At 34.5% G+C, this 61,118-nt stretch overlaps 1 protein-coding gene across 1 annotated transcript; it reads right to left on the reverse strand.

The window, feature by feature from the left end:
- Positions 1-30,245: 30,245 nt before the first annotated feature.
- LOC136036660 (choline O-acetyltransferase-like) lies at positions 30,246-57,426 on the reverse strand. The gene is made up of 4 exons (XM_065718962.1): positions 57,269-57,426; positions 54,814-54,949; positions 46,502-46,699; positions 30,246-31,162 (listed from the first exon to the last, which is right to left on the reverse strand). The coding sequence occupies exons 1-4, from the start codon at positions 57,424-57,426 to the stop codon at positions 30,935-30,937; spliced, it is 720 nt and encodes a 239-aa protein (XP_065575034.1). The 3' UTR covers positions 30,246-30,934.
- Positions 57,427-61,118: the final 3,692 nt, after the last annotated feature.

Consider the following 61,118-nt stretch of genomic DNA (forward strand, 5'->3'; position numbering starts at 1 on the left):
CTGAAGGAGAGAAAGTTGTTAGTATGATTCCAAACAATGCACGAATTTGACTTGGAGTTGACGTTTCGCACGCGTCATTGATGCAGTTATCCCAGTGTTGGTAATTCTCCAATAAATTCAGAGCTTGGCATGCACTACGGTAAGTGTCATGTATAGTACCGTTTACAGTTCTCAAATACTCAAAGGACGTCGGACCAGGTACATTCACCAAAAGCAGGCGTAGAAAGAAGCATTCATGTTGATTGGGGTGAACGGTTTAGACTCTTCCTATCACGGTATCTTTGAAGAAGGTAGGTTGGCCGTCCACTGATTTAACCTGTTGTCGACGTTCAAATATTTTATTTTTAGTATTCCACGCGTAATACGAGAGCACTTCAGTATACGGCAGTTTTTTGCAAAAGAATCATTTTGGCATAACGAAAAGAAAGCAGTTAACGTTGTATCCGGTGGATTCAAGGCTCTTTGTTGCACGTTGGGTTCCGAAAAATAAACACGTTGACCATTCTGTAAATGTACCGCTAAGTGAACAACAGCTGGACTTCGTTCATGTATCAGAAATGAAAGAATTCGCCAAACAGCTTCATTACTGCTTATGGATCTTCCAACCTGATATTGTACGATTTCATCGATATCACTGATTTTGAACTGCAAGCCAAAAACTGCCATGTTCCTGCCTTTGTTGACGTATTTACATATGTATTTGATTGCCTGTACGGAGTTACAGTATTCAACGTTTATCTGTGCATTAAATGTTTTTGATAAAAAAGGGTAATATGGAACAACCCACTGATTATCTACTTCGCTGGTGGTACCATTACGCTTCTTTATTATTGCTGTTTTACTGCCATCTTCAGTAGATCTTCTTCTATATTGTGGATAACCATCATTGCAAGTAATTGTGTTGGGTACTAAAAGTCGAGGATCTTGCTTTGTGCACCTTCCTTTGGCCATGCATGGTGATTTTTCGTTCAGTGCACCGCAAGGTCCATGTATCATATTTTTTACCACAATACAATATAAGCCCTTATCGAAATTTTCATCAGGTATTTCAGCGGATATCACATCATCAATTTCATTAGAACTAATTTTATCATGTAGCCAGATTAGTATATGTGCGTGTGGCAATCCTCGTTTTTGCCATTCCACTGAGTACATCCAGCATCGCACTGACCCAAACACTTTAAGTTTTACTATGTAGTTTATCAGTGATTTCAACTTTTGCCGGAAGACACGGGCCGTAATGTTACGTCTATGAACCGCCGATTGTCCTTGAAGTAAAAGCTGCTGTATCTCGTCCCAAGATTGATTACATGTAAGTGTAATAAATAAATATGGACGACCATAGAGACGAACATACGCAATAGCATCTTGAGCATATTCATGCATCTGACGGGGACTGCCAGCATATGACGAAGGTAAAATCGTTAATCTTCCAGCGTTTGTGGTATTATCGTCATTTACAACTGCATCTCGCAAATGAATGTATTGTTCAGAGCGGAGCTTGATCTGATTCAGACGGATAAATAGCAAACGTTCTGATTCAATTTTTGCATACATATCAACGATGTATTGGTGAAACAATTGACGGCATTTTAAAATATAATTGTCTTCATCCTGCAGAATCATTAGTCTATAAGAATAATAATGCATTGCGCAGCATTTCTTGTCCGTTTGTTTGTTAGAGGATGGATCGTGCAATTTATTATTAAAGTGATAGCCGTTTGCTCCATCCCAAAAAATGATAGGATATTGTAGGGCATCGTAGCATCGATGAGTTTCAGCAATTCTTACCAACTGAGCGTTTCACTTATGAAGAATAATATCTCGAGGTATAAACTGATCACCGACCATAACGATATCCACTTCGTCGATAGTTGGAGCATTGTATCTACGCACATGTTGGCCAGGAGGTGTTTTGTCAGCGGAAATAACAATTTTATGCCTATCAGTAGGCATCCAAATCGATGGCTGTTTTGAACAGACGCACTAAATTATTATTTTCGTGGAAAAGATGTTGCAATTGGGAAACGATAGTCCTTTCAACGTCAGGAGAAATTTCGCAACGTGCATTCAATTCAGAATTTCTATCACTGATGAAGTACAGTAATAAAAATTTATGATTCTCGCCTGAGAATGGTAGAAGGGACCCTGCTTTATGATAAATTTGCCCTTTTACTTTGAAAGTAGACATAAATTGATCTGGATTTTCGATTTGGGCACCAAACGACGTCATTTGGAAACTTGAGTTATATTTTCTGATCTGTGATAAAAAAAAACTCTTGATTCTGACGTAGTTCAAGTAGGCAAAGTCTTCCTTGGCTCTGGTGGTGCAGCCAGTAGAGGAAGTTTAACTTTTCCTGAGGCGCAACACATTCTAATTGTTTCACCATTAAATTTCAAGGCCTTGCAATAGGGACAAATTTTAGACATAGTCCCTATTTGAACACATTTACGCAAGCTATAAACATCGACTGGGCTTAGCCTGAATGCCAGGCGAAAATTTTCAGGTTGCTCTTGTGATTTCTCGGCACGCTTTCTTTTGGTGATTTCTCTTTGAGACGCAAGCCTGTTTTCAAGCTTCTGTTGTGATTCCTCTGCACGCTTTCTTTTGGTGATTTCTCTTTGAGACGCAAGCCTGTCATCATGCTGTTGTTGTGGTTCCTCGGCAGGCGAGGAGTATAACTTGAGTTATATTTTCTGATCTGTGATAAATAAAAAACTCTTGATTCTGACGTAGTTCCAGTAGGCAAAGTCTTCATTGGCTCTGGTGGTGCAGCCAGTAGAGGAAGTTCAACTTTTCCTGAGGCGCAACACATTCCAATTGTTTCACCATTAAATTTCAAGGCCTTGCAATAGGGACAAATTTTAGACATAGTCCCTATTTGAACACATTTACTCAAGCTATAAACATCGACTGGGCTTAGCCTGAATGCCAGGCGAAAATTTTCAGGCTGCTCTTGTGATTTCTCGGCACGCTTTCTTTTGGTGATTTCTCTTTGAGACGCAAGCCTGTCATCATGCTGTTGTTGTGGTTCCTCGGCAGGCTTTCTTTTCATACTTTCTCTATTAGCCGCAAGCCTGTTTTCATGCTGTTCTTGTGATTCCTCGGTACGCTTTCTTTTCTTACTTTCTCTATCAGCCGCAAATCTTTTGGCATAGGCTCTTTGAGCAGCTTCCTTGGCTGTTGCCATTGTAAGTTCTTCAGTCATTTTACAATTAAAAATTTCTCCTTGAACGATCTTCTTAAATACTTATAATGACGTCATATACTAAGCCTCGTCATAACAAACATGACGACAACTAACTTCATGATGACATGCAGCTCAATCCTTATAATGACGTCGGTCGACAGACACACAAACAAACAACTTATTTTTATATATATAGATGTAAGCACTGGTCAAAGTTTGTAACTTTTAGCCCCTCCCCCGGGGACTTTGAGGGAGTAAATAGCCCCCAAAGACATATTTATTAGGTTTTTCAACTATGCTGAACAAGATGGCTATCTCAGAATTTTTAACCGTTGAATTTGGGAAAACATGAGTGTGGGAGGGTGTGTAGGCTCCCTCCAATATTTTTGGTCCCTTAAAAGGGCACTATAACTGATAATTTCCGTTAGAATGAGCCCTCTCGCAACATTATAGGACCACTGGGTAGATATGATCACCCTTGAAAAAAAAAAAAAACACGCACCCATGATCAGTCTTCAGGCAAAAAAATACCAAATTCCACATTTGTGTAGATAGGAGCTTAAAAATTCTACAGTAAAATTTTCTGATACGCTGAATGCGATGGTGTGATTTTCATTAAGATTCTATGACTTTTAGGGGGTATTTTCCCCTTTTTCCCAAAAGAGGGCAAATTTTCTCAGGCTTTTAACTTTTGATAGGTAGAACTAAATTTGATGAAACTTCTATATTTTAAATTAGCTTAAAAATACAATTCTTGTGATTTATCTATTAGTATCAAGATTCCATTTTTTAAAGTTTCGTTTGCTATTGAGCCGGATTGCTCCTTACTGCAGTTCGTTATTACGAACTGTTTTATATTTTTTTGTTCTTCGTCTTCATATTTTGCCAATGACTGACAAAATCCTCGTTTTCTAACCTATTTGATTATATTTTTCATTTATTATGTCCTTCTCTTTATTGGTTTCATACGTCATGTATAGCGAGTGTGATCTTAGCATGTATTTACGTCAGGTCTATTGGGTGAAATTACTTAAGAGCTCTAGCGCGTAGGTACGAACAAAAATATGAACAGTAAAAGAAGGCACGTGTTTGGAACCTGACCAAGCTGAAATTTTAAAGGTAAACTGCTGGACCGAAAGCGGGATACCAATGCATAATATTTAGTTCTTTTGAGTGACTTTGAGGTAAGGGGGCTAAAGTTGGCTTGGTAAGCCCTTTGAATTGGGAACATTTTAGTTGTGACTATAAATGGTTAGCCTCTGAATATTTAATTTTTTTTATGATATTTTTAAAGAAAATTACCTTTATTTATTTATTTACTTTTTTGAACATTAACTTTTGTCGTGCATCCTTGATTCCTGTTTGGAAGAAATGTTCATAGTATTTTATTCAGCAATTATGTAGAACATAAAATTTGCCTGAAAGATATGCACAACTTAATATAGGGAAATATACGTTAAAAAAAAGTATACATTGTCCCACCCCTCCTAGTCAAAGAAACAAAAATGTCTAGATGTCAAAATTTTACGCAAAGATTAATATAGTCGTACAGATTCCAATACTGGTGGTTGGGGAGACCTTGGGATCCTCCAAGATATTTCCTGGCGCCCTCATTCCGTGTTTTAATTTCTGTTATTTATACTTTTTTATATGTTTTTCAACTTTCTCAATTAATGGCACCCTTGTCATATCCCCCTCCCCCAAGATTTTGCTCTAGATCTGCCTTTAGGTTGTGATAAAGGTTTCAGTTTAGACAGTGACTATGTCGAACTATTGTTATTCTTTTTACTTACTTTTATTTTAGAGCCAATCTGGTGGATTTTACCTTTTCTTTGACTGGTTTAAAGTTTCATATAGGATGTTTCATAACCATTTAAGTTTTAAAAAAGTTTGGCTGTTTATCTCTGAAGAAATAAGGAATAATTAGCTTACGATATCACGTCAAAAATATAAACCGATGAAATTACAGCACCGTTTTTTACCATGGAATCACATACAGCATCCCTCATTTTCTCTTCGGCCTTGTCTTCGAATGTTTCAATTTTTCTGCGGTAATCCAAAGCGCTTTTTATTTTCAAACTAAATTTTGTTGGAAAGCAGAAGGACTCTGTATCAGAACTTTTCCCTATTATGGTGTAGTTGTTTGTTCACATTTTAGAAAACATTTCCTATGACGTAATTAACACTTGCATCTTCAGGGGGTCGTCGTTCAACTTAAGTCATTAAAGGAAGAAAGGAGTAGTGGCAACGGGTCTTGTTAAAACTAGAATCCTCTCACTACTGAGGTTCGAGGTTGAAGAGCTGATGCCAACAGAGGTATAGGATTTATTTTTGCAACTAATTAGTAGCTGGCTTTTGGGGAGTATTTTGTCAGTCAAGTTACAGTATAAGTCACCTATTAATATTGGGCACGTGACTGCAGATTTTGCATTTTCTAAATCGGCCTACACACCTAATTTTCAAGTCCTCATAAACTTTGCAATGAATTTCTCGTTACGATAGTTTTTCGAATGGGGAGGGGGGTACTTAGAGTCTCAAAAATGTATAATAGACAACTTTTTGAACTTGGGGTTATTAACTCCCACTGACCTGGGAAATGGATACAACGAACAGGGGCAACAGGTTCTAGCCTCTTTCAAAACTCCCAACAGCTCCTGTTTTATTCCAAAAACTATTTTTAATCTGAAATTTTAGGTTTTAGATATTGCAATGTTATTAAAAAAATGTTGACCAAGAGCATAATCAAACTTCTTACCTCAAAATTAGGAAAATCGAAGTTTTGTGTTAAGAAAACACACTCAGACGAACCCCTATTCTTGAACATTGAAATATAAAAGTCAAACTTCAGCATGGAGAGGTGCGGCTCCCCTTCTCAGGGTAAATACGCTGGGATGCATATTTACTTAAGTGAATTAGCGTAAATACGTAAATCCCAGCGTAAATAAATGTGTTACCTTGAATATAATTTTTAAACAAACATGCTTTTTTGGAAGATCACTGTTTTCTCAAATGAAAATAAAGAATAAAATAAAATTTGATCAGTTTAAAACAAAAAAATCAGATACCAACTTTTTTAACCTAGCTCTAAAGTTAGTCGGTGGGATTTAAAAGTAAGTATAATAATATTGTATTAGCAAATAAAACAACAACAACAAACAAAATATAACAAAAAGTGCTTTAAAACGAAGATTTACCCAAAGAGAAAAATTAGACTATTAATTATTAGAATAGTTCATTTTATCAGATTATTAGCCTATGCATTACTCAATTAATACAATCATTCTATTTTCTTCAGTATTTACTTGTAATGTTCAAGTTCTCGCAAAAATAGGAAACAGTGAATTAAGCAAACAAAGTTAGATAGCTAGCTATGAGTTCATTGCCATAACCTATTCTGCCTATGCCCAAACTTGCATCCCATAAAGTATTGAAAACAATAAAAAAAAAAATTACCGGTGTAACCCCAAAACAATAACTATTAATTGACAGTAGGGTCGTGCATAGGGGTGACATCTGATACTTTTTGGCTTTCGCAAATTTGCCATCAGGATAAACCCAAATGTCCAAACTCGACGATCTGTTTTAACAAGCAACAAAAATGTTATATCCGTAGCCCAGGTCACGAATTGTCACAAATATAGTCAAAATGTGTCACCGAAAACTACAAATTAAGTTAGACTGAAATATCATCGCAATAGCTAACGGTTTTGTCTTTTTGTTGGTTATAAATCCCTAATTAAATAGGATACCAGTGGAACAGTAAAAAAAGCTAACAATTTCATCAAGTACTCAGGAAACAAAATCTAAAAATAGCTGATTTTAATTTAGAGCGGCTAATCTCGTCCCTTACTGAAAAGATAAGTTGTTAATATTCAAATGACACAACATGAAAAAATTTTTAACATAACTATAACATGAACAATAAAAAGGATATACTCAATACAGCCTCAAAACTCAACGAGGTAAAAATAATTAAAATGGAAAACAGGTTAGTTAGATATTTAAGTTGCAAAGATTTTGGATTAAGTTATACAGTGCATTCCGATCGGAAGCCCACTCTTCATCACTTACTGTCCATTACAAAGCATCTTTTGTTCTCCCATGCATGGCATACTTCTTCCCCCGTTGCGCAGTCAAAGTTCCACCACACCTCTTCGAACTACATGCGACAAATCTCCCCTATGAATCGCAGGGGATATATGGTGGGAATTTTTTTAAGAGTGGGCAGCCCCTCGCTACTTACAACAAAATTCAATGCAATAACAATAAGAAATTCCTTGAAATGCATAGGATGAAAAACAACATCAAGTTTACACGAAAGTACAAGACAACGAGACAATACGAGACAAGTCAGGTTTTTGAAACACTAGGAAAATCACAAAAAAACCATTAGGCCGAAGAATAGCAAAAGCGTAGCTTATACTAGGCACATATGCAGGAATTTAATTGGCAGAAAAGGAACATATCATCATGATTATTTTAATTATATTTCAAGATTTATGTAATCAAACTATAATTTATGGGAAATCAGGGCTAAAAAGCAAAATTCCAGGATTGCACTTTAAAAGAACAGGTTTGCACTTTAAAGAAAAGGTTGCACTTTAAGCTGGACTCTAAGTGTCCTCATCAAGTTCAAAGCTTTCCCGAGGGTTAACGGGATTTTGCATGTAGAAAATTCAGTCAACGAACAGAAAAACATTATGTGACAAAATATGATGCTATGTGTTTTCGTTGGATAATTTCCTATTGTGCCATGATGCTTCTATTCCCTGCCTGATTGAAAAATGTACTAGAATACATTTTTTATTTATTTTTTTCTAAAGTTTTATTTTGTTCCTTAGGTTTGTTCGTAGACTGTATTCTGTGTTGCTATGGCCCGCAGGCATTCTTGCCATAAATCTTATCTTATATATAGATTAGAAGGAAATGTGAAACAATCCTTGCAAAACGAAATCGAAGCAATTACAGGGGCTATGAAATCCTAACGAAGCCTGTTATACAATGCCATGACTATTGACTCAGAACGGTAATTTGCTACTGAAACTCATCATTAAAAAGCAAACTTTAATAATTAATAGAAAGGCTAGAGACTTTCTCAAAAGTATAAAGCAAATCCTATTTTGAATGGGCTTTGTAGTGATCAAGCAAATCGGATCTTTGTTCTGGTGAAAAGTCAACTGGATGAAATGATCAGGTCATCGATCGTATATCCTCTGAAGCTTTTACAATAGTTGAAATATCTTGTGAATCTCTTTTTATAAGTTTTGGTGTCAAAAGGATTATCCAAAAACAACATGGTGATATGAAACTAGGAATTATCCAGAGCTTTATTACTGGAGTTTCTTATGTTTTTTATAAACACAAAAAAGATGAAACACAAAACATACAAGCAAATGTTCTGGTCTAATGATTCATCTCTGTAGCACGACAATGCATTGCAGCAAAGCTCTTTACCGCCAATTAATAGGTGACACTGCTACAAGGGAAAACCCCATTTGGGCTTAGTTATTTCGCAAGATCAAATATTACCCTACGGGTGCTGCAAAAAAGGTCAACTAATAGCAAAGAATATAGCATGAAAGGTGTTAGAATAACATCTCTAGAAGAATATTTTCCTAGGCATTTTGAGAACGATCCCAACGTTGAATTGTAAAAAAAATCGTATGTAGTATATAGAAAATAAACCATAATCGTAATAAATTGTAAGGATAAATTGTAAGTATGTAGAAGCTAATTTCTCTGTTTAGGAGGAGTGCTCCTAGTTAACAGCATTAGATTTTTAGTTAACGTTCATGTCAGAGTCTTTCCAAAATTACTAGATCAGGCGACACAAATTACACAATTTATAGTATCACATATTTTACTACAAAAAGATATTCAAGAAATCAAAATCCGTATTTTGTGAGGTGTCTTTGAGATTTTCAAAATTGCTTCAGCAGTATATAAACTAAAAATAAAAGTTATTCTGAGAAACTTAAGCTTAACTGTGCCTTGTTTTTATATAAGCTCAAGGAAGAAGTGAATGTAAATTTTAATACAGTAAAACATAAGAAAAGTAAGTATATCAAACAGTTCGTGGTAACGAACTGTAACTTGGCTAACAGGCGATGCGGCTCAATAGTAACCAAAAGTCTAAGTAACAGAGTATTTATATAAACAAAAATATTAATTAAATTAAATTTTTTTATTTACAAAATAACATAGATGTGGCATATTCCTGATGTTAATATTATGAGCTATAACATCTGTTATACATAAATTTAGTTTTCTGTAAAAAATTGTTTATAACAAAAGATTTCCAACCCCATCAATTTCTATTAAAAAGAGGCTTTAAACAGCTCTCTACGATATTCCAGTGTCCCGCTATCTGAGGAAAAGAGAAAAGAATAAAGATGCCGTATATGTAAAATATCGCAGCTGCTGCCACTTTTCTTGATTTTCAATCCAAATATATTTTCTTTGTTATTCAAGCCAACGGACAGTTGGTTTCCTATATAGGGGTATTAGAAAAGATGCTTTTAATAGTGTATTTTTTTTTTTGATATGACTCTACTTTTACGAGTTATGGGCTATTTTGTTTTCAACTATAGGACGTGATCGTCTCTTACCAGCTTGCTAGCTACTACTGCAACCTGGATTTACTGATTAAAATTTACGGAATTTCACCAACGCAAGTGTAGGGTACTCTTTTTCAATATTTTCTCACAATAATAATTTTTCATAATTTGAAAGCTTCGAATACTAATTTGGTAAAGTGTAGGTTTCATAATCGTAGGGTCTTGAGTTTGAGCCTAACATAAAACATTTGATGATTTATTTTACTATTGGCTAAAATTTGTTCTTAAGTATTACAAACAGGACTATGGTTTTTCTTCTTTGGAAGAGTCAGACGCGAGCCTCAAAGAATGAGGTAGCTAACTGAGTACAATATATGCAGCTGTTTGTTCTCCTAATGATTGTCTTTTATTATAAAAAGAAACAAAAAAGATTAAGTATATGCAGAATATGATGGTTTCAGCCACTTTTCTTGATTTTCAAGCCAATATATTTTCATTGTTACTCAAACCAAAGAACAGTAAAGGGGTTTTGGACTAGGAGGCTCTAATGGTATACTTTTTTTTTGATCTGACTTTTTTTGTGAGTTATGGGTTATTTTATTTTTTAGTATTGGACATGATCGTCTCTTACTAGGACATAAGCTACTGCTGCATCCCAGATTCTTATTTTTATATAACGCTATTTTCAGGAGTTTTGGGCTTTCACAATTTTTGACGTGATCGTCTCTTACTAGGTTGCTAGCTACAGCTGCAGCCAAGATTGCAAATAGGAATAAAACCTATGACTTTATCTTAGCTGAAATACCAAGAGAAGATCCTCAGTATGGCACTATAACCCAGACAAGTAACTTTCTAAAAGATGTTTGTATTATCTTAACTTTTAATTATTTTTTTAATTACTAATTACTTTTAATGTGCCATGCTTTGGTCTTTACTAGGTTTCAGCAATATCCGATGAAATTCATGTAGTCCCCATTCATAATGAACTCTATCGATCCTTTATGTATTCAATTATTATTGGCCATAGTTTTTTCTTAAGCTTTATTAATCAAATATTGAATCGTCATCTACATAGTGATTAGTTACAACACTTCAGTTATTATGGAGAATAGCTGGTTCTTTAATGTAATGTTAATTTAAAATATGCTGCCACTAAAACCAAGAAAACGTTGATAACAAACAGGAAAAAGTCTATGGCTTTTTCTTCTTTGGAATAGTTAGAGACGAACCTCAAGCAGCTAACTAAATTCAATATATGTAATGGTTTGTTCTCCAAATGATCGTCTTTTAATATAATAATCAAGTCTGATATATGCGAGGGTACATTCTTCGAATGATTGCCTTTTAATGTAATATTTTTTTACTATGGGGCATGATCATCTCTTACTTGGTTGCTAGCTATTGCTGCAACCTGGATGACTCTATTTTTAGGAGTTATGGGTTAGTATATTTCTTTGTATTGAAAATGATTGTCTTTAATTACTATGAAGTAGCATTCTTTCTTTACTATAAAGTATAGTTAAGTTACCTAAACAAGTTAGAATAGACAAGAGCTCCATCTTTATTATAATATAGAAAATGTACTTTTTCGTAAAAAAAATAGTTTTATTTTTAAAATCATTTTTTAATAGCAAAAGATTTCTAGTTTCCATCAATTTTCTAACGTCTAACTTTCTTAGACGAAACCATCTTACTGTTTAAGCTGTGTATTGTTAGACCCCCTATTTTTAGGAGTTATGGGTTAGTATATTTTTTTGTATTGAAAATTATTGTCTTTAATTACTATGAAGTAGCATCCTTTCTTTACTATAAAGAATAGTTAAGTTGCCTAAACAAGTTAGAATAGACAAGAGCTCCATCTTTATTATAATATAGAAAATGTACGTTTTCGTAAAAAAAATAGTTTTATTTTTAAAATCATTTTTTAATCACAAAAGATTTCTAGTTTCCATCAATTTTCTAACGTCTAACTTTCTTAGCCGAAACCATCTTACTGTTTAAGCTATGTATTGTTAGACTCCCTTATACTAAAATTATGACATCATAGCCCAAGTCATCAGATCGAATGTCATAATATATCGTTTTTCTATTTATGTCATATTTCTAATACAACTATGACGACATTCATTACTAGTATATGAATATGCAGTTCTTTTTAAAAAAAATTTATTTTGTTTTAAATGTTTTTTTTAATTACAAAAGCGCTCAGAGGTGACAAATTTCTGATGTTGTAAGAACATAAGCTATTACAGCGGTATAGAAAAATTCAGTTGTTTGTAAAAAAATTGATTACATTTTAAAAACATTTTTTTTTTAATTACAAAAATTATTCAACCCCATCAGTTTCCTTTAAAATGAACCCTTTAACAGATCTCTACGATGTTACAAGTGCCAATCTATCTAAGGGGAAAAAAGAAAAAACAAAAAGATATCGTATGCACAGAATAGCGTGGTTGCAGCCACTTTTCTTGATTTTTAAGCCAATATATTTTCACTGTTATTGAATGCAAGGGACCGTAAGTTTCCTATATCGGGTTTTAGACAAGACAGTCCAAAACCCTTATATAGTGTACCTTTTGTGTACCTAATCGTTTACCTTTTGTTTTGATCTGACTCTTTTTTTAGTTGTTATGGGTTATTGTAGTTTTTATTCAGGGACATCATCGTCTTTTATTAAGTTACTAGCTACCTCTGCAACCCGTATTTCTACAGCCATGATACCAATAAATTTTACATAATTCTAACTTATAATTAGCCATGCGGATATTTTACATGATCACTTAATATGGGCTATAGTTGATACTTCCATTGTTATGGGACGAAGTTCATTTTTGAATATAATTATAACTTAAGACCAAAACAACAAAATTAAGTCGATTCTTTATGTAATTTTTTTTTAATTACAAAAGCACATTGATGTGGCAAATTCCTGATGTTATAATCACATAAGCTACTACAGTGTTATAGAAAAATACAGTTTTTCGTCAAAAATGAATTTTATTTTAAAAATATTTTTTCTAATTACAAAAGATTTTTAACCCCATCGATTTCCTTTAAAATGAGCAATTAAAAAGCTTTCTATGATGTTCCAGTTCCCCGCTATCTGAAGAAGAAGAAAAAGATACCGTATACGCAAAATATCGTGGCAGCAGCCACTTTTCTTGATTTCCAAACCAGTATCTTTTCCTTTTTACTTAAGCCAGGAGACAGTAAGTTTCCTATATGGGGGCTCCGGATAAGGCAGCTCTAATAGTGTACTTCGTAATTTTTTTATCTGATTCTAATTTTAGACATTAAGTGTAATTTCACTTTTTGCTATGGGGTGGGATCGTCTCTCAATAAGTTGCTAGCTACTACTGCAACCCGGATAGATACATCAAAACAATCGAATTTGATACTAATGCACAATATGTAAAGTTTATCAAATTTCATGGTACTCATCAAAAGTTACGAGCCTGAGAAAATTGGTCCAATTTTTTAAATGGGAAAAATACCCCCAAAATATAAAGTGAACTTAATGAAAATCGTTCCATCATATTCAATATATCAGAGAACCCAACCGTAGAGGTTTCAAGCTCCTATGTAAAAAAAATGTAAGATTTTAAATTTTGTGCCAGAAGAAAAATCACAGATCCGTGTTTATTTTTTTTCCTAGGGGTGATCATATCGAACCTTTGATCGTAGAACATTGGGAGAGGGCTCATTCGATCGGAGCTCAAAAGTTTTAGTACCCTTTTAGGTGACAAAAAATGTTGGAGGGCATCTAGCCTTCACCCACACTCATTTTTCCCCATAACCACCTGCTCAAACTTTTGAGATAGTCACTTTGTTCATCATAATCAAAAAATCTTATAACCATGTCTTTGAGGATGATTTAACCGCCCTCCCCTCATAATCCCCGGGAAAGGGCTGCAAGCTATGAATTTTGCCCATTGTTTACATATTGTTACATTGTTTACATTGTTAGTATTGGTTATTAGGAAGTATACAGACGTTATCAGAGGGGGGTTTTCTGGTAAGGGGAGAGGGACGGGGGTGGGTGGTTACGTGGGAAGACCGTTACATAGAGGAATTTTTCATGTTGGAAGGGAATTTTCACAGAGGAGGAGCCGGATTTTCCAGTATTGTTCAAAAATGATCAAAAATTAAATGAGTCTTTAACAGAAACGAAAGTGCAAGAATTAAATTTTAAACAAAAAAATTATTACCTATGTGAGGGAGGGGGCCTCCTTGACAATACCTCACTTTTTATGATAAAGCTTTTGAAGTATTTTTAAAAGTTATTTATTATAATTAAATGGCCTTTGTGATTCAGGAGTGAATCTTAAAGAATAGGGACAAAATTCAATTTTTAGCGTATAAATTGAGGTATTAACTAGGGGGTGAACCCCCTAGCATATACCGATTCTATAGAGGCAACGCTATAGCATTGCCTAAAGCAAATTCTATACGGCTCCAATGTTCTATTATTATTAGTTGTTTTTCCCAGGGGCACTTAATATGGAGGGTGGTCGTGAAAACTTCAAAGGAGGATCATTCAATTTTAAATTGGATGTTCTAGTGCCTTCCTTAAGAGTCGAAAGAGATCGGAGGGCAACTACCTCCCTCACGCCCTTTTATCCCTAAATGGATCAGGTAAAAATGTTGAAATAGCCATTTTTAAATGATTAAAAGGTTAGATAACAAAAAAGCCTGTGTCAACACCACCCCCTAGGGTCTGGGACAAGCGTTGTGAGTTATGCCCTGGGGGCATATATGGTTCTTATGGAAGGGATGCTGGTATAAACTACAGAGATGGCTCATTTGATTGGAAATTGAAAGTTATTGTTCACACTTTAAGAGTCAAAAGGTATCCCAGGGCAACTAGCTCACCCCCACGCCATAAGGTATCAATGTTTTGTTATTTATTTTCTTTTTTCAAGAGGCACTTCATATGGAACGGGTGGTCATATAAACTTTCGAGGGGGCACATTCAATTGGAAACTGGAAGTTCTAGTCTCCGTTTTTAAGATTCAAAAGCGAGTGGAGGGTATCTAGCCCCTCCTCGCTTTTTTTCTCAAATATGTCCAATAAAAATTTTAGATAGAAATTTTGTCTATCTTTATCATTTTTAATCTAGTTCAAAAGTCAGATAACAAAAACTCCAAGGTCAACACAACAGGCCTGGACCCGGGGGCAGGAGTTTCAAATTATGCCCTGGGGATACATAAGATCATTATGCCCGGATATACTTTAAAGAGGGTTCATTTGATTGGAAATTAGAAATTCTAGATCATTTTTGAACAGTAAAAAAGATCGGAGGGAAACTAGGCCCCTTATCTCGTGCCCATTTTTCCTCAAACCCATCTGATAAAATTTGGCATAGACGCTTTGTAAAAAATTCTTGAAAAGTGGGATATAAGAACCTGGGGTCGATACAACCCCCCAGAACCCTGGGGCGTATGTTTTAAGTTTTGCCCTGGGGGTATAAAAGTTCTTATGTAAGGAGAGGTCGTATAAACTTCAGAAGTGGTTCATTGGATTGGAAATTGAAAGTTCTAGTTATCTTTTTATGAGTAATGAGTGACCAGAGGGTAACTAGCCCCCCCCCTTACAACACTCCCCTTTTCCCCAAATGAATCCGATCAAAATTTTGAGATATGTCGTTTTTTAAAAGTAGTTGAACGATCAGATAACAAAACTTCGGGGTCAACATAATCCCTTGCCAATATCGGAGAAAGGGTTTTTATCTTATGGCCTGGGGGCACACAGAGTTTCTTATGGAATAGGTGGTCGTGTAAACTTCGGAGGAAACTCAAATTATTAGAAATTGAAAGTTAAAATTTTGTTATTAAGAGTCAAAAGTGATCCACTGGCAACTAGCCCCCCCCCCCCCCCAAATACTCTTTCCCCCAATACTTCTGATCAAACTTTTTACATAGCCATTTTGTTCAAAATTGACCAAAGATCATACAACAAAATCTCCAGGGACAACACATCCCCCAGAACGCGGGGGCAAGTGTTGGAAATAATTGTGCCCCAGGGGCATATAAGGTTATATGGAAGGAATGGTCATATTAACTTTGAAGGGAGTTCATTCGATTGTAAATCGGAATTCTGGTGCCCTCATTAAGAGTCAAAAGTGATCGGATGGCAAATAGCCCCTCCCCCAAGCCTTTTTGCCCAAATGCCTGATATCAAAATTTTGATATAGCCATTTTGTTCAAAATACTTTAAAGATCAACTAACGAAAACTCCAAAGCTGACACAACCCCCCAGAGTCCAGGGGTAATTATTGTAAGTTATTCCCCAGGGGCATATAAGGTTTAATGTAAAGGGTGGTCGTATAAACTTCAGAGATGGCTCATTTGATTGGAAATATAAAGTTCTAGTTGTCTTTTAAAAGTCATCTAAAACGATTGGAGGGCATTCCCCCTATACCCTCTTTTCCAAAAATGTATCTGATTAAAATTTTTAGATAGTCATTAAGTTTGAAATGGTTCAAAGATCAAATGACAAACTACTCGGGTTCAACATATCCTACAGCAACATGGAGAAGGGTTTTAACCTATGCCCAAGGGGGGAAAGGTTCTTATGGAAGAGGTGGTCGTATGCACTTCAGAGGGGACTCGAATGATTAGAAATTGAAAGTTCTAGTTTCCATTTGTCATGTTATTTGTTAAAAAGAAAAAGTGGGCATGTTTGATTTTGGATCTCCTGGATGCGTTGCTAGCTTTGGACTAAGAATAGTGAAAACAGGGCCGCCGATGGAAGGTTATGTACAGCCATTTCCGTCCATCTTCTAGCATCAAACCCGACCTCTGAATATCTTCCCATTCACAGCACAAATGGGAGGATAACTCTATATACTGACGGTGAGTGGTGGTCTCTTACCCCCCCCCCCCTCCAGCCCCAGGGAAATGGCTCTGAGGCACGGAACTTGCCTATTGTTACTTTGATGCTCGGATTTTGTGATTTACGTGGCTACTGCGCGTTTACTGCGTGTAAGCCATTGTAAAGAATGCAAGTTGGTTATTGTTACTTTGATACCTTGTTTACTTTGATGTTTTCTTTACCTCGTTGTTTTGTTTTTTACTTTGATATTGCTAGTTTGATGCTAGTTTTGATACTTTGATGAAAGTTTGATGTTGAGAAAAACTTGATTTTGATATCAGGAATTTTGTAAAAACTTGAATTTTTTTGCAATCAAAATGAACAAAAATTAACTAAAAAAAAGATACTTTCCGAAAAAAAAGTTTTCAAAGAAAAGTAAAGGCCATATTAAACTTAAGATCAGCAGATACAAATACCTGTAAAAATTCAAGCTCATAACGACCAGAAATTACTATTACAGAATAAATAAAACCAAAAACAAAAAGAAATTAAATAAATAATCATGGCAAACAAACATAAAATAGATACTAACATAAATGAATAAATAGATCTTAAACGGGTGGAGCTTAAACTGAATATGCAAATCGAGCTTGAAACGAATAAAAGTCAGAACAAACAAAACAAGAGCTTGGGTATCGCCTCCTTCTCTCACTGTAAAAGTCTAAAGCGTTCTGCGTCATTGGCACTTTACCGAAAACGATTTATATTAGAAATATGTTCTTTTGTATTTATTAAATAAAAAAAAAAACAAGTTTTATTAACAGAAAGTAAGGAGCGACATTAAAACTTAAAACGAACAGAAATTACTTCGTATATGAAAGGAGATACTTCCTCATCAAAGTCCCGCTCTTCACGCTAAAGTTTGACTCTTTCTCTTAACTCTACTTTTTAAAACAGTCAAAAACTTTAGCGTAAAGAGCGGGGCGTTGATGAGGAAGCATTCCCTTTCATATACGAAGTAATTTCTGTTCGTTTTAAGTTTTAATGTCGCTCCTTTCTTTCAGAAAAAAAAACTTGTTTTTTTATTTAATTTCTGAACGTTTTTGAATCATTGCATATTTTAATTTTGACTCTCCGCAGATGAATAATTAAAACGAAATTTGCATATTTATTTTTTTTGCTAAATGGCTTTCTCATAGTTTTGATCGAATGATTTTGAAAAAAAGGTGCGGGGGAGGAGGCCTAGTTGCCCTCCGATTTTTGGTTACTTAAAAAGGCAACTAGAACTTTTAATTTTTTTACGAATGTTATTATTAGAAAAGTCATACGTAACTTACAAATTAGCTTACGTAGCGAACTTCTGTATTCTTGTGTTTTTATTACGTATACGAAGGGGTTCAACCCCTCGTCAGAACCTCGCTCTTTACACTAAAGCTTAAATTTTGTTCCAGTTTCTTATGACCCTGAATCACAAAAGCCGTAGAATAAATAGTTGAAATTACTAAAAATACTTTAGCGTAAAGAGCGAGGTATTAGGAGGAGGTGCGCCCATCCTATGCGTAATAATTTCTGTTCGTTTTAAGTTTTAATGCTTCTCCTTACTTTCAGTTGAAAAAACTTTTTCATATTTATTTTTGTCATTGTATTTTTTTAAATAATGCTAGAAAATCCTGAGCTCCCTTCATGAAAATTTTCTACCCCCGTGACAAATTCCTCCAAGGAAAGTTCCCCCAACATATTCACCTCTTATCAACCCCCCTCTCCAACCTAAAAAACCCTTGAAAACGTCTGTACACTATCAAATAACCATTACTATATGTAAGCACTGGTCAAAGTTTGTAACTTGTGGCCCCTCCCACGGGGACTGTGAGGGAGTAAGTCGTCCTCAAAGATATAGTTATAAGGTTTTTTAACAACGTTGAATGAAATGGCTATCTCAGAATTTTGATCTGGTGACTCTGGGAAAATAATTAGTGTGGAAGGGGGCCTAGTAAGAGGAGGCCAAAATTGGAGCCCTAGGGAGCTCCAATTTTTTGGTCACTTAAAAAGGGCACTAGAACTTTTCATTTCCCTGAGAATGAGCCCTCTCGCGAGATTCTAGGACCACTGGGTTGATACGATCACCCCTGGGAAAAAAACAAACAAACAAACAAATAAACACGCATCCGTGATCTGTCTTCTGGCAAAAAATACAAAATGCCACATTTTTGTAGATAGGAGCTTGAAACTTCTAGAATAGGATTCTCTGATACGCTGAATCTGATGGTGTAATTTTCGTTAAGATCCTATGACTTTTAGGGGTTGTTTCCCCCTATTTTCTAAGATAAGGTAAATTTTTTCTGGCTTGTACCTTTTGATAGGTAAGACTAAACTTGATTAAACTTATATATTTAAAATAAGCATTACAATGCAATTCTTCTGATGCATCTATTAATATCAAAATTCCATTTTTTAGAGTTTTGTTTACTATTGAGCCGGGTCACTCCTTACTACAGTTCGTTACCACGAACTGTTTGATAATTGAAATTAAACATTAAAATTACAGTAAAATTTTGAACTAATGAACTTTCTGTAACTAATATCATTATACATCAAAAATTCACTTTAATTTTATTAGTTCTTTCCAAGACAGTTTAAGAAAATATAGTTTCACTACCAGCAAGAATTTGAATACTGCCCCCTTCCTTAACTATAAAATCCAAAGTCTACTGCGTCATTGGCGCTTCACTGAAAATGAATTGTATTACAAATATTTTCTTTTCCAGTTATAACAGCATTGAAAATAAAAATAAAAATTACAGTGAAATAGAGTCTTGAACTGATAATCTTTCAACAATTAGTATCATTATATGATACTAATTGAATTTGTACTTTCCAAGACTGTTCAAGAGACATTTAGTCAAACAGTTCGTGGTAACGAACTGTAGAAGGAACGACCCGGCTCAATAGTAAACGAAACTCTAAAAAACGGAATTTTGATGCTAAAAGATACATAAAAAGAGTTGAATTTTCATGCTGATTCGAAATATGTAAGTTTCATCAAATGTAGTCTTTGTTATCAAAAGTTATGAGCCTGAGAAAATTTGCCTTATTTTTGAAAATAGGGGGGAAGCACCCCCTAAAAGTCATAGAATCTTAACAAAAATCACACCATCGCATTTAGCGTATCGAAAAACCCTACAGCAAAAATTGCAAGCTTCTATCTACAAAAATGTGGAATTTCGTATTTTTTGCCAAAAGACAAATGGCAAAGACAGGGGTCGATACGATGACCCCTTTTCCCCAGGGGTCATCGTATCGACCAAGTGGTCCTAGAATGTCGCAAAAGGGCTCATTCTAACGGAAATGAAAAGTTCTAGTGCCCTTTTTAAGTGACCAAAAAAATTGGAGGGCACCTAGGTCTCTTCCAATGCTCATTTTTTCCCCAAAGTCAACGGATCAAAATTTTGAGATAGCCATTTTGTTCCACATAGTCAAAAACCATAATAACTATGTCTTTTGGAATGACTTACTCCCCCACAATCCCTTGGAGAGGGGCTGCAAGTTACAAAATTTGACCAGTCTTTACGTATAGCAATGGTTATTGGGAAATGTACAGAGGTTTTCAGGGGGGATGTTCTTGGTTTGGGGGTGGGGTTGAGGGGAGGGGGTTATGTGGGAGGATCTATCCTTGGAGGAATATGTCATGGGGGAAAAAAATTTCAATGGAAAGGGCGCAGGATTTTCTAGCATTACTATAAGGTACAAACCCCCTCGTATACATAATAAAAATATAAAAATATAAAATTTTATTACGTAAGTTAATTCTAAGTCACGTATATATCAAACAGTTCGTGGTAACGAACTGTAGTAAGGAGTGACCCGGCTCAATAGTAAACGAAACTCTAAAAAACGGAATTTCAATACTAAGAGATATATCAAAAGAATCGGATTTTTATGCTGATTTTAAATATATAAGTTTCATCAAATTTAGTCTTTGTCATCAAAAGTTACGAGCCTGAGAAAATTTGCCTTATTTTGGAAAATAGGGGATAACACCCATAAAAGTCATAGGATCTTAACGAAAATCACACCATCGCATTCAGCGTATCAAAGAACCCTATAGAAAAATTTCAAGGTCCAATCTACAAAAATGTGGAATTTCGTATTTTTTGCCAGAAGACAAATCACGGGTGCGTGTTTATTTGTTTGTTTGTTTGTTTTTTTTGTTTTTTTTTTTGTTTTTTTTCCCAGGGGTCATCGTATTGACCAAGTGGTCCTAGAGTGTTGCAAGAGGGCTCATTCTAACGGAAATGAAAAGTTCTAGTGCCCTTTTTAAGTGACAAAAAAATTGGAGGGCACCTAGGCCCCCTCCCACGCTCATGTTTTTCCCAAAGTCAACGGATCAAAATTTTGAGTTAGCCATTTTGTTCCACATAGTAGAAAACCATAATAACTATGTCTTTGGGGATTACTTACCCCCATAGTCCCTGGGGGAGGGGCTGCAAGTTAAAAATTTTGACCAATGTTTACATACAGTAATGGTTACTGGGAAGTGTACCGACGTTATCAGGGGGATTTTTTGGTTTGGGTGTTTTGTTCAGGGGAGCGGGCTATATGGGGGGATTTTTCCTTGGGGGAATATTTCATCGGGGAAGAGAAATTCAGTGAAAAGGGCGCAGTATTTTCTAGCATTACTATTGAAAAAAACCAATGAAAATATAAACATGAAAAAGTTTTTTCAATTGAAAGTAAGGAGAAGCATTAAAACTTAAAACGAACAGAGATTATTACGCATATGAGGGGTTCTAAAAATACTTTAGCATAAAGAGCGAGGTATTTAGGAGGAGATAAATACTTCGCTCTTTATGCTAAAAAAATTTAAGTAATTTCAACTATTTATTCTACGGCCTTTCTGATTCAGTGGTCATTCTTAAAGAATTGGGACAAAACAAGATTTAGTGTGAAGAGCGAGGTATTAACGAGGGGACCAACCCCCTCATACATATAATCAAAAACATAAGAATATAAAAGTTTGTTACGTCAGTTAATTCTTAAGTTACGTATATTTTTTATTAGTAAAAACGTTCGTTAAAAATTAAAACATCTAGTTGACTTTTTAAGTAACCAAACAATTGGAGGGCAACTAGTCCTCCTTCCCCACCCCTTATTTCTCAAAACCGTCTGATCAAAACTAAGAGAAAGCCATTTAGCCAAAAAAAGAATTAATATGCAAATTTCATTTTAATAATTTATGTACGGAGAGCCAAAATCAGACATGCATTAATTCAAAAACTTTCAGAAATTAAATAAAAAAAACAAGTTTTTTGAAATAAAAGTAAGGAGCGACATTAAAACTGAAAACGAACAGAAATTACTCCGTATATGAAAGGGGCTTTTCCTCCTCTACACCCCGCTCCTTGCGCTAAAGTTTGATTCTTTCTCGCAACTCTACTTTTTAAAACAATAAAAAACTTTAGCGTAAGGAGCGGGGTGTAGAGGAGGAAAAGTCCCTTTCATGTACGGAGTACTTTCTGTTCGTTTTCAGTTTTAATGTCGCTCCTTACTTTCATTTCAAAAAACTTGTTTTTTTTTATTTAATTTTACTAATAAAAACGTTCGTTAAAAATTAAAAGTTCTAGTAACATTTTTAAGTAACCGAAAAATTGGAGGGCAACAAGGCCTCCTTCCCCACCCCTTATTTCTCAAAATCGTCTGATTAAAACTAAGAGAAAGCCATTTAGCCAAAAAAAAATTAATATACAAATTTCATTTTAATAATTTATGTGGGTGACCTAAAATCATACATGCATTAATTCAAAAACGTTCGGAAATTAAATAAAAAAAACCAGTTTTTTTTAACTGAAAGTAAGGAGCGACATTAAAACTTAAAACGAACAGAAATTACTCCGTATATGAAATGGGTTATCCCCTCCACAATCCCTCGCTCTTTACGCTAAAGTTTGACTCTTTGCCACAATTCTACTTTTTAAAACAATTAAAAGCTTTAGCGTAAAGAGCGAGGGATTGCGGAGGGGACAACCCATTTCATATACGGAGTAATTTCTGTTCGTTTTAAGTTTTAATGTCGCTCCTTACTTTCAGTTAAAAAAAACTAGTTTTTTTTTATTTATTTTTAGTAAAACGCCAATGACGCAGTAGTTTTTAGACTTATACAGTAAGGGAAGGAGACGATACACAAATTCTTGTTTGCATTGATTTTTGTTTGTTTCAAGCTCGATTTGCATATTCAATTTAAGTTCCACTCGTCTTAAGATTTATTTATTCATTTATATTGGTATTTATTGTATGTATATTTACATTGAATGTTTATCTAATTTATTTGTGTGTTTGGTTTTACTTATGCTTGAATAGCACAATATGTTTTTTGTTATAAGCTTTTATAGTACTTGTACTATAAAAGTACTTGTTGTATATTTTTCTCTATGGTTGCTTATTTAGTTTCTTTTCGTTTTGGGTTTCAACTATTCTTCAATAGTAAATTCTGGTCGTTTTGAGTTTAACTTTTAACAGGTATATGTATCTGCTGATCTTAAGTTTAGTATGACCTATACTTGTCATTAAACACTTTTCTTGGAATTTTTTTTTTCAATTAATCAAACAGTCCGTGGTAACGAAGTGTAGTAAGGAGCGACCCAGCTCAATAGTAACTGAAACTCTGAAAAATGGAATTTTGATACCAATAATTACATCCAAAGAATCGCATTTTAATGCTTATTTTAAATATATAAGTTTTATCAAGTTTGGTCTTAATCATCAAAAGCTAAGAGCCTAAGAAAATTTGCCTGATTTTAGAAAATAAGGGGAAACACCTCTTAAAAGTCATATAATCTTAACGAAAATCACACTATCACATTCAGCGTATCAGAAAACCCCACCCTGGAAGTTTCAAGCTCCTATCTACGTATTGTTTTTGCCAGAAGACCGATCACGGTTGCGTGTTATTTGTTTGTTTGTTTGATTTTTTTTTTTTCTTTTTCTTTTTCCCAGGAATGATCGTATTGACCCAGTGGTCCTAGAATATTGTACGAGGGCTCATTCTAACGGGAATTAAAAGTTCTAATGCCCTTTTTAAGTGACCAAAAAAATTGGAAGGCACCTAGGCCCCCTCCCACGCTCATGTTTTCCCCAAATTCAGCGGATCAAAATTCTGAGATAGCCACGTTATTAAAAAAACAATGAAAAAACAAATATGAAAAGTTTTTCAACTGATAGTAAGGAGCAAAATTAAAACTTAAAGCGAACAGAAATTATTACGCATATGGGGGGTTCATCTCTTCGTAATACTTCGCTCTTTACGCTAAAGTATTTCTAGTGATTTCAACTATTTATTCTTCGACCTTTGTGATTCAGGGGTAATTTTTAGGAATTGGGACAAAATTTAAGCTTTAGCGTAGAGAATGAGGTATTGAAGAGGGGGTGAACCCCCTCATATACGTAATAAAAACATACGAATATACAAGTTCGTTACGCAAGTTAATTCGTAAGTTACGTATATTTTTTACTAATGAAAACGTTCGTAAAAAATTAAAAGTTCTAGTTGCCTTTTTAAGTAATCAAAATTTTTGAGGGCAACTAGGCCTCCTCCTCCACTTTTTTTCAAATTCTTGTGATTAAAACTATGACAAACCTATTTAGCCAAACAAAATAACATACAAATTTTGATTAAATTTTTTATATGCGGGGAGCCAAAATCAAAAACATGCATTAATTCAAAAAGGTTCAGAAATTAAATTAAAAAAGAACAGTTTTTTTAACTGAAAGTAAGAAGTGATATTAAAACTTAAAATGAACTGAAATTACTCAGTATATGAAAGGGGATTCTCCTCCTAAACGCCCCGCTCTTTACGCTAAAGTTTTTTACTGTTTTAAAAAGTAGAGTTAAGAGAAAGAGTCAACTTTTACTACTTAATTTTAATTACTTATTTAATTATTCAATTTAATTATTTAAATACTATTTAATTACTTACAAGACACCGTAAGACAGTCAAAACAATGATGTCAAAACAAAGGCAAAATATTGTACCAGTTCACTAAACCACTTAGTGTGTGTTTGTTTCATGCTCGTTTTTGTGTACGTCAATCAATCAATCAATCAATCAATCAATTTATTAATACTAAAGAAAACTATTACAAAAGTAAATCAATTAATAGGCCCAAGAAGCTATGCTTGTAATGGGCCACAGAGAACAAAAAAAAAAAAAAAAAACACTTATAAAATATATACAAAAAAAAAAAAAAAAAAAAAAAAAAAAAAAAAAAAAAAAAAAAAAAAAAAAAACACTGGAACAAGACAAGATTTTAAAAGAAGAGAAGTGACATACAAATTGGGATAGAATTAAAAGAGAGACAAAAATTATTTAACTGGAAAGACCCGACGAAATAATGCATTTGCAGAAAGAAAAAGAGGGACATCCAAAGGGATGGAGTTCCACAATAGAATTGACTGATATACAGGAGACCTCTGAGCTGCTGTAGAGGATCGTTTTGGTAAAATAAATCGTCGAGAAGAATTACGCAAAGAAGAAAAGTACCTACCTGAGCCTGTCCTTGAGAAAAACTGCTGCAGGGTCGGTGGAAGAGTACCTAGAAAAGCAGAATGCGCTAAATAAAGAGTATTTTTACCTATAATATGATCCAGCGGAGCTATTCCAGTATCATTATAAAGATCAGAGGAAGGGTAAAGCCGAGGGAGAAGAAAAGTAGCCTTCACTGCCCTATTTTGGGCTCTTTGAAGTGAGCAGAGAAGAGATTTATTAGTATTGCCCCAGACAGAGCAGCAATAAGAAAGGTAAGGATGAATAAAAGCATGATAAAGAGAAACCATAATATCAGGAGGAAGAAATGAATTAATCCGGTGCAACATTGAAGACTGGCGGAGTATTAAGGAACGGGTGTGAGTTATATGCGGTTTAAAAGAAAGAAAACAGTCAAGATACACACCAAGTAGTTTCACCATAGTAGCTTGTGGTATAATATCATTCCCAAAAGTCAGGGTGATTGGCTCTCGTACGTCTCTCATGCGGTAAGGGGTCCTAAAGTTGACAATGGCACTCTTTCGGCTGTTAAGAGCCATACCATTTGACCAGCACCAATCCTTTATTTTATCAAGAAGACCTTGAGCTATAGAAGTGGCAGATGGCAGGTCCACCGCAGCAATGAAAAAATTACTGTCATCAGCAAAAAGAACAGGGTGAATATGGGGATGAATACCATCAACAAGATCATTAATGTAGATTAGAAACAAAAGTGGTCCAAGCACAGAGCCTTGTGGGACACCTTTCAATACAGGCAAAGTAGTGGAAGAAGTACGGTTAACCAAAACATACTGAGATCTATCTGAGAGGTAGGACCTAAACCAATCTAGTGGGACTCCATGCACACAAAATAAGGATAGTTTAGACAGAAGAACATTGTGCTCAACCATATCAAAGGCCTTTGAAAAGTCAAGAAATAGACCCAAAACACACAAGCCCTTGTCCAGATTAACACGCACAAACTCTGTAGCATCAGTAAGTGCATGTAAGGTAGAGAATGAGGGACGAAAACCATACTGATGGTTAGTGATGAGAGAATTTCCATCAGTCGAATTAGTACTAAATACAAATGAAGAGAGTCGACGATACACTACTTTTTCAACAACCTTTGAGATGACGGGAAGAAGAGAAATAGGTCTGTAGTTTGAAATTAGAGACGAATCACCTTTTTTATGCAAAGGTAGAACAGTAGCAACTTTAAATGAATGAGGGAAAATACCAGAAGAAAGAGAGAGGTTAGTTATGTGTGAAATCGGATGAGAAACAAACTGACTAATTTTTTTAAGGACATTATTACTCAAACCAAAACTACCAACTGAACGACTGCTAGGAAGTTGGGAAATAATACTAGAAATCTCAGTAGTACTACATGGGGAAAGGAAAAAAGACTTCTCTGCCAAGGGAAAACAACTTACTCTACTCGGGGGTGGAATTAGAACTGAAGGAAGTGTGGTGAAATACGAATTGAAGGCACTCGCTGAGGATTTTTTGTCTACAACAGAACCATCAGTATTTCTATAAAAACATGGAGATGAATGTTTGTGTTTCTTGCGAGAGAGAGCTTCATTAATTACAGTCCAAACCTTGCGCAAATTCCCCTTGCATTCATTAATTCGACGCGAAAAATACAGCTTTTTTGCTACACGAACTGAAGAAGTGAGCACATTTTTGTAATGTTTATATTTCAAAAGATCATCCTGTGTCTTACTTTTACATGCAGCCTTGAACAAAGACGCTGTATGTTGTATTTGTTTCGTAGAATGTGCATTTGTTTCAAGGTTGATTCGCATATTCAATTTAAGTTCCACCTGTCTTAAGATTTATTTATTCATTTATATTAGTATTTATTGTACGTTTGTTTGCATTGCTTGTTTATTTAATTTCTGTTTCTTTTTGGTTTTATTTATGCTTCAATAGCAAAACATTTTTTCGTATTCAGCTTAGTTTGCATAATGAATTTAAGAAATAATCGTTTTGATATTTATTTCATCCTTTTAAATTAGTACTAGTTGTAGATATTTTTACTATGATAGTTTATTTAATTTTTGTTTGTTTTGGGTTTCATTTATTCTTCAATAATAATTTCTGGTAGTTTTAAGCTAAAATTTTAACAGTTATTTGCATCTGCTGATCTTAAGGTTAATATGGCCTGTACTTTTCTTTAAAAACCACTTTTTCGGAAAGTTTTTTTTTTCAATTAATTATTTAAGAGACACCGTAAGACAGTCAAAATATTGATATGAATAAAGACAGAATGCTTCAACTATTAATATACATCTAAATATTGATTCAGTTCTCTCAACCACTTAATAGTAGGACGGTCTATCATAAAAGTGCCACAAGGTTTCTGTGTCTTTTTTCAAAACTTATCAAAAAAGTTTTTTCAACTGAAAATAAGGAGCAACATTAAAACTTAAAACGGACAGAAATTATTACATAAATGAGGCGGTTCGTTCCCTAGTCTATACCTTGCTCTTTACGCTAAAGTTCGAATTTTGTTCTATTTCTATAAAAATAACACCTGGATCACAAAGGCCTTTTAGTTAGAATAAATAGTTCAATCGAAAGTACTAAAAAAAAAAACTGTAGCGTAAAGTACGAGGTATTGACTAGGGGGCGAACGCACTCACATACGTAATAATTTCTTTTTGTTTTAAGTTTTAATGTTGCTTCTTACGTTCAGTTGAAAAACCTTGTTTTTTTATGTAATTTCCGATCGTTTTTCAAATAATGCTGAGAAAACCGGCATACAAAGTTCTCTTCCCCATGAAAAATTCCTCCACAGAAAAGATCCTCCCACGTAAATCCTGACCCCATCCTCCACCAGAAAAAATCTCCCCTGAAAACGTTTGTATTCTTACCAATAACCACTATTATGTGTAAACAATGGGCAAAGTTCATAGCTCGCAGCCCTTCCCCGGACACTTTGATGGATTATGTCATTCTCAAAGACATAACAATTAGATTTTTTTACTATACCGAATAAAATGGCTAACTCGAAATTTTTATCCAGTGACTTTGGGAAAATGAGTGAAGGAGGGGGCCTAGTTTTCCTCAATTATTTGGTCATTTAAAATGGGCTATAGGACTTTTAACTTCCATTTGAATGAGCCCTCTCACGATATTTTAGGATCACTGGGTCAATACAATCACCCATGGGAAAAAACAAACAAACACCCGTCCGTAGTCTTTCTTCTGGCAAAAATAACAAATTCCACATTTTTGCAGATGGCAGCTTGAAGCCTATACAGTACGGTTCTCTGATGATGTGATTTTCATTAAGATTCCATAGCTTTAAGCATTTTTGCAGATGGAAGCTTGAAGCCTTAAGTAAAAAAGCTAAAAAACTAAAAAAACTAAAAAAACTAAAAAAAGGTAAAAAACTAAAAAAAATAAAAAATAAAAAAAAACTAAAAAAAAGGAAAAAACTGAAAAATAAGCTAAAATAAAGGTAAAAACCAATAAAAAACTAAAAAGAAAAAAAGGAAAAAACTAATAAATGACGACACTCAAAGAGAAAGCGACCAGGACAAAAGGAATGTTCGATTAGCAATCAACAAAGCACCGGGACACAGGGAGTATAAATGACGACCAGGACATAAGTAAAAAAAAAAACTATCTATATATATAAAAATAAGTTGTCAAACTAAAAAAAGGCAAAAACTACAAAAAAAACTAAAAACTAATAAAAAAGCTAAAAAACTAAAAAAACTAAAAAAAAGGCAAAAACTACAAAAAAAACTAAAAACTAATAAAAAAATAAAAAAGCTAAAAAACTAAAAAAACTAAAAAAACTAAAAAAAGGTAAAAAACTAAAAAAACTAAAAACTAAAAAAAACTAAAAAAAAGGAAAAAACTGAAAAATAAGCTAAAATAAAGGTAAAAACCAATAAAAAACTAAAAAAAAAACTGAAAAAACTAAAAAAAGGCAAAAACTACAAAAAAACTAAAACTAATAAAAAAAGTAAAAAAGCTAAAAAACTAAAAAAACTAAAAAAACTAAAAAAAGGTAAAAAACTAAAAAAAATAAAAAATAAAAAAAAACTAAAAAAAAGGAAAAAACTGAAAAATAAGCTAACATAAAGGTAAAAACCAATAAAAACTAAAAAGAAAAAAAGGAAAAAACTAAAAAAAATTTTCATCTAAAAAACTAAAAAAAACTAAAAAAGGTAAAAACTAAAAGAACTAAAAAAGAAAAAAATAAATGACGACACTCAAAGAGAAAGCGACCAGGACAAAAGGAATGTTCGATTAGCAATCAACAAAGCACCGGGACATAGGGAGTATAAATGACGACCAGGACATAAGTAAAAAAAAAATTAACAAAACTAAAAAGAAGGTAAAAACTACAAAAAAACTAAAAACTAATAAAAAAACTAAAAAATCTAAAAATCTAAATAAACTAAAAAAGAAAAAAAAAGGAAAAAAATAAAGGAGAAAAACAAAACTAAAAAACGAATGTATATACAGACCGGTACACCGGGATACAAATGACGACCGGGACACAGGGAATATAAATGACGACCGGGACACAGGGACACAACTACAACGGGGACACCGGGGGAAACAGGGGGATATAAATGACGACCGGGACAAAGAAACTAAAAAGAAAAAAAAACTAAAAACTAATAAAAAAACTAAAAAATCTAAAAATCTAAATAAGCTAAAAAAGAAAAAAAAAGGAAAAAAATAAAGGAGAAAAACAAAACTAAAAAACGAATGTATATACAGACCGGGACACCGGCTCAAGGGCAATCATTAGAATCATGAGGTATAGATCTGAATACAGATTGTTTTCCCATGGACCATTATATGTTGCATGTTCAAGAGTCGGTAAACCTGACAATCTATTTATATGCAAAGACAATGGGACAGCAAAGAATGTTGTATATTCGCAAGTTTTACGTAGTTAAAACCATATATATATATATCTATCTATATTCACAGGTGGGACATAGGGACACAACTACAATGGCGCGTAACTATTATGGCGCGTAACGACTTACGCGCGCGGGGGGGGCTTGGGGGGGGCGCGAAGCGCCCCCACCAACTAGGTGTTGGGGTGGCGCGAAGCGCCACCCCAACAGCTAGTATATATATATATATATATATATATATATATATATATGAAATCAGCATAAGATTTCAACTCTTTTGATGTATCTATTGGTATCAAAATTCTATAATCAGAGTTTTGGATACTATTTAGCCGGGTCGCTCCTTACTTACATTTCTCTACCACGAACTGTTTGATATACTTTTCAAAGTAACTTCAACCCATACTGGCAGGAGCTTAAGAAATATGATGAAGTTAATTATTTGAGTTCCAGTAATTTATGTATTCGGCATGACATTTTACCAGCTGTTTTCATGCTAGAAAGCATTGATGCTATCTAAGGGAAATAGTGAAGGAAATTCATCCAATTTTTGTTGTTCATTATTTCTAACATCTACCCGAGAGCTATCATACTCCTTGCAACAAAGCGTCTTAAATTTGTTCATTTTTGTTCAAAATTATATATGACAATAAATCGTTCGATTTTCTTCACTTAGATTAGGAATTATTGACTCAAAAGAAGACTTTTTCGTACGGACTCCACTAAGGCACGTATTTGAAAAGGTGGGGGGCATCAAAGTTAAACCTTCTGAACTACCGATTTGTTATTATGTTGTTTTTTTTTCAAGAGATTTTGGTATGGTTCCACGTAGTTTGCTATAGTTTTTTCTTCAAATTTACGTCTCATATAGATTCTTCCTAGAATTAAATTCCTGCATAGATAGTAATCTTATCCCAATATGTAGCCTACTTGACTCTAGGATTGGCATGGCTGTATAATCACACTAAACTAGTTCTATTTGTAAAGTTTTGGGACAAAAGAAGCTGTTGAACACGATTCAGACTCTCGTCTAAGCTCTTTGCAAATGTTTTAGAGCTAGCACTTTCAAAAGATTTGAAAGACGAAATACAAAATTTAAAACTCTCCCTTTGGATGTTATATGAAACCCCATGTCCTTCAGGAACAACCGGGCCATATCCCATTACAGAGTTCAGTCTTGTCGTTATCTGAAAAATAAAAACGTTTTAGTGTTACCAGCACTGTATCTAATATTTAGCGTTAAAGGCTCAGGAGCATTAGATTTAGAGGCTGGTGACTCTTTTCCGCCTAATATACACCTCCAAGCATCAATTCTTCCGTTATACATAGCAGCAAACCAAGCCCCACGTGTAGCAGACTTTTGAGACACCAAACCTAATTGTGCAACAAATGGCACATTTTTGCCACGTGTAACAGCAAGGAATCCAGCGCATGGGGTGAACTACATTTGAAAGCACACATCGCATATATCAAACAATAATCTGCTGTTTATACGATTTTATTTAGCTCCATTAAAAAAAATAAAAAATTAGCTAGACTCAAATTTTCAAAAATTTTACTTTCAAACCTTCCATCTTGATAAAATAAAATCTTAAAACTGAAATTTTCCATGATTAATAATAGAAGCGCGAGGCAGTCACGACATATTTTGTGATTTTATGATTTGGAATGTTGAGATGCTATTTGAGAGGTGTGTAGTAGAAGTGAATGATGGAAGAAATACGTTTTTGGTAATTGTAGTATATCGGCCAGCATCATCTAGTCTTCAAGAGTTTTTAAGACAGTATAAGTCATTGCTAGATGCTATCAGCCAACAACACCATTCATTTTATGTAATTGGAGATTTTAATGTTGATTTAATGTGTCATAATGCTATGACATCTAATAAGGGATTGGCATTTTGAACATTTAATTGTTGCATGGTTTGTTACCTACTTGCTAACTACCGTCAAGTGTGATAACCATGCAACTCTTATTGATAACATTTTCATATCACAAAATTGCTTTGATACCCATATTATTTCAAATGATACGTCTGATCATTGTGTTGTTGTTTCTGACTTCTCTGGATTAGGAATGGAGCGTGAAAAGAGACCAAACAAAGGTTATAAGAGGGTAATTAACCAGAAAAAAATAGATGAGATGAAAATAAAAATAAGAGATATAGACTGGAGTGATCTGTTAGATATTGAAGACCCAAATCAGTCAATTGTTTTATTTTGTAGTAAGTTTAACCAAATATTTGACCAAGTATGTCCTTTGGTATTAAAAAAAAGTCAGGATTTACCTCGTAAGCCATGGGTTTCTCAAAGCTTGTTCAATAGTATAAAAATAATAAACTAGATTATATAAGGTGAAGATGCAGTATCGAAATGAAATTAGTATAGAAAACCTTAAAAAATATAAAAATCGGTTAACTTTTGTTCTCAGAGAGGCAGAAGCAAAATATTATCAAAAGACATTTTGGGAATGCGATTCACCACGTAAAACATGGAAAATAATAAATGAAAGAATAAATAATGTCAAAACAAGAAATATTCTAACCCATATTACAACTAATGAAGAAGTTAAAATAATAGATGAGAGAGTAATGACAGAAGCATTTGCTAACCATTTTAGGAAAATTGGAGGTGATCTGGTGGATCAAATTTCTGCTGGGACACATAATCATAGAAAATATATTCCAAATAAATTACATAAGACTATTTTTGTGTACCCTATCCAGTACTTGGAATGTCAACAAGCTGTTACTAGTTTGAAAAACAGATTTTCGATAGGATCTGACGGTATGTTGACTTCCCTGTTTAAAGAATTAGCTGAAGTACTTAGTCAGCCGCTTTTATTTATTTTTATTTCTTGCATGAAAATTTTTTTTTTTCCAGTTTGTCTTGAAGTAGCTAAGGTTTTACTTTTGTTCAAAAAAGGCGATTAAGATATTCCAAACAATTACAGGCCTATTACTATTTTATCACCTATTTCTAAAGTTTTTAAAAAAATAATTAAGAGTAGATTTACTTCATTTCTGGTAAAGAATAATTTTTTTCTCCCAATCAGTTTGGTATCTTGCGTGGTAGGTCAACAGAGCAAGCAGTAGCTGCTTTATATAATCTCTTATCAGATGCTATGGATGATAGTTATCTGGCGGCAACTATTTTTTTTTACATTAAAAAAGCTTTTGATACAATAGAACATGCAATTCTTTTTGATAAGTTGGAAAATGTTGGAATTCATGGAATAGCTCTTGATTTTTTGAGATCTTATTTATTAGAAATAAGTTTTACAGTCCAAGTTGGTGAGGAATCATCTCATATTTTTCCTTTAGAAAATATAGGGGTTCCACAAGGGTCTGTATTGGGGCCGTTACTTTTTTTCATATACATAAATGACCTTCCAAAATGCATGCCTTCGGACGATGAATTACCAATATTTTTGGCAGATGCCACAGCAATTAGTTTGAAGGCTGGCAACGAGGAGGACCTACGAACGGCCCTCGAAACTGTTGCTTTTAATGTAAATTCTTGGTTTCATGCTAACCGACTAATACCTAACCTAGAGAAATCGGAATTTGTGGTTTTTGGGAGAAATTTGAGAGCAGTGAAGCGTGTGTCATTTAAAACTATTAGTATTGGAACGTCCTCCATAAAAAGAGGGGATGTATTTAGATATTTAGGTATCTACATTGACTCAATTCTGTCTCTTAATTCTGTCTCAATTCTGTCAATCCTGTTTCCTTACCAAATAATGAGAAAATTATATTTTTCATTAGTGGAATGCTATTTTCAATATTGCCTGACCGTTTGGATGTTGACGTTCCCTTCACATTTACGAAGACTCCAAATTGTCCAAAACAAGGCAATAAGAATCCCAAACCTTTTTCTAACACACCCTAGGAAGACAAAAGAATTACCTGAAACTAAAAACATCTTTTTATCTTTCATCTTTAACATCATTTACAACAAATTTTTCACCTTAATATTGGCATATGGTTTTTAGAAATCCAATGTAGAGATAATTTTTTCAATAACATGAAACTCTTGGTTGAAAATAAACATAGCCATTTATCAGGTTAGGTTAGGTTTATTTCTTTTTCCTTTTATTAAAAATGAGAGATCAAGACTAAGTTTAAGATATCAACTTCCTGAGATTGCCAATAAATATAAACTACTTGATTTAATAAGTGAGTCACCATCACTCTATAAATATAAAAAGAAATTTAAAGGGATAGTTCTTTTTGCCTATGGTAGCGGGGACTGAACTTAAACTGATTTATTTATAAATTAGTTTATAAGTGACATCAGTGTCTCCATAAGTCTTTTTTTCAGCTTCTCCTCTCTCTATCTTTGTCTCTTTCTATGTACTCCATGTGAGTTATTGAGGTGTAATTCCTTCTCCTTTTTTCTCTCTCTCTTGTTAAAGGAGAAAAAAATGAGTTGCCTCCCTGTCTCCTTTGCATAAGATTTATGTATATCCTTTTTTGTTTAATAAAGTCAATTCAAGTCATAGAAACACTAGTACTGCTATTCCTACTATCTCACTGCATCACCAAACCACTTCTGGTCAATACAGCCACGTACGTTCCTTCTCCACCCCTGTATACTTAGAGCTTCACAGTCTATCCCCCTTCCAGAGGTGGATTACCATACTTAAGTTGTATAATCCTCGGAATTTCTTAGAAATACTAGTACTGCTGTTCCTGCATACTCGCATACTTAGTACTACGGTATTAATGCAGTACCGAGCCACTTCTGGTCAATACAGCCACTCACGTTATTTCTCTATCCCTCTCTACTTATAGCTTCACTCTGGATCCCCCTTCCAGATTTAGATTACCAAACTTAAATTGAATAATCCTCAGAATTTCATAGAAATATAATTACTGCTATTCCGAATATCTCACTGCAGTATCAAGCCACTACTGGTCAATACAGCCGCGCTCGTTCCTTCTCCACCCCTGACTACTTAGAACTTCACTGCCTATCCCCTTTCAGAGGTGGATTACCATGCTTACGTTGCATATTCCTTACAATTGTATAGAAATACTTGTAATATCTCACCATATTACCAAGCTGCTTCTGGTCAATACAGCCGCGTATGTTCCTTCTCTACCCATATCTACCTAGTGCTTTATTCTTTATCTATATCCTAGAGGTAGATACCCATTTTTACGTTGAATATTCTCAGAATTTTTGTAGAAATACTTTTACAGCTACTCCTACTAGCTCACTGCTGCTTCTGATCAATACAGCCACGCACGTTCCTTCTCCACTCCTATATACTTAGAGCTTTCACTCTTTATCCCCCTCCCCTCTATGGAGTCCTTTTTTCCTACAAATCCTCCAATACAACCTCTTCCCGCCCATTTAGGGACGGCCCTCTTTTCGTTTGTTCTCACATGGATGAATTGGTGACACCAAGCAGAACTTCAAAGAGTGGATCAAATTTTGGAAAATGTTGGGAGGGGGAAATCTTGAAGTGATTGCAACTATGTTCTTTTTTTTCCGAAAAAATTACTGGAAAAGTCTATTTTCAATTAAAACACAAAAATTAATTTATATCTAGCAGAAGGGGACAAAAATATAGGGAGGAGGAATGCTCCTAGATATGTTAAAAACTACATTACAAACAAAACTTATCATAGGCAACGCAATAGCGTTGCTTAAGTAAAGAACGATGATGGCACAACATTGTTCTTTTTTGTCGTTTTCTTTTTTCCTTTTTTTTTGGTTTGTTTAATCCAGGGCACTTCGTATCAAAGGAGTTGTTGCAGAAACTTCAAAAAGGAGTCATTGAATCAAAAATTGAAAGGGCTAGTGCCCTTTTTAATAGTCAAAAGTGAGTTGAGGACAACTACCCCCATCCCACACCTACCATTTCCCCAAGCACATCCAATCAAAATTTTGGGATAGTCATTTAGTTCAGCGTGGTTGAAAGTTTCGGAAATTATGTCTTTGAGGATAAAAACCCCCCACAGCCCTCAGGGCAAGAGTTTGTAAGTTATGCCCAAGGGGTATTTGTGGTTTTCATTGAATGCATTGTCGTATAAACTTCAAAAACAACTCATTCAATTGGAAATTGTGAGGGCTAGTGCCCTTTTTAATAGTCGAAATCGATTGGACGGAAAATGCCACCGACGACCACCATTTCCTCCAAACATTTCCAATCAAATTTTTGATATAGCCATTTTGTTCAATATAGATGAAAAATCCACAAATTATGTCTTTGAGGATGACAACCCAAACAGCCCTCAGGGCTGGGATTGTAAGTTATTCCCTTGGGGCCTTTAAGGTTTTTACAGAAAGCGTGGTCATATAAACTTCACAAGGTGCTCATTGGATGGATAATCAGAAGCTCTGGTGCCCTTTTGAGGAGTCAAAGTGATTCGAGGACAGTTACCCCCTTCGTCTCCCACAAACACACGTCGTACTGTCCCAAAATGTATCTAATTGAAATTTTAATAGCTATTTCATTCAAAATTGTCCAAATGCCATATAAAAATACTTTTAGGGTTGAAAAAAATCCCCAGAGCCTGGGGGAGAGGGTTGTTAATGATGACTGGGAGAATTTAAGATTTTTATTGATAGGATGATTGCATAAACTTTAAAGGAGGCTTATTTGATTCAAAACTAGAAGTTCTAATTCCCCTTTAAGAGTCAGATGTGATAGAGGGCAGTCAGCCCTCTCCCTCTCCCGACTACCCTTCTTCATTAAACAAATGTGATTAAAATTTTAAGATAGAGATTGTGCTCAAATAGTCTAAAGAATACATAACATTCCCTTTATGATTGACATAACCCCACAGTGCCCTAGGGATAAGGTTTTAAATCATGTCTTGGGGGCATATAAGCTTTTTTGAAATGAGTTGTCGTATAAACTTCAGATAGGGCTCATTTGATTTGAAATTGGAAGTTATAGGGCCCTTTTCAAGAATCAAAAGGATTTGAGAGCAGCTATCCCCCCTCCCTCTCCACGCTCATCATTTCCCGTAAAACCTATCAAAATTTGGAGATAACAACTTTGTTCATCGTAGCTGAAGAATCCGTAAATTATGCCTGTGAGGAAGACAATCTCCTACAGCTCTAAGAGCAAGGGTTTTAAGTAAGGCCCTGGGGCCATATAAGGGTCTTTTAAAAAGGGTGGTAGAATATGCTTTAGAGGGGCTCATTGGAATGGTAATCAGATGTTATAGTGCCCTTTTTCAAAGTCAAAAGTTATCAAAATGCAGATCTCCCCCCCCCCCCATACACACACACAAACATGTCCTGTTTTCACGAGATGGATCCAATGAAATTTTGAAACAGTTGTCTTATTCAAAATAGCCCAATGATAACAAGGCTTATAAGGTTGATACAAAACATCAGAGTCTGAGGGCAAGGGTTGTAAGTTATGTTCCTTGGGAATTTAAGGTTCTTGCGGAAGGGATGGTTGTATAAGCTTTAGAGGAAGATGGCTCATTTGGCTGAGATTGAAAGTTCTAGTGCCTGTTTAAGAATCAATAATGTTGGAGGTCAACTAGCCCCCCCCCCTCCCAAATACTCCTCATTTCACCAACCATATCTCATTGAGATTATGCAATGGCAATTTTATTTCAAATATTCCAAAGAACATATAAAAATGCCTCAAGGTTTGGCACAACCCCCCATAACCCTGGGACAAGCGGAATAGTTATGTCCTGGGGGCATATAAGGTTCTTATGGAATGTATGTAAAAGTATTCATGTTTGACTTCTACTTTCCCAAAATACAAAGGGTATTAAGGTGGGTCTTTCAGTGAAAGTTAAGAGTAGTGTTGAACTAAATCATAACATGTTATGTGTATATGGGTTGTTAAGAGGGTATACTCATTTGGAATTTCTAGGAAATATTAAGGGAGATGATTGATTTACCAAAGAGGCAATATTTGCACGCTACTACTAGTACAGCTACTGCTGCTTCTACTGCTACCGCGGGTACTATTGCTACTACCACTACAACTACTACTTCTGTACCGGGAACTAATAAGGCTAAGGATAGTGAAAAAATATCTAAGGAAATGTTGAGGGGAAAGTTAAACTAAATCAGTGCATACTGTGCGTAGACAAATTACTGAAACGGGTGTATCAGCAGTGTTTTTGGATCGGCTTACCAAATGAAGAGGAAACTTCAGGAACATCATGAGTGGGATGTTCAGTTGACCAAAAAGCAAAATGTACCTGCTACTACTGCTATTAATGCTGCTGCTATTATTGTTACCACTAATAATTATAGACTATTACTGCCACTACTGTTCCCACTACTACTATGATGCTAGTTGAATTAAGGCTACGAGCATGAAGGTCAAAATTTGACAGAATATGGAGGGGGAATTTGACCCAAATTTAAACACACTATGTGCATGCACATTGTCAAAAGGGTATATTTCAAGAAGTTATTTGGGTATCAAGCTGGAACATTCGGAGAATACTTAAAGAGGAAGATCAATTAACGACAAGGTAATATATGAACACCACTACTAACACTTAACCTGTCAAGGTGAAACTTCCGAGACATCATGAAAGCGATGTTCAACTGACCAAAACGCAATATACACATGCTACCACCACTATTAATACTGCTGCTACTACGACTACTACTAATGCAACACTAACACTGCAACTAATTCTGCTATGACCAAAACTACTGTGATAATAGTGCTTTTAAGGCTAGGTCTATGAGGGTAGAATTTAAGAGAATTTTATTGATGACTGGTGAATATCAGTAACCATTCAATATTCAGTGCGATAACACCTTTTTTGGACTTATTGAAAGGTTTTTTGTTGTTGTTTTTTTATACAAGAATACGCATTGAAAAAGTGTAAGTTGGGTTAGTGTAAACCCTGTCTGACTGGTTTTATCAAGTCTTTAGACATTTCACTGTGACTGTTATTAATTACCAGAATGTATTGGAACAGGTAGCTTTGCTAGCATTCTAGCCTTGCTATTATGTGTTGCCAAGTACTTATGAGGAGGAAAAAGAGATGAAAAAATCGGTTATTAATGTCAAGACAATTGTTTATTAAGGAGGAGAATGGGCAAATTAAGGGCTGATTGTTCATGAGTTAAGCTGTTCGCAGTAGATCAATTAACACCCCATAAAGCAAATTGCATGTTCCGCACCATATGGGTAAAAAAGAAGCTTTCTAGGTGAGCGTATTCTTTTGATTATTTATTTAAATTTATTGGACAGGTTCATTAGGAATTGCAAAAAAAAACGAAAGAAGCAGCAAGAGCTTCACAGTTCTAAGTATTCAAATGTCTCGGGAGGCATATCGGTTGAAAAATTATCAATAAGATCGTTAGCTGACAGCATAGCTATATCTTTCACAACATTGAAGGACAATTCAACTGCTTTACAAGGTCTAGTGGTTACTATGAAAGCAGTAGAAAATTGATTAACGGAAGTGGAAAAATCAGTTACGGATTCAAATAAGGAAATATCTGAATTAAAGCCGTGAGTTTCTGCCGTAGAAGGTGAAGTGTAAAATTTGAAGTTGCAAATTTCAATTTTGGCTAATGAAATATGAAGTTAAGAACAAAGTTGTCTACAGTTAATCAAAACCTCCAACGAGTAGAAAGTAAAGAAACGTGTAAGAATGTGATATTAGGAAACGTTTCGGCGAGTGACGCAGAATCAGCAAAAGTGGTGTTCGAAAAGGTCGTCAAAGATGGATTGGACTATGAATATAATTGCGATTTTTCAGTTTTGGGATATGGAAAAGAAAAAAAATATATACCAAAGTTGAGATGCATAACACAGAGACTCGACTGGCATTGCTGAAAAACACTAGAAAATTCAATAGAAAAGTTGTTATGAACTTTTCTAATATTTATTTGACAGATGATATGCCACTTTCTGTTAGAGAGACCTGTCACATATTACTGGCTTTTAGAAGGAAAATTGTGGACTGCCAAATCTGTGAATTGGACGTTTGGATTTCAGTTAGATTTAGTGATTAGTGAAATATCTTGTGAAAAATGAAGTTGGTTGTTTTGTTTGCATCATTATTTTGGTTATTTTTCTCTATTTATTTATTTTAGTGCTATTAGATGTGATATTTAGTGTTTGTTAAATTGTTTCTTAAGTGTGAGTTTCGAATGAATAAATGTTTATTTTTCTTTTTTCTTTGTTTCTCTTCTGGTTATAACTTAATTTATTTGCTTTGTACTATTTAACTAGGTTAGGTGCTGCTAAAAGGGAATGGTGATTGTTTTTTTTTGTGTTTTTTTTTATCAAGTTATGAGAGTTGAGAGCCTGTATTTAATTGTGACTGGTATTCGCCCTCTTCGACACCACAGACCATTTAGTTCTTTATTAGATAGTGGCTAGAGAACTTGCTATTCCCCTTGGGGCTCATGGCATAGTTGATTTTGACAATCAGAGGGTAAACTCTTATGATTATTTAATGAAAGTTTTAGTAGAAATTTGGATTTTATTGTTCCGGCTTCTGAACCCCCTGAAGGTACTAAAATTTTATTTCATTATCATTTTAATGATCTTAGGTGTCAACATGGTGGATCACATGATCTTAGGATTGTCCATTTGCATTGCCGAGGCCTTAACACAACTTTTGATTTTTTAGTTAATTTAGCTAATCTTGATTTATTCCATGTTCTAGCTTTAACGGAGACTTGGCTGGATGATCATAACTCTGCTCTTCTGGACATAACGGGTTACATTTTGCTTACAGGGAATTGAGAGCTACGTCAATACGGGGGGTCTCGCAGCCTATGTACGTCAAGATCTGCACGTGAAAATCCGTGATGATCTGCGCAAATATAATGAATATGGTGTGTGAAACACTAGTTCTAGATGCTAGATTAAATAATGTTGATTATATTTAGTCATTGTGAACAGGTCTCCCTCTAGCTCTATTAAAGAATTCTTTGAGAATTTACATGAAAAGCTGGTGAATGTGCAATCTAGTAATAAACCTTGTTTCATTCTTGGTGATTTAAAATCAACATGTTAGATATCGAGTCTTCGGTGGGTTCTCAGCTTTTAAATCTATGTATGTCTAAAGAATGTCAAAAGGTTTAGTACGTACGATTAACATTCCGACTAGAGTTTCTAGGACTTCTGCAACGCTTTTGGACAATATATTTTCAAATGTACCTTTTAGATCTCCAGGAGTTGCTGTAAATGTTGAATCTGACCACTTTGTTGTTTATGCTGAATTTAAGGTATTTACTTATAAGCGACTAAATTCTGACTTGAGCAAAAGATATGTGGTCTTAGATAAAAATGCCCTTGTAAAAATAATTAATAATTTAGTTCAAGTTGATTGGATGTCCCTGATTGGAGAGGAAAATGATGCAAATAGTATCTTGTGTTGAAGGGGATGTTGAAAAAAAGGTGCTATGTGCATACTGCTAATAATACTACTATTGCTACTACACATGCCAAGAGTATTAAAGTGAAGCTCTCGTGGAAAAATTTAGCTGTATACTGAACTAAATCAAAACAAACTATGATCATGTAGATTTTCAATAGTGTGACAAACCAATATCACAATAACAGCTTATATTATTAAGTTAGACTTTTCAGGGTAAGTTGTGGCAGATTTTGAACTAGCCAGAAGACACTATGTGTATACAACTGTATCTCTAGGGCTATTGCCTAGGTCAATCCCCCACACTTATGCAATTTGCTCATTATGTTTTTAAAAACTAAAGGTTGCTTAAGATTAAATAAGAGACACTGTGTGTATGCTTACTGCCAATAAGATATATCAGCAGCATCCCAAGAATGACTGAGGATATTATGTTCAAACTTTCAGGGCTACTTCTATTACTGCTTCTGCTCTTAAAATTTAAATAAATTAAAGGAGTATGAGTGTACCCAAGCTGGCAAAGAGCAACATTCAGAGACGGATGGCTCATTTGGTTCTAATTGGAAGTTCTAGTGCCCTTTTAAAAATTAATAGTGATGAAGCTCAACTACCCCCTCCCCCTCTCAACTACCCTTCTTTTCACCAACCGCATCTGATTGAGATTATGCGATGGCAACTTTGTTTCAAATAGTCCAAAAAACATACAACAATGCTCTAGGATTGGCACAACCCCCCCAAGAACCCTGGGAAAAGGGCAATAGTTATTCCCTGGAGGCATATAAAGTTTTGTGGAATGCATGTAAAGGAGTGCATATTGGACTTCTACTTTCCCAAAACACGAAGGGCATTAAGGTGAGTCTTTAAAGGAATGTTGAGAGGAGTGTTGAACTAAATTATAACATGTTATGTGTATATAGGTTGTCAAAAGGGCTTAACTCAGGAAAAACTGAGTATATTAATTTGGAATTATCAGGAAATGATAAGGGAGATGATTAATTTGCCAAAAAGGCAATATTTGTCCGCTGCTACTACTACAACTATTGCTGCATCTACTGCTACCAAAAACACTATTACTACTACCACTACTACAACTACAACTAATACTTCTGTAAGGAGAACTAATAAGGCTGAGGATATTGAAAGAATATCTAAGGCAATGTTTAGGGGAAAATTGAACTAAATCAATACAGGCTATGTGTATACAAATTGCTGATACGGTTGTATTAGCAGTATTTTTGGAATGGCTTATCATATCAAGAGTATATAATATCAAGAGTATTCAGTTGACCAAAAGGCAAAATGTACCTGCTACTACTGCTATTAATGCTACTGCTACTATTGTTCCTACTAATAATTATGCACTTTTACAGCTACTGCTATTTTTACTACTACCACTACTATTATGATACCGGTTGAATTACGGCTACACGTATAAAGGTGAAAATGTGACAGAATAGGGGGAATTGAGGGGGAATTTGAATTAAATCAAAACACACTAAGCACTTGCAGATTCTCAAAAGAATTGACTTGGTTATTAAGTTGAAACTTTCGGAGAATACTTAAGGGGGAAGATCAATTAACAGAAATAGTAATATATGCATATCACTACTAACACTTAACCTGTCAAGGTGAAACTTCACGGATATCATGAAAGCGATGTTCAACTGACCAAAAAGCATTATGTGGATGCTACTACAGTTATTAATACTGCTGCAACTACTGCCACTGCTAATGCAACACCAACACTGCAACTACTTCTACTATCACCGAAACTACTGTGATAATAGTAATATTAAGGCTAGGTCTATGGAAGTAAAATTTAAAGGAATATTAATGGCAAATTCGAACTAACAAAAGCCAAAATAAAGGATCTTCAGAATTGATTTGTGCATTGAGTTGGAACTCTCAGAGAATACTTAAAAGGGAATATCAATAGACCAAAAAGATAAAAGCGCACACTACTAATAATATTACTGCTACTGCAGCATTTAATAGCACTACTACTACTATTACTATTACTCCAACTACTACATCTATCGCAACTACTTGTAAGATTAAGAGCATTAAGACGAAAATTTCAAGAAGTATATTAATACAGGTTATCAAAAGAGCAAATCGACAAAATCATAGCAACGGCTGATTATATTAAGTTGAGTAACTATACAACCGCTGTTACTACTATGAAGTAATACCTAAGGGTATGAAGGTGAAATTTTCAGAGAATGTTTCTAAAAATTTCTATTGTACGGATGCAAATCTGTCTTACTTATCCAGGTTGTCAAAAGGGTATATCAGTATTATCTTAGGAATAGGCTCCTGTGTGGAAGTAAAACATAAAGCACTGGATGTGGGGGATGCTGAACTAAAGAAAAAACAATCTTTGTATCATATTACTGCTGCTCCTACTCCTACTGCTGCCACTAAAGCTATGAGTACTACTATTAATTTTACTCCAGCTCCTACTGCTATAGCTACTGCTGCTACTACAACTACTAATAATAGACATATGGGTATCAAGGCAAATATATTTGGCAACACTGTAACTGTACTGACATAAATCGAAACACACTATGCTCACATAGGTTGTCGAGTAGAGCGTATCTATAATGCTCCAGGACCGATTGGTATTAAGTTAAAAATTTCATCCGGTGTTGAAGGGGATGTTGAAAAAAGGTACTATGTGCATACTGCTACTAATGCTACTAACTATTACACAAGGTGAGGGTATTAAGGTGAAGTTTTCAAGGAACATTCAGGCGGATGCCGAACTAAATCAAAACGAAGTATGATCATGTAGATTATCAACAGTATGACAAAGTAATATATCAATAACAGCTTATATTATTATGTTAGGCCTTTCAGGGTAAATTATGACAGATTTTAAACTAGCCAGAAGACATTGTGTGTATACTTTTGATACCGAACTAAATCAAAACGAAGTTATAGCTGAACAGTCTTATAACTGTATCTCTAGGGCTATTGCGTAGGTCAGCTCTGTACAGTAATGCAATATGCCCATTATGTTTAAGAACTAAATTTTGCCTGTTTATGCCCATTAATTTTGCCTGATTATGTTTAAGAACTAAATTTTGCCTTCATACTAAATCAAAAAGCACCTGAGTACGCTGACTGCCAATAAGACATATTAGCAGTATCCCAAGAATGACTAAGGGTAATATGTTCAAACTTTCAGGGCTATTTCTATTACAACTTCTGCTCTTAAAATTTAACTATATCAAAAGTGGGTGAGTGTATCCAAGCTTTCAAAGATTATAGATAATTTCTTTTTGCGAATGGTATGAAGTTTTATTTTTCAGGTCAACTAGAGAAGGAATATAACTAAATTAAACGCTAGTATTTGTATCCAGATTCTTAAAAGGGTGTATGTTGTTAAAAAATTTTGAAAATTTTTCTCCAGTATACAACTAGCAGGCAAAACTATAAATTCTTAAAGAACACCGAAAGCTTTGAACTATTATTTTCTTTTTCCCTGAAAAGACTAATGTCAATTTAAAATAAACAGAAATTGATTTAAAAACTTTTTCCACTAAATAAGTGTTTCATAGAAAATTAAAGAACTCCATTAAACCAAATATTAAAATCAAATAATCTATCAAGCGTAAAACTACAATGAATCAGCATCGATAAATAAATGAAACCCAAAACGAACAGAAATTACAATAAATAACAGATTGAGACTCAAAACGAGCAGAAATTAACATGAGTAGGACTCAAAACCCTTATGCCTACCCAAAGCTAGAACATAATTTGCACTTTAATGAAAAAAATACCATGTTTTCACTTTTTAACTTTAATAAATCAGATATTATTAACATTTTAAGGAATAAATATCAGCATATGCGTATTAAGCTGATAATACACATTCATTTGAATTTTTGCAGTAAAGTACAAGTTAAGTTCTTGCCTTAAGACGGCATAGGGGTTCTCTTTTCATATAATGTCAAATATTTTTCACTCTACTGTCAAAACAATACAGAACAAATGTGAAAAATTTTAAGACTGTGTAGACAAGCCAAATTGTTTTATTTGATCCGTTTGTCCATTGTCGCAAGCTTTTAAAATATAGTGCGAAACATTGTAGGAATATAATAACAAGAAAAATGACACAAAAATACCTGTTTTGCAATTTCCGCCATTCAGTTGCTATCCCCCATTCATAGTGAAAACACCTAAACTCGTTTAACCAGTGTTATAATTTGTTTGTGTCATATCGGATGCAGGAAATTGATTTGGATTAGCCTGCTGCAAACCTCTTTGGATAATATTTGGCGCTATTTGAAGCTGGGGGGTCGTAAAAAAGCCCCCTTGCGTGTAAGTCTTTGTCTCATGTTCATTAGAGTTACTAATTAGTAGTTTACGATGTCATCTTGGAAAATCGGAGATGTTGCGGTTACTAAGTTTCAGGGTTATCCCTTGTGGCCATTTAAAATTATTGGTGAAGTCAAACAAGCGTCAGGTCCAGCAAAATTCGCCGTTTTCTGCTATGGGTCGCATGATTTTCAAACATTCTCTACCCAAAGCCTCCACGACGTCAAATTAAAAAGAACAGAGGCACTGCAAAAAACTACTAACTAGGCCAAGCTCGCTTTCTATGAAATGGACAATGATCCAGATATCTACAAGCCATACTTGGAAAAATATGGTACTAAGCGCAAGGGCACTGTTCCTAACAGCACCGATCAACCAGGACACCTTTCGAAAAATCCTCTGTCAAATCTAAGTCCGGATATAGGCAACCAATCTTCTGACCTGAGCATCAGACTAACTCAGACCCAACAAGAATTGGAAGCTGTAAAAGCGAATCTCAGAGAAGAAATCTCACGCAAAGTTTTAAAAGAGAATAAATCTCAAGCTTTTAAAATATAGTGCGAAACATTGTAAGAATATTAAAACGAGAAAAATGACACAAAAATACCTGTTTTGCAATTTCTAGCTAATATTAACAAATAATTAATACTATTTGACTAATTAACTTAACTAACTTAATAATTAACTTAAATTTACTTTACCTTAATTAACTAACTTTAATTAACTTAATATTAACTAATATTAATAAGCGATATGTTGGTCGATCACCTTTTAACACCTAATTAGTTAGCACTTCTTTCTAATACTATCAGAAATTACTTTTCACCTTATTTTTTATGAAATGGAAGCCTACCTGGGACGTAGACAGACAGAAATGGTTTGCTTTCTTAAAAGCAGGGGAATCAAAAAGTGATAATTTGATTCCCAGCTCTTTTGCTGCTTCTTTTATTCCCATCAGGTGTATGTCAATACCCCTACCAAGGATGTTGTCAGTCATTATTTTAGTTTGAGCATTGACTGCTCTTTTAAACTTGGAAAGCCTTTCTTCATTCTAGAAATAAAAATGACAAAAGTAAATAAATAAGCTATTGATTAAACCTTGATGATAGCTTTGAAACACACCATAAATAATGTATTTTAAAACACATTTCTTAAAAAAAATCAGGAGAGATTTGCCTTTTAAGACCCAATCAATACTTTAGGTAGGGTCTTCATGCCTAGGATAAAAAAAAACTTCATTTCCCTGTGAAACTTTTGAGCTTTGACCTATTTCAAATAAAATTTATAAATATAACACATATCTAGAGTTCTGAATGCTAATAAGGCTTTAGATAGTCTATGCTACTATATATTATATTGCATAATCACTTTCTTGCAATGTTGAACAGTTAATAAAAAAATGGTTTTAGCTCAAGACTGAACTTTCTATTTTTTTGTGTCCTTGTATTTAAAATCTAAAAATATTTTGGGTACGAAAACATCTTTGTCTTTAGAATATAAAGTCAAATATTCAGATTTGACTAGGAAAAATAGATTTTATTTGAGAAAGGCAAAAATATATACATCATATACAGAGTAATGCAAAGCGTAATAATTTTAGTAGTCTCAAGTATTCACGGCATACCTTAAAGGTTCAATCGGAATTTTGGAAATCAACAAGTCAATTAACTAAACTATACAGCTATATTTGTTTCTCTAATATTTATTTGGCTAATCTAAATATATAATAAATGACTTTAGATTGCGGCATATCCTCTTGCAAGAGTCCTCTGTAAAAGGCTACATATTCAGAAACAAAAAAAAAGCTGGATACTGAAAAAATAAGTACATGATCTGAATTTAAAAACTCAAAACTTGCAACAAATAACTGCAAAGCCATTTTTTGAAGCTAGAAAAATGCGTTTAGTTTAACTGTAGCGGCTGAAGACAACAGCAAAGGTTTTATCCCGCTAAGCAAATAATAGCGATCTTTGGAAATCTCTATCTAGTTTATATGAAAAGAATAAGCACCTAATTAAATAGGGCATCTAGAAATATATAATTGATAAATAAAAATAATCTCCTTTTTATTGTGAAAATTAAATAAAAAAAACAAGTTTTTTTTAAATGAAATTAAGGAGTAACATTAAAACTTAAAACAAACAGAAATTATTCCATATATGAAAAGGGCTTTTCTTCTTCAACGCCTTGCTCTTGACGCTAAAGTTAGACTCTTTCTCTTAACTCCACCTCTTAAAACAGTAAAAAACTTTAGCGTAAAGAGCGGGGCGTTGAAGAGAAAAAGCCCCTTTCATATACGGAATAATTTCTGTTCGTTTTAAGTTTTAATGTCGCTCCTTACTTTCATTTAAAAAAACTTATTTTTTTTGTTTAATTTATGGACGTTTTTTAATTAATGCATGTTTAGAGCTTGGCTCTCCGAACATAAATAATTAAAATGAAATTTGCATATTATTTGGGGGGGGGGTAAATGACTTTCTCATAGTTTTAATTACAAGATTTCAAGAAAAAGGAGCGAGGGAGGAAGCCTAGTTGCCCTCCAATTTTTTGATTACTTAAAAAGGCAACTAGAACTTTTAATTTTTTATAAACATTTTCATTAGTAAAATATATACGTAATTTACGAATTAATTTACGTAACGAACTTCTATATTCGTATGTTTTTATTGCGTATATGAGGGGTTCACCCTCGTCGATACCTCGCTCTTTACACTAAAGCTTAAATTTTGTCCCAACTCCATAATAATGACCCTCGAATCACAAAGGCCGTAGAATAAATATTTGAAATAACTAAAAATACTTTCGCGTAAAGAGCGAGGTATTAGGAGGAGATAAACCCCTCATGTGTATAATAATTTCTGCTCGGTTTAAGTTTTAATGCTGCTCCTCACTTTCAGTAGAAAAAACACTTTTCACATTTATTTTTTCATTGTTTTTTTTTTAAATAATGATAGAAAATCCTACGCCCCCTTCATTGAAAGTCTCTTCCCCCTTGAGAAATTTTTCCATGGAAGATCCTCCCACGTAGCCCCCCCCCCACCTCAACTCCCTCCGCCAAAAAACCAAAAAAATCCCCCTGAAAACGTCCGTACACTTCCCAGTAACCATTATTATATGTAAACACAGGTCAAAGTTTGTAACTTGCAACCCCTCCCACGGGGACTGCGGGGGAGTAAGTTGTCCCCAAAGACACCATTATTAAGCTTTTCGACTATGGTGAATACAATGGCTATCTCAGAATTGTGATCCGGTGACTTTGGGGAAAAAATGAGCGTGGGAGGGGGCCTAGGTGCCCTCCAATTTTTGGGTCACTTAAAAAGGGCACTAGAACATTTGATTTCCGTTAGAATGAGCCCTCTCGCGACATTCTAGGACCACTGGGTCCTAGAATGACCCAGATGACCCACAAAAAAACAAACAAATAAACACGCATCCGTGATTTGTCTTCTGGCAAAAAATGCAAAATTCCACATTTTTGTAGATAGGAGCTTGAAACTTCTACAATAAGGTTCTCTGATACACTGAACCTGATGGTGTGATTTTCGTTGAGATTGTATGACTTTTAGGGGGTGTTTTCCCCTATTTAAAAAAAAGGCAAATATTCTCAGGCTCATAACTTTTGATAGGTAAGTCTAATATTGATGAAAGTTATATATTTAAAATCAACATTAAAATACAATTTTTTTTTATGTAACTATTGGTATCAAAATTCCATTTTTTAGAGTTTCGGTTACTATTGAGCCGGGTCGCTCCTTACTACAGTTCGTTGCCATGAACTGTTTGATTTCAAATATGTAAATTTCATTAACATTCATCTTATCCATTAAAGAGAACTGAGCCTGAAAAAATTTGCCTGATATTCAAAAAAGTGTACAACCCTTAAAAGTCACGGAATCTTAATGAAAACCAAACAAGAACATTCAGGGTGTCTAAAACACTACCGTTCAGGTTGCAAGCTCTTATCTACAAGATATGGAATTTTGTATTTTTTGCCAGTAGAAAGATCATATATGCGTGTTTATCTGCTGTTTTTTGCTTGTTTAATTTTCTAGGGGTGATCGCATCAACACATTGGTCTTAGAACATCGTGAGAGAGCTCACTCGAACCGAAAATAAAGGTAATAATGCCCTATCTACGTGACCAAAGAGATTGTGGGGGCAACTCAGCCCCCTCGCCCGCACCTTTTTCGCAAAATTGCCAGGGTCAAAATTTTGAGATAACCATTTCGTTCATCATAGTTGAAAAACACAATTACTTTGCCTTTGGATATAGTACACCCCCCCCCTCACAGCCCCAGGGGAAATATCTTTAAGTTATAAAATTTTCAGTATTTATTTATTATAATTTATAGTATTTATTATTAGGAAATTTGCACATATTTCTGAGTGTTGGGGGACAAATTTTCTACTCGAGGTTTTTCCACGGGGGAATTTTCCATGGGGAGGGAAGTTTCTAGGGGGTGAACTTGTTAGGGGAAATTATACACCGGGAGATTTATCCAAAATTCCTGTTCAAAAATCCTTTCTATATTTCTTACTTTCTCTTTTCTGCCTCATTTTTACTCGTGGAGTTGCTAAGGGCAATTACCCGGGGTTTCACTGGGATTGAATTGCCTAAAAGATATTTCCATGGGGAGGGGAAACTCTCCTTGGAGGTAGGGCTAGATTTACTGGCACTATTTAAAACACGATGAGAAATTAAATAAAAAAAACAAGATTTTTAACTGAAGTGAAGATTAATATTAAAGCTTTAAACGAGCAAAAAGTAATACGTATAGGATGGGGGTTTCACCCTCCTCAGCACCTCGTTCTTTACGGCAAAATTTGAATTCTGCCCCAATTCTTTAAGAGCGACTCCTGAAACACAAGGTTCGTTTAATTAAAACAATAAGAAGCTTTTTTGAAAGTACTTAAAAAACTTTGACGTAGAGAACAAGGTGTTGTGGAGAAGGCAACACCCTTCATATACGTAATAATATCAGTTCGTTCCAAGTTTTAATGCTGTCTTTACTTTCAGTTGAAATAAAAAATTGTTTTTTTATTGAAGAACAACCAGGAGCAGTAGCCTGCTAAGCCAAAAAAAATGCAAGAGCGCCATTTGCGCTCTGCTGAAAATTTTTTTTATATATAATACCGTGTTTTAATTTTCTTAAAACATCAACAACTATAAAAATTATATCTTTTATCGTCTTTATTATCTTTTAATTTTTAAAATTATATTTTAATTTAATTTAATTAATTTAATTAATTAATTAATTAATTTATTTATTAATTAATTAATTATTTAATTAATTTAATTTTAATTTTAATTTAAATATTATAATTTTAAAAATTATATAAAAAATATAGGTGAACCAATTTCTTAAAATAAGAGTACTGCTACCTGTCCCGTTCCCTCCTTATAAAAACCTGCAAACGGTTTGACCGTCATATGTATTCCTTTGTAAAATGTTTCGGACTCTGTGGTTTTTATTCACTAAAGCATCAATAATAACAACAACAAAAGAAAGAAATGAAAATAGTAACCAAGATTACTAAAAGAAAAACAATGAAAGTAGACTGACTGTTTAATTTATAATGAGGTTCGTTGCTTGAAGGTGTCCGTAATTTTTGATTTAATAAAGTTATAAAAGGGAAAATTTTTACATTATACTTTGTTTTCAGTGAAGTCTTAATCTAAACCTCGGGTTGAGGTAAAACGTGTTGAGGTAAAACTTGATCTAAAACTTGTGGTATGAAGAACTAATTTTTGGATAAAACCCTGTTTTAAATTGTGAGTGATTTCCCAGAGGACACTTATTTGAAGATTTTTGTTTATAATCGGATTACCTTTTGTTTGATTATTTTGACCGCTGTCAATTCCCCTGGGAACAATTAATTTAGCTAATCGTTGCCGATTGAAAGTTGCCAATAGAAGATTTTTTTTGTTAGATTTTATAGAATGAGCAAAATTAATAGAATCAAATTGGATCAAATTTCAACCTTTTCTTAAGGTGTATCGACAGTACAGCGTGGATCACTTGGGAGCAAGCAGAAGAGAAGAGAGAACAATGCAGAGCCAGCAGGTTGTATGGTCTCCAGTCTTGAACTTTGTTTACCATGCCTGGCCTGTGGGGAATGTTCATGCCGATATTGGGGAAACTTGTGTGGACTTTTTTAGTATATGCGTTAATAGAAGCAAATGAAAAAATGTGGAATTTTGCAAACAGCACAAATTGCTCAAGTGACCAAAAAAAACTACAAATAACTATATAGACATGCTTAAAAATTTTGAATAGTGCGATGAAAAGCAAATATTAGAAACCACGGTAGTAGTATCCCGTCCAGGGTTTTCAGCATATAAATAGCCGCTACTCTTTTTTCTTCTTCTATTGATTTTAGATGATGAAGAAGTTTACTGGCGATTTTTCTTCAATTGAATTTCTTCTTCGGCGAACACTTTCTACGTTATAATCTATTTGACGCACGGAGAATTACATGTCACGCTTAATAAAATGATTAAATGATTCACGTGTTTTCCTATGACAACAATAATTGACATGCGCGGGAAGAACCAATTACTAGAAATTGGTTATGTTTGAAGTGCACCTTTTTGTTAACTTATGCTTTAGAAGGTATTATCAAATAATATTTGGGTGTTGTTCTTTGCTTATTTTCTATTAATAGAGTCTTATACAATATTTTAGCTCTAATGTGCTATAAGAGACGTAATAAGTGCGTCACAAACATTATAAAATCATGAAACCAGAGAAAAAGCAGTTAAAAAAAACAGATGAGAAAAACTGATACAGAATAAAATATAATATGATATGAAAGAACCAAGAATTAAAGAACGGTGGGAAACCTAGCAACCAATTCCAAGGGGAGAATTGTTATTAGAGGTAAATATCAGCAATATTAAGAGATATTTCTAATGGGTTTTAGTGAAAATGCCCCGTTTCTTTGATCCAAGACTATGCATATTCACGCCACCATGACAATATGTGGCTGGCCCACTTTAACAAGAAATTTCAGTGGGAGGATTGTTATTAGAGGCAAATTTAAGCCATATTTATAGGTATTTTTTGTGAGGTCATAATGAAAATGCATTGTTTCAATCGCTCTATTGGATGCACCTGCAACAATAAAGAGACATATTTTTGTATTCAGTTATTTCTTAGAGGTTTTAGTGAAAATGCAACGTTTCTTTGAGCCAAGACCACCGCGACAGTATGTGGCAGGCCCACCCTAGAAAGCGATTTCTGGAGGAAGGGTGGTTATTAGAGAAAAATGTAAGCTATATGAAAAGTTCTTTCCAAGAGGTCCTAATGAAAATGGATCGTTTCAATTGCTCTATTAGACGCACCTGTAACAAAAAAGAGACACATTTTTGAATTCGGTTATTTTTGAGAGGTTTTAATGAAAATGCCGCGTTTTCTGTGCCAAGAATATGCATATTCATGCCACCGTGACAATATATGGCTAGCCCACTCTAGCAAGCGATTCAAGGGCGGTTGTTATTAAAGATAAATTTAATCCATATTAAGAGATATTTCTTAGAGGTTTCAATGAAAATGTATCATGTCTATCGCTCTTTTAGACGCACCTGCTAGGAAAAGAGATTTATTTTTGCATTCGGTTATTTCTGGGAGACCTTAATAAAGATGTCACGTTTCTTTGAAACATGACCCACCCTAACAAGTCATTTCACTGGGTGTTTATTATTAATTGTGAATTTAAGCCATATTGAGAGATATTTCTGAGAGGTCTTAATCAAATTGCCTCGTTTGCTTTGACTGGGTATTAGTTTTTAGACCCCCCACCTCCAAAAAATCTTTTAACGCCTCCCACCTTAACTTTAAGCTTTAGAACATGCTAGTCAAAGCAATTCATGTCACCTTGGTGAACTATGAGTAGCACACGCTTCAATCTTAATGAATTGGGACAAAAAGTTAAACTTTAGCATAAGAAGTTGGGGATTGAGGAGAAGACAGCCCCCCCCCCCCCATATATTCTGCTGAATACTTCTTGTTTCTTTTAAGTTTTAACGTCGCTCTTTCTAAATGTTAGGAGGGCTACTACCTCTTAAACCAAAATCTTCTAAGTCAGGATTTTGATTGCCTTTATTGAGGGGAGTTCTGTTTTTAATAAGTAACTTTTAATAAGTAACTTTAAAATTGAAACATATTGCATATTCATTGTCTGGCTGGCAAATGTTTTTGTCTGGATGAATTTAGGATGAAACATTGAAGCGTGTAGTTTGAGAAATGAGGGAAAGAAACCTTTCCTCTCGTTGCGGAAACAATAATTTGGTCTGAACAACAGAAACCATGATTTAGAGAGTAGGGTTTGAGGGGCCAGTAGCCTTCATCACACTTGGTTAGTCCTCAATGTGCTGTTAAAAATGAATGGGAGTTTACATGTAAAAAGGTTTTTTTTAATTAAAGCAAAGAGTAACATCAAAATTTAAAACAAATAGAAAATTATTTCTTGCCCTTGGCATTACAAACTTTACTTAAAAGTTTTAATTTTTGTCCCTCGCCCTAAATGCTTTAAGAATGACAGTTTAAGCACAACGGTAATTGGGATGGACCAAAAAGAATTATTGGTAATATTAAAAAAATAAGAAACTAAAGAGCTGATCGATATTAAAAGGCTTTAAAAAGACAATCTCGGATTAAAAATTTAAAAAGACAATCGGTTGTATATTTGTTGCCCTAATAAATATTCCAATGTTGCTTTATAAAGCTTTATCGTAAAGAGAGAGGGTCTAAGGAGGGGGCATTCCCCTTCCATTTGGAGTCAGTTTTTGCTTACAATCCAAAGGGCTTGTTATTTCTTAGTTATTATATAGGATTTATGGAACCTATTATTCACAATTGTAACTCGTACTAAAATGTCCTTAGCTTAAAGACCTGCCCCTATACTAAGACATACATGAAAAAAACAATTAAATCCATCTTAAATAATCAAAGATCGTTCAAAGTCTAATTATTATGCTATCAGTTACTGTAAGAAAAAATAATATTTCAGACTTTGCAGTGGGCTCTAAGGCAACGCAAGCTCTGCAGTATTGTTTCAGCCCAGATAAACGGACAAAAGCTAAATAAATTTTAAACTGGTGAACGAATGATACAGCAACGTTGATTTTCTCTGTTCATGCCATGCAGTAACATTAAGGCTTACCAACGCTCCCTCGCTGGTCATAGCTTTCACCCATTCTAAAGCCTCTGGAGTGGCCGCCCGAATACAATCTACACGGCCTTTCCGGAAGCGTCTTGTGGAGGCACTTTCATAAGTTGCCCCTAGACAGCCATATATCCTAAAACGTTATAATATTTCACACCTTTTTACATAGACATTAGCGATAGAAAACGAAGGACTACAAACAAGAGGGCCAACCAAAAATAAACTTGAAAGAAAAGTAGATGAAAAGGCTCCAATCCATATAAAAAGAAATAGCAGGGCCCTTCCAAAAATCGTTTAAAATGCAAAATAGGAACAGCAAAAATTTATCAAAACATTTGGGCTGTCAAATATATTGCCATAAATAGCTTCGAAAATTATGCAAAGTAAGCTTATTAGTAAAATAAAATTTCAAAGTGTGACAGAATCCCAAAATGTTCCTTTATTTTTAACAATACTAGCACAAACCTTCACAGAATTTCCACTGTAATGAATACACTTTAGGGCTCTTTGTACAATTAAATAAAAAATAACAAGTTTTTCAACTGCAACTAAGGAGCGACATTACAACTTAAAACGAACAGAAATTATTCCGTATATGAGAGGGGTTGTCACCTCCTCAACGCCTCGCTCTATACGCTAAAGTTTGGCTATTTCTCACAACTGTACTTTTTAAAACAATAAGAAACTTTAGCTTAAAGAGCGAGGCGTTGTATAGGGGATTACCCTTCTCATATACGGAATAGTTTCTGTTCGTTTTAAGTTGTAATGTCGCTCCTTAGTTGCAGTTAAAAAAACTTGTTATTTTTTAATTAACTTCTGAATGTTTTTAGTTAATGCATGTTTTAATTTTGGCTCGCCACACATGAATAATTAAAACGAAATTAGCATTTTAATTTCTTTTGTTTAAATGGCTTTCTCATAGTTTTGGTCGGACGATTTTGATAAAAAAAAGGGATGGGAGAGGAGGCCTAGTTATAATCCAATTTCTGGTTACTGAAAAAGGCAACTAGATTTTTATTTTTTTACGAACGTTTTTGTTAGTAATAAATATACGTAACTTACAAATTAACCTATTTAACGAAATTCTATATTTGTATGTTTTTATTACGTAAATGAGGGGGCTCTCCCCCTCGTCAATACCTCGCTCTTTACATTAAAGCTTCAATCTGGTCCCAATTCTTTAAGAATGACCCCTGATTCACAAAGGCCGTAGAATAAATAGTTTCAATTACTAAAAATACTTAAGCGTAAAGAGTGATGTGTGGTGAAGGAGAGGAACCCCTTATATACGTAATAATTTCTGCTCGTTTTAGGTTTTAATGCTGCTCCTTACTTCCACCTGAAAAAACTTCTTTTTTATTTATTTTCTCATTTTTTTAAATAATGCTAGAAAATCCTGCGGCCCCTTCATGGAAATTTTCTTCCCTCACGATAAATTCCTCCAGGAAATATCCTCCCATGTAACACCTCCCCCCAACCCTCTTCAATGTGAAAGAGTTCCCCTGAAAAAGTCTGTACACGTCCCAATAACCATTACTATATGTAAACAATGATCAAAGTTTGTAACTTGCAGCTCCTCCCCTGGGGACTGTGGGGTACTACGTCGTCCCGAAAGACATAATTATTAGGTTTTTCGACTATGCTAAACAAAATGACTATCTCCAAATTTTGATCCAGTGACTTTGGGAAAAATATGAGCGTGGGAGGGGGCCTACATGCCCTCCAATTTTTTTGATCACTTCAAAAGGGCACTAGAACTTATAATTTCCGTTAGAACGAGCCCTCTCATGACATTCTAGGACCACTTGGTCGATACGATCATCCCAGGGGAAAAGAAAAAAAAAACAAACAAATAACAACCCATCCGTGATCTGTCTTCTGGGAAAAAATACAAAATTCCACATTTTTGTAGATAGGAGCTTGAAACATCTACATGGGGTTCTCTGATAAGTTGAATCTGTTGGTGTGATTTTTGTTAAGATTTTTCGACTTTTAGAGTGCATTTTCCCCTATTTTCTAAAATAAGGCAAATTTTCTCAATTTTCTCGTAATTTTGACAGGTAAAATTAAACTTGATGAAACTTACATATTTAGAATTAGCGTAAAAAATGCGACCCGGTTAGGGTAGAATCTGAATGGAGAGTGTCTTTTCAGAAAAATGTATGCCGTCCGAGGGTGGGTTATTGCCTATAAAAAAGAAAAGTGTAACAACCAACCTTCCCTCTACTCAAACCTTACTACCCTGGCTTTTTTTTCAAGGAGAGAGTATTTGACTTTACCTTCTTAGAAAATTATTTGCAGGGCTCTTTTTTGTACATATTTAACTTTATCTGAATCTTCCCTGGAAAGCCAGGGTGCCGTAGACAAGCATATTGGAGATGAAGGTGGACCAACGAAGCTTAAATCCTTACTTACTTGTACTTGTGGCGGGATTCAGGCGTTTCCACCTCGCCCGGCATCCAGGATCCTTGTGACCTCTTTCGACCAGGATTCACGATCTGCTGCTAATTGCTCTGCGAACTGGAGCCACTGGGCCGACCATCTATGTCCAAATTTCTTAAAGCCACCAATGGGATCCAGTTCAGACTTGATCAGGATCCACCAGTTCATTCTTTTGCCTTCCTTGATGCCTCTTCCAAGAGTTGCAGGGCTCAACTAGGGGGATTCTATGGGGCAGGTATTTTGGTGGTCTTCGCAGGACGTGACTCAGCTATTCTAAGCGGCACTTTTTTGACGGTGGTAGCGACATCTCTTGCAGAGTTGGCGAATATCGGAGTTAGATATACGATCTTGCCAGCGAATTCTAAGTATTTGGCGTAAGCATCCATGTTCGAAAGCAGATAGTGCTCTCTCGTGTTAAAGTTTCAAGGACCAAGTTTCACATCCATAGAGTAGGATGGTTCGAATTATGGCCGTATAGATTTGAATTTTCGTCAGAATTGAAATTTCTCGGCGGCTCTAAAGGGGCATTCGAAGTGATGTGAAAACAAACTGCGCCTTATGTGTTCGTTGCTGGATGTCTAAGTCTGAAGTACCATCAGTTCAAAGTAGGGAGTCTAGGTAGGTAAAGCACTCAACCCTTTCTAACTGAGTTAAGTCCACGCTCAAAGATATTTGGTTCGGATGGTTCATGACCATAAATTTAGTTTTATCTGCGCTTACTTTCAGTCGAATCGGACTTGACCATTCGATAATATCATCTAGCATCTTTTGAGCATGTTCAGGGTCAGAGAGGAGTCCAACATCATCAGCGTAATCCAAGTCGGTCAAGGACATATTTTTTTCCAATTTGGGCACCAATTTGTTGCATTAGGGCATTTTCTAGCACCCAGTCTATCAGTAATTAAGCAGGATTGGAGAGAGAACACCGCCTTGCTTTACTCCACTTTCGACTAGGAATTCTTCAGTTTCCTCGCCATAGAGGCGAGGAGGTGTTCCTATTCTTGAATCCTTAAAGAATAGGAGCAGAGAATGCCAAATGTATTTAGAAGCTTCAGGAAAGAGATAAATGTATTAGAATCCTGGATAATAGTTTCTAAAATCGATACTCTAATTAAAAGAAATTGTAATGCTAAGTAACTTAAAGGAGGACACGAACATTTCAGGAGGAATAGGATTAAGAAGCTTGGGTAGAGTTTGAAGGAAACAAATTGGCATTTCAAGGATTTAGAAGGGTTTACCGTCTAGTCCAAGCTCGAAGTATCTTGTGCAATGTTACTGATGCTCATGGGGTCTCTCATTAACTTTCTATAACAGGTTTCAACAACTACAAGCTCATTGACACCCCGGATAGGGGTTCCGTCAAACACCCCAGATAGGGTTTTTTTTTTAGCAAACTTGGTCTCCCTAAAATGGATTTTCCAGCAAAAAGTTAGGTGTAAGTCACCGTGTGTAACACAGTCCGAAAAATGAAAGAGTTGACCAAAAATATCACACCAAAAATGATAGCTAAGGCTGTACAAATTAAACCAAAAACGAACAAAAGTTAAAAGAAAATTTAAATTAAACTTATTGCGAACAGAAAATACGGCAAATATGAGTTGGGCGATCACCAGCTTAATCCTCATAATGTCAGGATGTCATTTGTGCTTCACTAACGGAAGAAAACGGTAACATAAACCATTTTATTTTAATTGCATCATTAAAAAAAACTAGAATTGTTTAACGTTGAGAATTTTATTTTTTATGTATATTATATGTTAAACAATCAATCTAAATTAATTAGTTTGATCTGCAGTAAATTTAAATCAACAAATTCCTTCTTTAAATAAAATCCTATTAAATTTGTTGGAAAAACCAATAGGTTCATTGAATCGGTTCAACTGATTAAATTGCTTAAAAAATTCCTCGTTTTCAGCTTAAAAACTTCATTTAGGCATTAATTTCTCTTTTTTTTCACATAAAACAGAATTGGAAAGAGAATTTTCAAAACAAATGTTCTTTTGCAATAGTAAAATGAAACTGAAAATTTGGAGAACTTTCTTTTCTAGTGACCTTGTTTAGCATTTTAATTTGAGTCTTTTGTTATGCAGATGTATTGCCAAAAAAAACCCACCCATTCTTTTTTTGTAGAAGCTCTTTAAATTTTATATAAAATGTACCTTAATAAATTTTATGATTTTCTAATGTTTGTTTTTATTGTTTATGATGTTATCAAACAGTTCGTGGTGACTGTTTTGTTTATTTGATGTTATCAAACATCAAAGAATACGAGATTGAGAAAATTTGCCTGATTTTCAAAAAAAACGGCAAAAATATTCCCTTAAAATTCAGAGAATCTATGAAAATCGAACCATAAGACTCAACGGATCAGAGAACCGTAGCGTAGAGATTTCAAACTCCTATCTGCAAAAATGTGGAATTTTGTATTTTTTGCCAGAAGAAAGATCATGGATGCGTGTTTATTTTATTTTGTTATTATTATTGTTATTCGCAGGGGTGGTCTTATCAACCCAGTGGTCCTAAAATATCAGGAGGGGGCTCATTAAAACGGAAATTTGAGGTTTAGTGCCCTTTTTAAGTGAAGAAAAAGATTGGAGGGTTACTAGGCCCTCTCCCCTACCGTTTTTCTCAAACCCTCCGATCAAAATTTTTAGATAGCCATTTGCTCAGTATAGTTGAACGGCCGAATAACTATGACTTAGATGATATCATGACCCCTACAGCCCCTGGGGAAAGGGCTCTTTACGTTATAAAAGTTGCCCGTTATTTAAGTATAGTATTTGTTATTGGGAAGTATGCACATATTTTTGGGGGGAGTACGAATTTTCTAGTGGGGGAATTTTCCACGAGGAGAATTTTCCATGTGGAGGAAAGCTTCCGGGGGTGAATTTTTCAGGGGGAGTTTTACGGAAATTACCAAAATTCCTCTACAAAACTCCTCTGTATTTTGCTTTCTCTTAGCCGACTCAATTTTACTCGTGGAGATGTTAAGAATAATTGTATCGGCTAAATTTCTACTGGGATTGAATTTTCTAGAGAATATATCCGTGAGGAGGAGATATATTTCTATGGAAGTAAGGTCAGATATACTAGCATTATTTAATAAAACGTCAGAAATTAATGAAAAAAGCTTTTTTTCAGCTGAAAGTAAGGAGCAACATTAAAACTTGAAACAAACAGAAATTATTAAGTATGTGAGGAGGGTTGCTCCTCAACACCTCGCTCTTGACGCTAAAGTTTGAATTAAGTCCCAATGCTTTAAGAACGACTCTTGTAACACAAAGTTTATTTAATTTAAACAACATGAAGCTTTTTTTAAGTACTAAAAAGTTTTAGCGTAAAGAGCGAGGTGTTGAAGAGGAGAATACACGTAATAATTTCTGTTCAATGCTGCTCCTTGACTTCTTTATTTCCTGTTTTAAGTTTTAAATTTCGCCCTTTGATTTTCTTCCAAAAAAATGTTTTGGAGAATACCTTTTAAATTTATAATACTTAATAATGAATATAATAGCCAATATAATTATTTTTCAAAACTAACTACAATCCAGTTTTTAAATGAATTAAAAGCCAAACATTCTATCGGTCCGCATTCCTTATAAATCACATCTTTCCAAAGCTCATAATGTTCGACTGTATTATTTTCAAAAAAAAAGATTGATTAAAATGTATTTTTTTTTTTTAATCCTGAGTACGCTTATTTCTAAACTTCAACTCCTCCCCATATAACATATCTTATAACTTTAATTTCAACGTCGAACCTTTAGATCTAAACGCACTTTTAATTTTTTTTTTTTTTTTTTTTTGTCATTTATCGTACTGAGTACTTCCTTTACTATTCTTCCCGTAAATTATTTTCGAGA

Source organism: Artemia franciscana, chromosome 15 (genome assembly GCF_032884065.1).
Source record: "Artemia franciscana chromosome 15, ASM3288406v1, whole genome shotgun sequence".
In the NCBI taxonomy this organism is placed as follows: domain Eukaryota; kingdom Metazoa; phylum Arthropoda; class Branchiopoda; order Anostraca; family Artemiidae; genus Artemia; species Artemia franciscana.

Bases quoted from the DNA above. Each gene is read 5' to 3' on its own strand.
- LOC136036660 (XM_065718962.1), bottom strand. From the start codon at position 57,426: ATGAACTGGTGGATCCTGATCAAGTCTGAACTGGATCCCATTGGTGGC. The intron at 54,950-57,268 runs GCGAGGTGGAAA...ATAACGTTTTAG, and splicing joins ACAAGGATCCTGGATGCCGG to GATATATGGCTGTCTAGGGG. The intron at 31,163-46,501 runs GTAGGCTTCCAT...TTTATTTTTCAG, and splicing joins TCTGTCTGTCTACGTCCCAG to ATAACGACAAGACTGAACTC.